This window comes from Zootoca vivipara, chromosome 5, assembly GCF_963506605.1.
Source record: "Zootoca vivipara chromosome 5, rZooViv1.1, whole genome shotgun sequence".
Taxonomy (NCBI): Eukaryota; Metazoa; Chordata; class Lepidosauria; order Squamata; family Lacertidae; genus Zootoca; species Zootoca vivipara.
Window position 1 is genome coordinate 81,964,889 of NC_083280.1, and position 72,089 is coordinate 82,036,977.

Here is a 72,089-nt window from a genome sequence, read left to right on the forward strand (position 1 = left end):
TCAGATCTTTGTGCAATGATGAAACACACTTGGTGGCCTCAGACAAGTCACACTCTCTTCTCATCTTTGCTTTCCTGCCAGGGATGCTGGAAAGATACAAATGGAGTAACACCACTTGTGCTATGTTTGACCTCCTTGAAGGAAGAAGGGCAGGGTACAAATTCAGCAACGTGCAAAAAAGGAAACATATTCAGACTAGTATAAGAAATGGAACAGGATAGATTTAGACATGAACACATTCGAGAGTGACAAGAGACCAGAAGTAGACTCATCCGTCCATTCCTACATTTAAACAAGGCTCTGTTTTACTCCAGAATTGTTATCATCCTATATTTATACTACCCTGTTTCTCATATTTTAAGACATACCCATAAAATAAGCCATAGCAGGATTTTTAAGCATTCAAGGAATATAAGCCATACCCCGAAAATAAGACATAGTGATAGGCGCAGCAGCAATGCCGGCCACGGCAGGAGGAGGAGGGGAAAAAAACATCCCTTGAAAATAAGCCATAGTGTGTTTTTTTGAGGAAAAAATAAATATAAGACATGTCTTATAATATGAGAAACACGGTATTTGTGAGGGACAACTCCTCTCCACCAACCTCCCAGACCATGCCTTTTTCTCTACTGCTTGCAGTGATCATTTTCCCTTTTGCTGCTTCATTGGCACTTAAAAAACAAAACACCTTTCTGGTGTGATTATGGCTGGTTGCGATTATGGATAGATCTATTTCCAGTCTGAATCACTTTTGCATGTCTTCACTCATAAATTACTTCTATCCTGTTTCAACAATAATCTGAGCTTTTTTATTTTAAACAAGCTATATGAAAATCCCTATTTAAATATGTATTTGAACACATTTTATAACCCATGACAATATTTATATACGTACTTATATAATCTAAATACACAATTTTCCAAATGTATTTTATCCTTTAAAATATGGTTTTTTTAATTTTTATTTTTTAGGTGGGAATTGTATCACAAAATCTGGAGATGTGCAAAACCTGATGGATAATTTTGTTCTGATCCACATGCTAGTTCAGGAGGTGTGGGTAAGGCTGCTTTCCTTCGGAATTAACAGAAGCAGAATTTCTCAAACACCCAAACATTCCCAGTTCCCAACCCACCATTTTGCAATGGCACCGCAACAGAGATTCTCTATCCTTGTAGCCAGTCTGATTAATCTTTCATGAGACTGAACAGCAAGCTCCATAAAAGAAACAAAGCAAATCTTATTCTCATCTTCCTCCTCCCCCCCCCACCTCCTTTTCCCCTACAGGAAAAACTTGACCTTAAAAAGCCTGGCCTGCTCAGTTATTATACTATTCCTTTGTCTTCCATCTCAAACAGATGAAATCAGATGCAATTCAAGGCTAATTCAATCTCTAATTACCTTAGGATCTTAATGGTCCTGATCTTATATGTTAACATTAATTTTATTATGTTAGATACTTCACGGATGTGCCGTTCCTTCCTAATCTGGATCAGCTCTTTGCTGTAATTTTTAATAAGAGAAAAAGCATCGAGGAGGGGGGCGGGGAAACAGAAGAAGAAAAATGTCACATTAACTCATGACAACTTCTATAGACAGGCCACGGATGAAAAATAAGTGGCCCCATTTCTCCACGGAAGGCAGGCTTGCTGTTCCTTGAACAAAATAATAGAGCAATAACTTAATACAACATTAGCTGTTTGGCTGTATTCCAATTTAACACACAAGGAGGAACAAGATAATTAAATAAAACAAACAGTGAGGATTTAAGCCAAGTGTCGCTCTCCCTAATTCCAAAATCAGACTTTGGGGTAGGAGGAAGAGGTGAACACACACATAAGCACATAGAGAACAAAACATTCATTATCTTGACACAAGAGATATCCTTTTCATTCTGAATTTTGAAAGAAACTTGCAAACTTTCTTTCCCCAGAAAAATAACAAATGAAGAAATTGCAAAATATATGCAAACTAAGGAAGATTTTGATGAATTTGTGTACATTTTAGACCCTTTGCTCTGCAGATTTTTCACTGATTGGAAAAGTAAGGTTCCCTCACATTTCCAGGACTTCTGGTAATTAAGAGAGGGAAGGCACACTCAATCCCACTCTTATTTCCAAGTCCTGCATTTTGAGGTTTCATAATGTAGTAGCTTTATTATTTATTACATTTTTGCTATGCTCTTCCTCCAAGGAGTTCTGGACAAGGTAGACTCATTTTATCCTTTAAATAACTGCTGTTTCCATTTTGGCAAAGAAGCATGGACCCCACTGCAACTTGTTTTAACTTGAAAAGCTTGTCGCTGTTAACTTCCAGAGGAAGATATGTAGCCCTTTCAAACACAGGGGTAGAGTGTATATACAGTAGAGAACCATTCCCTATGGAACCTATCAATGTAATGTCAGAAATTTAGATCATAGAGTCATGGAAATCTATGGATACCAGGTTGGCGATATCTCCATCTGGTTGGTCCCTCCAGCTTTCTTAAGCAGGCAAGCAGAAAAACTTATTTATTGCTTTTATATCCCACCTTTTTCTCTAAGGAGTAGATGGTTCAACACACACCCCCTCAGTTAACCTGTGAGGTAGGCTACAAGGCTGTGACCGGCCCAAGGTCACCCAGTGAGCTTTGTGACTGTGTGGGGATTTCAATCCTGATCTCCCAGATCCTAGATCGACACCCTAACCACTACACCATACTGGCTTCCTAGAGTACTTCTACTATGGGGCATAGATTTAGTAGGCAAATAAATATGAGGGAAGCAAAATGTCACTTAGAGAAAGATCTGGAAAAAAATTCCTTGAAGCTTGAATTTGTTTTATTCTGGATTGTTTTATTGGATGTTTTAATGTACTGTAAACTGTTTCGAGATTTTTTCTGTCAATTATAAAGCAGAATAGAAATTTAAAAAGATGATGCTGTTAAGGTGCTACATTCAATATGCCATCAAGTTTGGAAAACTCAGCAGTGGCCAGAGGATTGGAGAAGATCAGTCTACATCGCAACCCCAAAGAAGGGCAGTGCCAAAGAATGTTCCAACTACCGCACAATTGCGCTCATTTCACTCGCTAGCAAGGTTATGCTTAAAATTCTACAAGGCAGGCTTAAGCAGTATGTGAACTCCCAGAAGTGCAAACTGGATTTTGAAGGGGCAGAGGAACCAGAGACCAAATTGCAAACATGCACTGGATTATGGAGAAAGCTAGAGAGTTCCAGAAAAACATCTACTTCTGCTTCATTGACTACGCAAAAGCATTTGACTGTGTCGACCACAGCAGACTATGGCAAGTTCTTAAAGAAATGGAGTGCCTCGTCTGTCTCCTGAGAAATCTCTATGTGGGACAAGAAGCTACAGTTAGAACTGGATATGGAATAACTGATTGGTTCAAAATTGGAAAAGGAGCACGACATGGCTGGACATTGTCTCCCTGCTTATTTAACTTATATGCAGAATTCATCATGCGAAAGGCTGGACTGGATGAATCCCAAACTGGAATTAAGATTGCCGGAAGAAATATCAACAACCTCAGATATGCTGATGACACAACCTTGATGGCAGAAAGTGAGGAGGAATTAAAGAACCTTTTAATGAGGGTGAAAGAGGAGAGTGCAAAATATGGTCTGAAGCTCAACATCAAAAAAACTAAGATCATGGCCACTGGTCCCATCACCTCCTGGCAAATAGAAGGGGAAGAAATGGAGGCAGTGAGAGATTTTACTTTCTTGGGTTCCATGATCACTGCAGATGGTAACAGCAGTCACGAAATTAAAAGACGCCTGCTTCTTGGGAGAAAAGCAGTGACAAAACTAGACAGCATCTTAAAAAGCAGAGACATCACCTTGCTGACAAAGGTCCATATAGTTAAAGCTATGGTTTTCCCAGTAGTGATGTATGGAAATGAGAGCTGGAACACAAAGAAGGCTGATCGCCAAAGAATTGATGCTTTTGAATTATGGTGCTGGAGGAGACTCTTGAGAGTCCCATGGACTGCAAGAAGATCAAACCTCTCCAGTCTTAAGGAAATCAGCCCCGAGTGCTCACTGGAAGGACAGTTTGTGAAGCTGAGGCTCCAATACTTTGGCTACCTCATGAGAAAAGAAGACCCCCTGGAAAAGACCCTGATGTTGGGAAAGATTGAGGGCACAAAGAGAAGGGGACGACAGAGGACGAGATGGTTGGACAGTGTTCTCGAAGCTACCCACATGAATCTGACCAAACTGCGGGAGGCAGTGAAAGACAGGAGTGCTTGGCGTGCTCTGGTCCATGGGGTCACAAAGAGTTGGACAAGACTAAACAACTAAACAACAATAGAAATGAAATGATTGATAATGTTGATGACGATGATGATAAATTCAACTGCAAAAAGGCACCTAGACATTCTGTTGTGGCAGCCATAACCTAGGTTTAAGGTGCAATTTGGTGATTATCTTGCATATCTGATTTTCTAACATTGGTGTTAGGGCAGAGGGCATGAATGCCAAAACTAGCAGAGCCAGAGCCACTGTTAAGCAGAGACAACTAATTATGGTTTTGCTCCCATCCTCCTCGCTGAATTCTATAAAGGCGACACCAAAGAGGAGGAAGCTGACAGCCAGTGTCGCCCTTTGGATGGATAGGTTGTAACTCAGGAGGCAGGTGGGTGAAGACTGGCTGATGGCAGTGCCTGGTTTGACCCAAATTCAGATTCAAATGTATACGACAACAAATCTGACCACAAAAAGGTTTAAAATAATTGGGTTTTCCCTGTTAGCAATGGTTCTTCAACTCAGCAAGTAGGAGTCAATAGTCAACTTTTTCCCTGGAAGCCAAAAGGTGTTATGTTTGGGAGCTGGAACCGATCAGTGGAAATATATTTATTCAGCCACAATGTAATCGACCAGTTATACAAACCCACGGCATGGTTTGGCACAGCTGGCAGACACAATGCAGAAAGGAGCCAGAAACATAACAACATGGATATTACGAGCCAAAAGAAGAAGAGGGGGAAGCATTGGCCGAATACTTGAGGAAACTTGCCCAGCATCTGCCTTGGCTTAAGGCAGTGCTATTAGCTCCTCATTTTGGTGAGAATTAAAGTCACTCTAAATGGGTGGCAGTTGGATCAAGCAATTATTGGCTGGGGCTAAAGAGGCAATCAGTGCTCATTGCTTTCCAGGCTCCTTCACCCTATGACTCATCTCTCAAAATATATGGAATATCCATGAAGCTTGAGGAAATAGGAGTGGGGAGAAGTGTGAGGTTTCCTACCGCAGGAGAACCATTCTTTTAGAAACAAATCAGACTTTTAAAACTCGACCACCAGACTTGTAATGCAAATCTGCTCTGCAATGCGCCCTTAGCAAAAATCAGCCCTGCTATATTCTCCTACAGACTGGGAGCAAAAATATAAAAATATTTTATCTCACTGCTAGAACACAGTTCGTTACCTAGAAATTCATGTTTAGAACCCACAATTTTCCTATTCTGATCATCTGCAAATAAAAATGTCCATGACTACCCATTATACAAGCATGTGTCAAAAACTTGTATTCCGTGCTTTTATTCTGGAAAAAAAGGTGGGGGAAACTCACAACAAAGTTTGCTTGTTTGTTTATTGCGGGACCAGTCACAGTGCGACGCACACACCCTCGACAGTGTCGAAATGTAAAATGTGATTAATAAACTCAAGCAGACAGCGATCTGGATTAGAAATGGCCAGAACTTCATTGTTTACAGATAGAGGTGTATTTTTGCCTCAGGCATTGGGTGTATATCAGTTTGAACACCCTCAGACAAAAAAAATTTTTTTTTACATTTTTTTAAAAGGTAAGGGAACTCAGTTCCCCCAGAGTTCTTGCCCAAAAAAGCTGCTTCTTTTATTTCAACACAATGGAAGCACCAATGGCTCACCTCACTCCACTCAGCTCTACTACTCTGAGCCTCCTGGATATCTCCTGTTCACTCAGAAGCTTCATTCCCATTCTCCCTTGCTCTCCCTCCCCCCCCCCCTTGTGCTTGAAACTTCATGCTTCAAATGCCACCTCTCCCCATCTTCCATCAAATCCCTGAAATTTATAAATAAATGTTTGTGTTCATCTCTTGCTACCCCCTTTATATGCCTCTCTTCCCTCTGTCCACCATCACAGTCCTCTTTTTTCCCCCCTCAGACAGGGGGGAGCTCCCTTGCCATGTTTTGCTTCTGATATGCTGTAAAATGCACCATGTATATGCCCTTCACGCATAAAATGATATTTTTAAATATATATATACTATTGGATTTAAGGAATCCTCATGAATGCCAACATTTGTTAGGTGCAAAATTCAGCTCTGCAACCGTCCTTTAGCAGAAAACACAAAAAATATAGAAGAGTTGAGCATTTGTGCCCCACTCGCCCAACTTTGTAACTCAAATCCACTTTAGCGTTCTGTTTCTCCCACTTGCAAAAACACACACACACTTTCTGAACTGTAGCTTGAGGAATGCATTTCTTTTATCTCAAACTCATCACTTCCAAAGTCTTTAAATGACAGTTTGCTTCACGTTTGTACAGTCAACTAAGGGGGCTGTCAAGTTTGATGACATATTAGTTTGTCGCTTCTAACAGACATAGCTGTATGAACAGATTAGGCGAGACTACATAATTTAATAAAAGTTATCACCTATTCTTCCTGACACCGACAGATATTCCTCATCAGATCTTCCTGTCTATAGTAGAGACAGTCAGTGACAGATAGGGAGTCCATTTAATTCCAGCTCAAACACATTTCCCCAGTAAATACATTAGAAGGACATTCAGAGACCTTTTCAACTTTGTACAGGATGAGAATTTAAGTGCACTCAAGGTATTTGGTAGTTCAGCTACAGACAACTCATATCCAGCAGATTCAAATAATTAGTATACCAACTTTACAGGGTCACCTGAACAGTCTGGTAGACCTTCCTGCACCGTTAAGCATACCAATAGTCTAGGATGGATGAGGCAACTGCTGCAAAATAGCTAGAAGGCATCTGATGCAGTTCTACCTTTGAAGCTAACCAAATGTGGGAATCCTACAAAGCTACAATCTCTTAGGGTAAAGGGCATGGTAGCAACAATACACAACAGGAGTTCACCAATGATAATTTGTTGTTGTCATCGGGATCTTCTGTAGCACCCAGTCCCCCTTGACACATCTCTCAGCTGCCCATCTGTAATATGGGGATGAGAATAAATATTCACCTACCTTCCAGGACAGGTGGTCCAAACACCCAGAGAAACGGTTATATAAAAGCTAAGACTTGTGACAATACTAGCAGAGCCACGTGAGGTGGGGGGGGAAGCCAGCGAAAGCCATAAGCCAAGCACTTAGCATGGCATTCTTTTATTTGCGCTATCATTTTCTTCCACGTACACACAGTTGCTGATTCTACAGTTCCAAAGGAAAACGAGAACAGATGAGAGGTGAATGATTTATTTTAGGACTGCAGAAGGAGCCAAAATTAATTTGCTTAAGACTAATTAGGGAACAGAATTAGCCTGTTCTCTTTTCTACTGAATCTAAAGTTTTCAGCGGGGGAATCTTATTTATTTATTTATTGCACGGCTAAATTTCTTGGATAATGGTGGCACTCTCCCCTTCTGCCTTCTTGTTACATATTTGCCAGTTATTTTTTATAATGCAGATCAACTATGGCTTTCCATTTTTGAAGATGCTTGAGCATGAAAAACATATTAAACATGAATGAAAAATATGTATGATTTTCATCTTCAACATTCAAAACAAGAAATCATCCAGAGATAGTTAACTGTGTGTCATAACTGATGGCACAGATGTATTTAAATTCTTAGCTAATATCTAGACTTCAGCTTATATAGCTCAATTTAGATGTTGACCCAGTGTGTGGCAGCTGTGAAGAAGGCAAATTCCATGCTTGAGACCATTAGGAAAGGAATTGAAAATAAAACTGCCAGCATCATAATGTCATTATACAAATCTATGGTGTGACCACATGTGGAATACTATGGAATACTATGTACAGTTCTTATTGCCTCACTTCAAAAAAAGATATTATAGGAGTTAGGGGGGGGAATCAAAAAAGGGCAACCAAAATGATAAAGGGGATGGAGTGGCTCCACTGAGAAGAAAACTTGCAACATTTGGGACTTTTTAGAGAAATTGTGAGTAAGAGGTGACATGTTAGAAGTTTATAAAATTATGCATGGCATAGGAATAGTGGACAAAGAAAAGATTTTCTCCCTCTCTCATAACAGTAGAACTCATGGACACCATATGAAGCTGAGAGTTGGAAGGAAGATTCAGGATGGATAAAAGAAAGTACTTCTTCACACAACACATAGTTGAACTATGGAACTCACTCCCACAAGAGGCAGTGATGGCCACCAACCTAACTAGATTCAAAAGAGAACTAGACAATTCACAGAGCAGACGGCTATCAATGGCTACTAGCCATGATGGTCATGCTCTGCCTCCACAGTTGGGAGGCAGCAACGCTTCTGGATACAAGTCACTGGAAACCACAAATACTTAGCCCAAAAAAATTTCACCACTATTTCAAGAACAAGCATGAGTATTGGTGGAAATACAAGCACAACTCTGTAATAAACTATCACTATTCTTCAGGCACACCACAATTTTGAACTGGTTCCCACTTGGACAAAGTATACCAGAAGGGAAAGAGTAGTGTTGTTTACTTATTTGCCTTGAAGGGCAGTATTTACACAGCACTGTTGATCTGTGAATGGGAGGGAAGTTAAGACATACTCAAAGTTGCATCACCTTGTGATAAATAATGATTGCAGAGCTAGAGAGAGAGAGAGAGAGAGAGAGAGAGAGAGAGAGAGAGAGAGAGAGAGAGAGAGAGAGAGAGAGAGATTTCCAGAAGACTACAGAATTCAGCTGGTAGCTCTGAAGCAATAAACTTGAAGCAACTTCTGCTCCCCCTTATTGTGGCTGTTGCCCTTAGCACTCAGTAACTCTGTTTCTTATTGAAAAATTGAGGAGGCAACAACCTAGTTTTTCAAAATGAACATGTGACTAAGCAGCCAGGATGCTAACCATATTGAAGGGTATGGAAAGTTCAGTCAGTTTGACCTTCTACCATGTGCAAAGAGAGAGAGCATATATATGCACAGCTCTCCACTGATGTCATATGTTATACTGCTCACTGACATTGAAAAACCTGGTCCCTAAAAAAAAGAGAGCTCAGCTTAGGAACTTATTTCTAGTTTTGCAGCCATCACTTTTTAGTGGCAACTGATCGCACCAATCAATCAACTGGGTTTGCTTGGCAGCTTGGGCAAATATTCTGTGAAACCTTCAGTAGGTTGTCCTCCAAACCATCAAGTATCTTCATCTCAAACTTTTGCAAGCTGATTGGGTTTTTTTAATTGTTAAAGCACTTCCTAGCAAAGTGGACAATTCTCAACCCATTTCAATCTAGACTGGAAGTGCCCAATACAAGCAAATCTTGACAAGAAACGGGAGTAGAGGCTTCAGGAGGAAGCAGAAAACCAAGGTGTAAGAAGTCATGCAGTTGGCAGAAGCCAATGCTACCACCAAATCCATTGCATTTTCTGCTCCAAGGAGGGGCTTCCATATTTTCCGGCAATGGACTCTGCAAAGCTTTCAGGGAAAGGATTGGAGTCCCCTAGAAAACAGTTACTTTTGGAATCAGCTCGCTTGTCTCTGTTCTTTACTACTCTGACATATTATTACTTTTAATGCTCTTCTATAATGGGTTAATTAACATTTTTTAAAGTAGGGGTTACTTGTCAAATGCCTTATTTGCTATTAAATTATAGAACCAATGGACAGAACAACAGCTCAAAAATGACTAGACCAGGGCAGTCCCCCAGACCATAGCTACTGTACCTGGCTATATATTCCATCCAGCCTGTAAATGAGCTGTGTTCCAACACAACCTGCCTTATCAGTATTTGCTCTTAGCAAACCGGCTCTATTTATTTTTCCTTAAACCTCCAGATAGTTGTCCCACTTTCCATCCATTTATGCCCTCCTGACCTAACCTTGCAAAAAAGGCTGTCATTTGATCTTTACAATAACTAACAAGCAAGTGCTAAACTTGACCACAGGTAACATATATTCCCCGTCGGATTTCACCTGGTGGTACTTATGTTCTTCTGTGACACAGTCGCATCTAAACTGGGTTGGGTGGTGCACACTTGGATGGGACCCTCCATTGTATCACTAACATGGCTATTAATGCTGTGCAATTGCATTCTGAGGCACACTCTTTTGCTGCAATGGTAGAATTTGACTGGCACCCAAAATTTGCCAGTTTACTCTGGTATTTGTTATGGCCTCCTCATTGAGTTCACCCTTCATCCTGGCCAACTCCACAGAAAGCTGCCATACCATAAGCTGACTTCTTGGTGGAAAATAGTAAATTTTATAAATGAAATACCTTTCTGTCTTTCCACAGATGCTAAAAACTAAATACGAAAAGGAATAGTCAATTTGGATGAAGAAAAAATAATTTTACTAAAAATAGAAACCAACAAAACTAAACTTGATGATGATGATGATAAAGCTGAAAAGAAGTTAAGCAAAACAATGTAAAAAAGCAACCAATTAAATGGTTTTAGAAAACAAGTTTGCACCATCTAGTGAAAGATAAGCAATTATGAGACCTACTTATCTTTTTTACTGAGGCAGCTCTACAAAGCAGAATATTCTCCCCTGTACACTGATATTAAAAACTATACTGCAAATAATCAGTGATGTCAGTTTTTTTGGGGGGGGGAATAATTGCAAAACTTATTGTGCAGATTACAGTACTTTGCATCAGAAAAACTCCACATTGCATTGGAAAATTTTCTGGTGTGCGGGGCTAGCCAATGTGGGCAGCACATCCAACAGGTAGATCGTCTGTGGTAGATCCCTGGTAGATCACAGGCTCCCCCCAAAGAAGCTCAAGAACTTTGGCTCCCCTGAAATAAGCTGAATCTTTTTGCCCTGCACCCCCCAAAATTGGGGCTTTTCTCCTCCCTAAAGAAAGCTCAATTATAAGGTCTAAGATATAAAATAAATGTTCATAAATGTACCAGGCAAACACATACATGTACATACCGGTAAGTATATAAACTATGTGTCTGAAATAGTACAGGAGAACAGTCTGTAGGAATTAAGTATTTATCATCACAAAAGAATGGCCAGGCTCTCCAGGTAAACCCATTAACAGCCAGGTAAACCTATCAGCGGGTTTCCTGCCAGACCACCTCCTCTGTTGTAGACCGCCCCTTCTGTCATGTATGTATGATGTATTGAGGGGTGGTCTTGAGCTACACTACAGGGTCTATATAAGGGCTTGCACACCAATGGGTTCCTCCTCCCTCCTGTGTGTGTGGGGGGGGGGTGAGCACCCTGTTGCAACAGTTTAATAAAGATCAGGCTTACTAGCTGCTTTGCTTCTCAATATTCTCTGGTTGGCCTCTGTTATTTTCTCCTACCAATAGGGAACCTACAGAACAACTCTATACAGGCTCTTGAGTACCCCATAAAGGGAAAATGAGCAGTATTTTCTTATAACAAACCCAAGATACTGAGATTAACAGTCTCATGCTCTACCGACTGTGCTCTCCCGGGGGCTTGTATATAGCAAACCTAGCTGAAAACTTTGGAAGTGCCAAGCATGCCCGATACTGTATTTGCAATTGGCACCCATTCATTGTTACTACTTATGGAAAAGGGGGGGGGGATCCATGGAAAAAGTAAGTGGTTCACCAACATCACTGCAACTTACTGAGAAAAACTACCCTTTGCTATACTTTTGTCACAAGGAGTTCAAAGCACAGCAGTGTTTACACAAATTCTGTGTAAACAGAAAGCTTATACAAATTCTGTGCCAAGGTAATTCAGACAAATTCTGCAGTTCAAGACTGCATGCATGCTATCTTATCATGTTATTGTTTTACTTAATTTCCTAGTTATTGGAAGAGGCAAGGATCTGTGCTCTACTCCCTGAAGCTCTGCTCCCAATTGCTAGAAGTTTTGTTCAGCCACCTGTTTGGCTTCTGAGATCACATGCACATTCTTAAGCACCTACTTGTAGTCATAAGGACTAGAAGCTTGCTTTGAAAGAAAAGGAAAAGAGTTTCAAGAAACTGATTCCTCTGCCCATATGGTGTTCTTTTCTCTATCATTTTTGGGCAAAACCTGTGGTACATTCACATCCCTGTTAAAGGCTTTGAACAGTGCAGGTGATAGATAACACTACTTCCAACTCAGTTTATGTGGGCTGCATTTCCTAAACACAGATACACAACCACCACTGCTAATTTTGAAATGAAAAATCTCTCCTGTGGGGGAACATTTGAGCAGCCCATTGGAAACACAAACAGCAGCTCTTCTTTTTAAAATCATATTCCCAGTGCTAAGCATGTAAAAAGCTCAGTTAGCACTGCAGCCACCCAGAGAAAACGGCAAGGAAGGCCACAAGTGTAGTGAGCACAAGACACAGAAGCGACAGAAATTGATAAAACCTTCATCACATGCCTGACACCCCATATATCAAAGCCCTAAATCTCATTCTCTGCTTGCCTCCAATTTCCATCAAAGCCTGCCAGCTGCACATTTATTGAGAAGTTTGTGGTCTGACAGCCACTGTATTACCAACATTAATGATGCATCAGTCTCTAGAATTACTGGGGAAACAGTCCAATTGATTTTATTATTATACACAGTTCCTCGCATTTCATTTTCTGGCGGCTTCCTACCACAATTTTTAGCAATAACCAAAACAGTTAAATAGCCAACATGCAATACATCAGGGCTAAAATTTGGTTACATTGTATTATTTCACTCCCTCATTTCTCAGCATGAAATCACAGGCCCATCCAGGCACCCCTGGGTTGGCGATGAGTTATTGGCCTACCACCGATTTACTTACATACTGCAGTGCAATAAAACAGAGCATGCTGATAGTTACTCTTCCAGACTGGAGGTCCGAAATGGAACCTGTAGCTGTAAAACAGTTTCACGGAGTACAGTGGTACCTCAACTTACGAACGACTCAACAACCAAAATTTTTCGACTTATGAATGGGGCAAATGGCCGCACGCTTACGAATTTCTCGACATCCGAACGGAAACCGTGGCGGTTTTAGACAGGGTTTCTTCGACTTACGAATTTTTAGATGGGATTGCTTCGACTTACGAATTTTTCCGTTTCCAATGCATTCCTATGGGAAATTGCGTTTCCAATGGTGCTTTTCGACTTACAAATTTTTCAACCTATGAAGGTGCCTTCGAAACGGATTAAATTCGTACGTCAAGGCACCACTGTACTTGAAAACAGAGGTGCCAAATATTTTGGGTCAAGATCCCTTGAACATTCAGAGGCCCCACAGAGGTCATCCAATCTCCTACAACAAAACCATAGTCCACTGATATTAGTAGCCCACAACTAATTTTAATAGCCTGCCCTACAAGTTTTTTACTGGCTCATATAACTTGCTAGAGGAGTAACAGAATTAGTGGCAGAGAGAGATGGATGGGTGCCTAGGTAGGGATTCAAACCGAAGCCATTTTACTGCTAGTTGGCTAACAAATCCTGGATAAGAAAGGACTTGGTTAGTGTTAACCACAAGGTCATTACCAACATATATTTAAAACACAATTAAAGGTGAGAGGGAGAATTTTATGAGAAGTGTGTGAACTTGTGGTCCACTTCTTAGCTGCGGGCGGTTCAAAGGTTAAAGCCATCAGATGTACACTATTCAGAGTCAGTTGAAAGGGTCTCAACTATGCAATTCTCAAAAACTGTTTTTGAGTACGGATTGATGCAAATTACATGATTCAACTAGGTCAGACAATTCATTTTTTATTATTGCTATAGATTTGAACAGCAGTTTCAGTAAAACCAAGTTAATAGAATTAGTGCAAGGGGTATTACTCTTAAAGAAAAATGTGGCAAGTGGTTTCAGAAGCTGAATCATATGCAAATACATCATTTCCCTACAAATTTTTCTCCCCCAGTCACAGAAGTGCTAATCACAGCCTCTAGAAGGTAATGTGGGATGAGGGGATCTATTTCATCTCTTGTTTGTTCGATTTAACGGATGTGCTCTTAACTTCTTGGTTGTAAACTGCATCGTTATCGGTCAAGCAGGAAGTACAGATCTTGTTTCTTGTAAAAGCAAGCCAGTATAAATTACAAATGGTAAGAGGTTGCTCTGTGTGGCTTGAAATAAGAACTCACTCTGTAGCGTGTATATGGGAATGGAAGGAAGAGGGACAATAAGGCAGTAGTTGTCTTTAATAATAATGCTTCAGAGCTATGGCGGTATCCTGAAAGATTTCCCTTCCTCCCACACTTAAGCTTTCTCTTCTACAAATCACCAAAGTATAACTCAGGAGTATCAAGTCCCCATTTTAAATCGAGTTTCATTTGGTACCTCTTGAGATTTTTTTTTTAAAAAGTGGTATTGCCTAGACAACAATTAGGCCTGTGTGTGATTTGAACTGATGGAGTCTAGAGACTATGAGTGTAAGCAGCAAGTTGGATAGTTTCTAATCTCACCTTTGCCACAAACCCATCCGATGACCTCAAACAGAGCACTCCCCCATCTGCAATAAAGGATGATAGTTCTAGTCTCCCTCACCTAGTTGTTGTAAAGATTGAGATAATGTATGTGATATGCTTTGAACACTTTAGAGTGCTATACACAATCTACATACAGTCATACCTCAAGTTGCACCCGCTGCGGGTTGTGTTTTTTCATGATACGAACGCGGCAGACCCGGAAGTGTTTACTTCCAGGTTTCGCCGTGCGGGCATGTGCAGAAGCGTTCTGCGCACACCGCGCATGTGCAGAAGCACTCTATCGCGCTTTTGTGCATGCACGAAAGCGCTGCTCAGGTTGTGGATTTTTTGGGGTGCAAACGCCACCCCGGAACGGATAAGGTCCACAACCCAAGGTACCAATGTAAAATCCTACATAGTCCTTCAAAACTGTGGAGGAACCCAATGCTCACTCTAGGGATACTCAGATAAATATCTGTAGTATTTGGCCTTCCCCCCCTGCCCCATGAGATCAGGGCTGGACATGCAATTATTCAATTTTATCCTCAAAATAATATGGAGAGAAACAGCCTTAGATCATATTGATGGGAATACAGGTCTCCCCAGTCCAACACATCTATTTACTGGACCACCACTTGCTTTGAGTGTGATCAAAGGAAAAGACTCTTAACAAATAAACATTATTATGAGTATGGCAGGGTCATTTAGGATAAATATTCAGTTCAGAACAATGTAATCTCACATCCCAAATCACGATGAGACAATTTCAATATGAAATTTGCAATAAATATGTGGCAAGCCAGTCAACGATGAGACAATTTCAATAAGAAATTTGCAATAAATATGTGACAAACCAGTCAATTGTCCTAGTCCATCTTGGACATTTGCAACATCTAACAGCTGCCCACTGTCCAATCTAGAGGTACCAATTCTTAGGCACTACAAATCCTTCTGATGGAAGGTCTTCTCCTGTCGATCAAACACTAGCTGGAACAAATTGATAAAAATCACCCTAAGTCAAATATTTTATCTCTCCTGTACAGCTGGAGTGGTGTTAGCCAGTCACATTATTGTTTTGGATTTTTCTTAAATGGGAAAAAAACATAGAATGAGGCAGCCTAACTGCAAATGTACTTAATATTCATGAGATCCTGCTAAGCATCTGATGAGTTTCTCTCTTCCCCCCTATGTTTGATTTATTGGATCTTTACCTAGTTCAAGAAGCAGCTGTATGGTGCCTTCTGTTATATGTTTAGCACACCGAGTACTATAGACAAAGGAATTTGAAACAACCGTCTAGAAACACAGCACTGAAAGGCACCTGAAGGTTATCTCATCCAATCTGTGTCTTTAATTCTGGGTCCCTCCAAACAATGAGCCCCCTAGAGCCTACAGAAATGGGGAAGACAACAGTGTGCCATGGGAGTGCCCCCAGCGACAGGACAGGTCAGTTGTAAAGATCAAGCAAATGAGCCTAGCAGGGAGGGACAATGCTGCAAACCACATCTCTGGTTTATTACAAAGGTGTGTGTAATCATATTAACCACACCAAAATGTTAATAATAATAATAATAATAATAATAATAATAATAATAATAATAATATTTTAATTAATATCCCACCCATCTGGCTGGGTTTTTCCAGCCACACTGGGTGGCTTACAACATATATAAACACAGTAAAACATCAAACATTAAAAAACAAAATATCCTACACAAACCCCAAAAATCATCAGAAACCAATATTAACAAAAAACAATAACAAAATAATAAACAGTTTATAGTTCCAGTTATACCCAAATTAAAATAACTGGGTGTCATTCCTCTTCTCCTTCTCCGTTAAAATCTACTGCCTAAAATCTACTGCCTACAGCAAAATATACATCAGGAGGCTTAGTTTGGTCAGAATTGAGTATACACTTCCAAAGTTAACACTAAATAATTACTTCTGGTAAATGAGCCACCATAGCTACTAGAGGGCGGTGGAAATTGGTGTCCTGGGCGTTGTGGATTCGTCTACCCATGTACTCACTGAAACCAAAGGGGTGCATTGGTTGCCAGATGTGGGATATATTGGCATTTTTTCAGCTCTCTTACTCCACTACCTAAGAAAAATAAAAACTGTCTTGTGCGATCAGAATGCTTTGTCTCTAGTTCAGCATCCCATTTCCAATTATGACCATCTAGATCAGGGATCGGCAACCTAAGGCCCATGGATCACAAGCAGCCCATGGGGGTCGTTTAACCAGCCCTTGGACCCCCGCCGCCCGCTCAGGGATCCCCCGCCGCCCACTTGGTTGGCTCCCATGCACTGCACTAAACTGGCACGGAGCAGAGCGGGGACCACTTCCGTGATGCTGGCCGGCTTCCCATTGGCTGGAGAAAATAGTGTTTGCGCATGTGTGCATGCACACACACACAGGCCCACCGCAGGGTCTGTGGGACCCTTTTAAAGTTCAGCCAATGGTTGTCACAACAACCTGTGGCAGCCAGTGTTAGAAAGCAGCCAGGAGCCAGGCGCGTTTTGCAGCTGGTGTGGGTCCAATCGCGATCACACAGAGGTCTCTGGATGCCATGTTGGTGACTGGGGAAAGCAAAATGTCACTTAGAGAAGGATCTGAAAAAAATTCATTGAAGCTTGAATTTGTTTTATTTTAGATTGTTTTATTTGATGTTTTAATGTGTTGTAAACTGCTCTGAGATTTGTTCTTTAAAATATAAAGCAGCACAGAAATGAAAAAAATGAAAACAACAATAGATTCCACTGCAAAAAGACAAACAAAAAACAGCACCTAGATAATGCACTGTAGCAACCACTATGTCGCTACATAGTGTTTAAGTGATTGAGCGAGTGGTTGCTGAACAACTCCAGGCACGCCTGGAAGAAGCGGACCATTTGGATCCCTTCCAGTCGGGATTCAGGCCTCATCATGGGACTGAAACTGCCTTGGTTGCACTGGTTGATGATCTCCGGCGGGCTAGGGACAAAGGTGAGAGCTGTTTCCTAGTTCTGCTGGATCTCTCCCCATCGTTCCGCCCGGAGGTCCAGTACCGAGAGCCTTCTGGCGGTTCCCTCGTTGTGAGAAGCCAAGTTGCAGGGAACCAGGCAGAGGGCCTTCTCGGTGGTGGCGCCCGCCCTGTGGAACGCTCTCCCATCAGATGTCAAAGAGAAAAACAGCTACCAGATTTTTAGAAGACATCTGAAGGCAGCCCTGTTTAGGGAGGCTTTTAATGTTTAATAATTATTTTATTTCATTTTTCTGTTGGAAGCCACCCAGAGTGGCTGGAGAAACCCAGCCAGATGGGTGGGGTATAAATAATAATAATAATAATAATAATAATAATAATAATAATAATATTATTATTATTATTATTATTATTATTTAAGGTGCCATTTGGCATATCTGAGTTTCTAAGACTGGTGGCAGTGAATTCTATATGTGAATTCTGCTTTATGTGAAGAAATATTTTCTTTTGGCTGACTGTTCTAAGTTTCCTGTCAATCGATTTCATTGGACAACCTCAAATTCAAGTATTATGAGTGAAAGAGAGAATATTGTCCCTAAATATTGTCCCTAAATCCCTATCGTGTCAATCCTTGATGACAATAATTCTTCAACATTTTATCCAATTCAGCTCTTTGATAAAGATTAAGAGTTTGAAAAAGTTAACCCTGATCCACAGTGAGTGTCCGAGATGAGAGATTCCCCGCTTCATTCTGCTTCAAGCCTCAAAACAACTTTACAATTTACTATGCATTCAAGAAAGTTTGCACAGCCTTAATCTGGTCTGATAATCCGTTATTGCATATAACAATTAGACTCCTGGGAATGGACAGGAAATAAGACTTTGGAGACATATCATAAGGCAGTAAGAGTCCAAGACCCACATCCTCGAAGTTTGCAAGTGCAGAATGCTGTCATGACAACCACATGTGGAAGACACCATGTCAGACAGAAGACATCTTATTAATGACAGCTTATGTCAAACAAACGGCTTCTTAAGAAAAGCAGCTAATTATCTGAAGACATGAATTCTACAAGGACGTAAGAAATGTGCTCAGCACTACTTCCCATCAGTAGATTAATTTAAATCCATGTGACACTCCTATTCTCAATTTAAGTCGTGCAATGCTATAAACACATTACAGCAAACTTGGAAAGCAGGTCTACATTAAAAAAAAAAGGACAAGAAAGGCTGCTGCCACAGGCTGGAAGATTATTGCTGAACATGAACTTGCCATCATGGTGCATTGGGGAAAGTATGGGGCACACAGGGGAAGGATTGGGGGAAGCCCCACTGAGCTAGGAGGCAGCTTCAGTTAGTGCAAGTTGCTTGGATCCGGGTCTAAATCTTAGACCACAGGAAGCTGTCTTTACACCAGCTGAGACCTTTCATCACGCTATCTTTTCTCCTTTATTTTCCAGTATTTTCATGTGTATGACCTTCACACTTCAACTCAGCCCTCCTCAGCTACCCAAAAGTCTCATGCTCTTTTAAATGGTACCATCCATTCTCCCTTTCTGCCGAAAACTCCCTCCTTGGTACACATTTCACATTAGCCACCTCTTTTTTCTTCCATCAGGCATCTGAAAACTCATAAATGCTGCCAACTTTTTGGCTCCATACCAATAATACCTAGGGGGCATTATTGGGTTGCTTTTATTATGTAAACTACCCTGAGATTTACGGGAATAGGGTGATACATAAATTTAATAAATAGTAGTAGCAGCAGCTACTACTACTACTACTACTAGTAGTAGTAGTAGCATGCAAGCCCATATTTCCACCCTTCATGATCTTCACTCTCCAACATTCAAATTGTAGCTCCTTGGGGCAGATGAACGGTATAGTTTGCCAAAACACGTCTAACTGGCTTGATTCAGACACACCATAAAGTCAGATAAACTGTAGTGGTCAGTGACCTCTGGAAGTCCTCTTTGCTCCTTGCCCTTTCCTACTGCTCTCAGGAACCAGAGTTTTGCTTAAGAAACCACAGTATCATTGTCAGTCTCCTGTGATGTCTGCACTTACAAATTAATTTAAAGAGCTCTTCCAAACCAAATTATGAAACCAGGATTGGATCCTGGTTTGGAGGGGACCTTAAACCACAATTTTCTGGTTCAGACATCACAGTTTAAGAAACCAATATAACTTTGCTGAATGAGGGGAGGAGCCAGAGGAATGGGGCAAGTGGACACATGGCTAGTTCCTGGGCCAGAAAATTGTGTGTTATCAAAGGGAGACTATAACATCTGAACTAGCCAATTATTTCCTGTAAATTTCAACATCAGAAAGGTGTCAGTGCTGCTACCTTTCTGCAAATTTAATCACCCTCTCATAAACCTCAGCAGTATCTTGAATAGATTTCAATAACTGATTAGAAATGTGCAAACGTCTGCCAGCCCATACTGACATATTTACATCTTTGGCATAAGTTCCCGCCCTGCTTCCCCCCCAATAGTGCTGATTATCAATTCCTAACTTTGCCCATCACCATTAAACACCACCCATCACATCTTTGGCCATGCAACTTATTTAGAAATATAGAGGGGTGATGTAATGATGATTAACAAATAATCAATTTCTCTGGGCATACACAGAATGCCTTCCAATGAGCAGCTGCAGGCTTTCCCCATTCAGGAGCAGTGCTTCTTTCCAGATCAGATGCAGGGCCCTCAAAAAGGCCTTAGCCCCAGGAAATCTCTAGTTTCTAAAAAAAGAAAAATGCACACACGCACCCCATTTCTTAAAGGCATTAAGAGAACATGGTCCTTTTTATTTTTAAAAAAGCTGTCATCTTAGGACAGTAACTCCCTTTCCACTATTACACTTTGTGAATAGGTGTGTGTCAATCTGAACTTTTTCTAAGGTTTACCACAGCATGGATTAAAAGGTTGGCATAACTTAACATGACAGGAGACCGTTACAAACTTTCTTAACCCTGGTACCAGTCTGATCTCAAAAACATGTCCTAAAAGGCATTCAGGAGATATCCTGAGTTCCTTGCAACTTATATAAGGATCATCTAACTTAAATCTCCTCAATGCCTGAATGGACGCCATCAAGATAATGGTGGGATAACTTTGAAACAGAAGGCAGACAAGGATGGCCAATTTAGTCGCCTTCACTAGCATCATGTTCTTCAATTGTTAATGGGCAAATGGACAAAGTGGGAAATAGATAGTAAACTTTGAAACAAACTCAACAGAACAGTAAAACTATCCTTCCCCTCCCTACTGTATTGGCTGAATTTAGGATTAAAAACCCTAGATTCTAAATGTTTTGTTAATTCTCAAAGCTCCAACAAGAGTTTTACTCAGTGCCCTCAAGAAACCAATACCCACTCCACCTTAAAGACAGGTACAGTATCATACCCCTTCCCCTACCTCCATTTCTGGATTGGCTATTAGTGTGAGTTCTGTGGGGAAATTGTCATGCTCACATCCTATAAGCTTTTGAGAATAGTTGGGCATTCTTTCATTCTTTAGATCAAGCTGCATGTTATAGGATTTGCCGCCTGCTTAAATTGTAATTTGGCTGTCTGAAGCAGCATTTATATATTCCATCACTTTCATTTCATATAATAAACCTATTCCTCTATTCTTTTTGTGTCAGAACTTCTTGCTAAGGCCAAACACATACACATAATTGACACACATTATACTCTATCGAAAGATCTTGGTGGTGTGTGCATGAATACACGTGAGTGAGTGCTGGGCATGCATGCGGATTCAGACCAGTGATATTTCTCTAGAAAAAGAGGTGTCAGAACTCTCCACGAACACCTCTCTTGTTGTCTTAAAATGGCAATGGCACCCACCTGAGAGGTGCTGGAACTGAGTTCCAGCAAGTTCCGGCTGAAAATAAAAGCCCTGGTTCAGACACATACTTTGTAACAACTTTGTGCCGTTTTTCTGCACCTGAATGTAGGCATTCACTTTCACTGCTGTTTTGTAGGGAGGGCAGAAGAGTGAGCAAGCTGCACTTTCAAAACTTGAACTTCTAAGTGGTGATAAATAAGGTTTGTTGGCAAAGTTAACTGCAGTCCTGGGACACGAGCCAAATCTCCCTTAACAATAGGAAAAACACTACAACTCTTAACATTCAAAATATTATTTAACTTGTAAAGCCTCCTTTGTTGCAGTCTCTGCTCCTGAATGTCAGCCGTATTCTGAAGACAAACTATTTCCTCTTAAGCACGTACAATATTGTCAAGAGTTGTAAAGGAACAGTAATAGGAGAACCAGGCACTTGAACCAGGCTTGGGGGTGGGGTGGGGAGGTGCTTAAAATGATTGCAGAATTCTTAAAAGCTGGTAAAAGGCTTAATACTGTATAATGATTTACAAAGTGACAAGTAAAATAGATTTACAGTGACAGCTTGAAATGAGACCAACATAAATAAAATTACCGCTCACCCTTTTTATGGCTGGAAACATACACCAATAGGAAGAGCGCTACAGGACCAATGTAACCATGTCTACCCACACTCCCCACAAGCTGGATCAACATGGGGCAAGGGAAGTGGGGCCAGAGGTGGGGGGGAGAGGGAGAGGGGACAGAGGAGAGAGGAGAAATCTGCCAATGCATGAAAGCTATTTCTGTGGGCAAAACACACAGCCATATGCCTGTAGAAAACAAAAATCTGGAATTTAGCAATCTCTGCACAGCACATTTAGATAAAAATGCATACTACAGCGTACTTACAATTAACCTGCTGCAGTGATTTGTGTTTACTGATCTGGTAACACTGCATACCTTGTATCCAAGATCAGCCCTCCTGGATCAGACCAGCTGGTCCCTGCATCCTTTTCCTGATAGAGACCAGTGATGTGCCTCTGCCATGATTTCAAGGAGGACATGACGACAACCAACCTTCCTTCCCCATCGTTTCTCCCTGGCTTCTGGTATGCTGTCTCCGAACATGCAAATGCTCTTCAGCTACCTTGACTAATAGCCATTTACACAGTGGCTATTGTATAAATGCAGCAGAAAAGCAGAGCACCAATAAGATCACTAATTATTACTTGGGCTGCAAGCTGTAATTAATACAGCAATCAATCAACTAAAGCGCTAATTGCAGATTTAAGTTCCCCCCACTTAAATCAGTGGGGATGACAACAAAACACCCAGAACTCTTGAAGTGCCCACCATTTTGCAAACCAGATATACATGCCAGCTGCCTACTCTCCAGGACAGTTGTTGTTGCTGTTGTTGTTGTTGTTGTTTGGCGGGGGGGGGGGAGAATGGACCCTGCTTTCCCTTCCTTTTGTTATGTACCCAAAGCTAGCGACTAAACATTTTTTAAATGAGATATTTAAAGGTGCGAAAAGCAAGGCTCAGAATTGACAATGTTTTATCCTCTGGGCCCCATAAGCTCAGGGCCCCTTTCCATGACAATTGCATTTGCTGCTGCTACCATGCAAAGCATGGAAAGTGTAAAAAGTCTGTGCACGTTCGGAACATGCAATGGGCATGTGTGAGGCAGCCCAAATGGGGCTCCCAGGCATAGGTATATGCTTATTTAATGATTAAGCAGAGGGCAACTTCACTGTAGCCAAACATGATGCACTGGTGCACACATCACTTTAACCACGTCTAAGCTCAAAAATAGATTAAAAGTGAATGAGCAGCATGGAAGTCCATTGGGCTAAAATGGTGACTGTTTTGCTCCTCTACCACTCATCTAAGCTAAGCCATGGTTTGGCATCCAAATCTGGGTTTATGGATTGCTTCCCCTAAAGAAGCCTGGAACAAACCTTGATTACAGCTCGTGGTTTGTTTGGAGAGTCAGAGACCATGAATGCAAGTTCAGACATAACACCAAGCTAGAATACGACAGGTTTCCCAGCAGGAGGTGTGAAGCAATTGCAATTTAAGCCCCATGAACCAGCAAGCTGCATGCTTCCCTTTAAACCATAGCTAGGCTTAGCTATGGTTTAAATATATGCATACTGTGAAGCAGCACACATTTTGAGAAATCTAGCTAGTGACTGCAGCCTCAACACCACCCAGTTCTTCTGTCGTGATCATCATCTTCATCTAAAAGACCCAAGCTGAGAACTGATACAAGAGCCAAGTGTCCATTTTTTTACCCCGGTTCTACTCCAGGGTGATGGCCAACATCTGTAAAAAGAAAACCTGGCAACCCAACTTGTGTATATCAGGCATCATGTGCTCCATGTTCCTGCCTTGCAAGATACATTTGCAGTTCCTTTGTTGAGGTCGCTGTCTCTCAAACTGTGTTTACACAAGTGCCAAGGGTGAGTTTTCTTCCATTGAAGCAAGCTCAATTCAGCTTCCAGCTGTGCGGCAAAAAAGCATTTAAAGGCACACTGGCTAAGAACCAGCTGCTCTTCTTTGCCCGCATTGAATTTCTGTAGATGTACTGTGTGCACAACCAACCTCTCTGCATCGCTCTGAATTCCTTCCTCTGGAGCCCTGGTCCTTCTGGGGGAGCTGACTAGAGAGGAGATGCTGCATTTCGGCAAGAAGGCCATTTCTCCAGATTAATCCCTCCACTTTTACCCAGCGCAGAACAAGTAGATTTTCTCCCTCTTGCTCCCTAAACAATCTCTACCCTCCCAAGAATCTCTCCTACCCTCTCATTTCTGTTTTGGATTGCTACACTGTTAAGGTACATTGAACCCACTATTGCTAGAAAAGAGCAAGGGGAAGTCACTGTTCAACAGGTTCCCTTTCCACTCTCTTTTCCAACCCTGGAAAACAAATGTGGAGGGTAAGAAATGAATGAGAAAGCATATGCGCACGTGCACACACACCACACTCTCAAGTCAGTAGCTCCAAATCCATGCATGCTTAGAACTATGGATCAGACCAAGCGTATATATAGTCTAGGGTTGTGTAGTTTTGAAGAGCATTTGGCTGGGACTGAAGTGGTCCCAAGTTCAACTCCCACTCAGCCATGACCTTGGACCAGGTCATTCCCTTTCACCCTCAAAGGGTTGTTGTGAGTATAGATTTTGGCAAGGTGGGCAAGAACCATGTATTATTATTTACTATCAATAATAACAAGAACAATATTTCAATTTATTACTTACTCTTCACGATAAGGTCACCCTGAGAATCTCAGAGGAAGAGCAGGCTATAAATGTAATAAATAAATGCATAAATAGTTCAGCAATTTTCAGCCAAAAAGATGACCCTGGAAAGCTCACAAGGAGAATAAGACGAGAGAAAGCCATTCCTTCTTGCTTGTGCTCAGCATTTGATAAAAGTATAGCACCTCCAAATATGAAGGCTGCAGTAAGCAGTCATTACTAATAGCTGTGGTTCAATCTATCCTCCACAAATTTGCCTAATCCTTGTTTAAAGCAATCTCAGCTAGGTGGTCATCACCATCTCTTGTGGCAATAAACTTAATATTTAAAATATGCATTATGTGATAACCAGATGCCGTCTCCTCCTAAGCACCCCTTAATTTCCTTCCACCTCTCCCAGATTTATAGTCCAGTGAAGAGTGTGGGAGGGCTGAGTTTGCAGAAAAAATAAAGGATAAGAGCCCCTGGATAATCAGTGGCTTTGACTCATTTATGTTACAGGTTAGGAGACAGACCTATTCAAGCAATTACATTACTCAATATCCAAAAGCGCTTTTAAAAAAATCACAACAACTAACAATGACCAAGCAATTTGAACAAAAATACATGTTTGTTAATTGAGAAAAGCTTCAACTCGAGGTATTTTATCATCAGTACTGTATATGACACACTAATGTGCCTTACGTTTTGAGTGCGAGGTTATTAGTATGCCTGTGCCTATGAATGGAAAACTCAGGCTTCGGAAATGGTAACTTGCCCCCATGAGATAACTCGCTGGCAGGGAATGGTAGAATTTGAATCCAGGGGTACCTGATCTAATGCACTGTCTACTAGACCTCCTTCGACCATAGAAAAACCACCACCACCATGGGTAATCCTGTTCATGTCAAACACTGCATCCTTTAATTCATATGTGCGCATCCATACATAATGACTGTGTGAAGCAACTCCATGAGACAATATGGAAATTCTGTGGTATTTGACCTGTGATGACTCATTCACACATGGAAGCTGTTGAGTGATGATCAGGGATGTGTCAACAGACCCCTAACAGGACTATACTGCAGACATTCGAAACCATAGTGAGTACCTCCAGGCAGCCAGCACTGCTTGCAGACCTTCAAGCAGAGATTGGGCAGCCATTGATCTCTTGGGGATGCTCTAGCTCAGGCATCCCCAAACTTTGGCCCTCCAGATGTTTTGGACTACAATTCCCATCTTCCCCGACCACTGGTCCTGTTAGCTAGGGATCATGGGATTATAGGCCAAAACATCTGGAGGGCCGCAGTTTGGGGATGCCTGCTCTAGCTCCTGCATCAAAGCTTCCTGGTTATGTTTATTTGAGGAAAAATAAACTACTATCCCCATTTTGGACATAAACACTAAGCTGGAGAACATGGTCCCATTGCTCCTTTGCTGTCGCCATCACCTTGTTCGTGACAATTTTTTTAAATGGACATCAACGTAATACTAAGTGTTAAATATGACAAAGTCATGTTGCACATATCTATATTGTAAGGTACACTTCTCCTGGAGTCATGGTGGGATGCATCTTTTTGATGGATGGTTGTATACATAGGAAGAAATCCAGGTTTGCCTCTGTGGAATCTCTGAAATGGACCTCTGCTGGATAATATTTCAAAATTCCTAGCACCTAAAGATTTTCAGTATCTGCTTACTCCACAAACCAAGTGTTGTTGCAGCAATTACATTACAGCAGATGTTAGTAGCAACTCCCCTGGTTTTAAAAAAAACCCAAAAACCCAAACTTTGATATATAAAAAGGTTTTAATCACACATTGTGAGAACAAAAATAACACCCTCCTTTTAAACAACAGTGAGATTTGACTTCATTCAATCCATGTTTTCAATTCAAGAATTTCTGAAACATCTTAAATGAAATATTTGCCAAGAGCAAGTTCTTTCTATTTCTTCAGCCAAGACAGGTGCATCTGAAAGTTAGGTGCTTATCTAAAAAGCATTCTTTGTCTTTTAAGAATATATCTGAAGCCACTTAACAATCCCTGTTGGGGAGGGGGAACAGAAAAAAATAAAATCCTTCCAAAAGTGAACGTTTAAATGTAAGCAATAAAGTTGTGCACCTGAAAAATTGCATCCCACACTCATCCCCAAAAGGTGCTCTCAATTTCTCACACTGTATCACAACAGAATAATTAAGATGTGCAACAAAAATTCAGCAATAGATTCAGCAAGCTTTCTGACCATACTTATAAGAATGTCAATCACATCTCTCTCTCTCTCTCTCTCTCTCTCTCTCTCTCTCTCTCTCTCTCTCTCTCTCTCTCTCACACACACACACACACACACACACACACACACACACACACACACTGGAGAAGCATAAAACCTGGGGAACAAACAGTGTTAGAAACTCAAGATATATAAGCTAGGCACCAAATGTCTCCTTAAACCAAGATTACAGTCGCCAAAACAGAATGCCTAGTTGCCATTTTTGGGCAAGACAGTTCTAAAGTCTTGTTTTTCAAATGATGGACTGGCTGTGATTGATTCTCAGTTAAACATCTGGCTAGTTCAGATGTCAGCCTTAAGCTAGGTTAAGAACATTGTGAACTTAAAAGAAGAAAGTTCCCTTTATCCAGGGACAGTTCACCTATATACTGGCCTATTCCTACAGGATGTGATATGAGTGTGTGAAAACAGTCCAGATCCAATGATCCTCAGGCATGCACCTCCAAATGGTGGAGATGTCAGGCACCATCCTGGCACCCAGGCATCTTCACTTGGTTGCAAGTGGCCAATAGCCAGGTACAAAATGCGCCTGGCAAATTTCAAACACTGGGAACAAAACACTGCACTGTGTTAACCACTCCACTCCATAGGTGGCTCTCTTGCTTCCTTCCTCGCTCCTCGCTGCCTAAGCTCCAGAGCATCACAGTCATGAGCCCCAATGTGGTAAGTCACGTGACAGAAAAGGAGGCTGGGCATAGTGGGGAAAACAATTCCCTAATCAACTTTGTCACACCCTGATTTTGATGCCTTGATCTTCAGCTCCCATGCTGTCTGGCTGAAAAATGGATAGAAGGAAGTCATTAACTCTGCTTCCTTGTACAATGGCCCTTTACTCACCCTTCAGAACAACTAGGGTGAACCCAATACCCATCCTTATCTACTTGTGTCACTTCCCCTAAGTCTGACCCTCTAGCAGCCCCTCCCTCAAAAATTAGCATTCAGCTCTCTGTTACTTCTTTTCACAAAGATCAAGGCTATGTGCAGGTTGCAATTCTGGAGTAGTGCAGAAGTTGGCACACAGCGCAAAACTGAACATAGATTTCAGCTTCCTGGGAATCTTAGCTGTCATTTCTTTTCAGAAAAAGAGCAAGTTTCTGAACTTTATGGTAGTTAAGTTATGCGTCTCTTGAAAATTTGTGTGAGTAGCGCCTGCTGAAATCTCAGAAGCCAGAATAATGGCTATCCCCCCACTCCAGTGGTTGGGAGAGGGCTTTCAGGGCCCTTGATGTTCCCCCCACGACTGGCAAAGTCAGAACTAACCTGGATGCAAAACAGCAGAAATGGAGGAATGCATTATGCAAAGTTAAGAGACATTATACAAAATGTGCTTGATTTGTATAATTTATACAGGGCACAGAGTTCAGGTTAAGTTTATATTGCCTGGAATTAGAATTTTAAATTTATAGCGCAGACTACACACAGCCCATGACTAAGATGGAGCCAGGGATGCAGAGCCCTCTCCATCTGCAGCAGGAGGGCTGCCCCAGGCACGTACCTAGGCAATGTCAAGGCCATGTTCATTCCCTGCTTAGCATTTAAGCACTGACATTTCTTCTTTACTCTTGACGTTTCTGTTTCAGGAGCAATAAGGGGAGGGCACCAATATTATTTGCTCTTTCCCAGCCACAACTGCACCCTGACCAAATAATTGAAATGCTGGGACAGGGGGACCTGTGGCCTTCAAGATGCTGTTTGGCTTCTTCACCCATCATTCTTTGCTCATTGGCCATGCTGGCTGGGGCTGATGCAAGCTGAAGTCCAGCGACATCTCAAAGGCCGCAGGTTTCCCACCCCTACAACGGAGCTTGCTTAGATGTTCCTGGTGGTTTGTGCCCAGACAGCAGAACAAAACACCAATACACACACACAGAGAGGGGGGGGAGCTGTTTTAAAGGCAGCTGAAAACAATCCATAATTGCCCCAACTGCTGAGAACTGTTTTCTCCCAACTTCCTGGACAATAACCTGAAATAAGTTTTCAAATGAAAAAGAGCCTCGATTTAGTCAATGCACCTAATAGAAAGGAAACGCCACCATTAAATGCACCATGAGTAAAAATGAAAGTCCATAATCCTGTAGGCACACCACATCGAGCCCCAAAGCGACTGCACTTCTCTTAATTGCCTAGCCGTGACTGGCTGTGCGATGGGGAAAGTCACCTACATGCGCAGGGAAAGGTGGTTTCTGAACAGATCAGAAGCTGGAGCAATAATTCTTACCTGGAAAGTGCTGTTTGCAGCTGCTCCACGATTTGTCAGCACACACACCGCTCTCTCCTCATGATTTATGATGTTCTATCCAGCACTGAACCTTCTATTACTATTCTCATTTATTGCCTGCAGCTGTCACTCTTATCGGCAATTCCACAGTTGGTTTTGTAGGTGGAAAATCAAAAAGGTATTTAGAGCACACACCCAGAGACACCGTTTTAATCAAACCAAATCGGCAGGCTGCATTAAGTGGTGTGAAGGACTTGGAGAGTGCAGCCACAAATTTGGGCAGACATTAAATGCAAGCACAGCAGCCAAGACTGTGCAGCCTCGGCCTGGAAGTGCCCAATTCAAAACTTGTTAGGCGGCCTTAGGCAAGCCACAACAACCACTCCACCAAGGGATCCATCAGAAAGGAAACAATGCTGGTCTGGGCTTACAGAGCTGTTTTAATGATTACTGGGGAAATGCTATATAAATACAGCTAAAGATCTCCATCAAACAACACTATACACACTTCAATGTGCAAAAAGAGCAAGAGCTTTTCCTGTGTCATGTAGATCTAAAAGGAAGTGCTTTACTCATCTGAAGTCTATTAATATTGATAATAAAATTTCAATAGCTTCTCCTGTAACTATCGTTGCACTGAGATTCTCTCTAGCTATAAAAAAGCACAGTGCATTTGCAACTGTTTCCATATCCCTAAAACGGCTACAGAAAAGCAGGTTGCTAAGAACTGCCATTTCCCCAAGCCTAACAGCAGCATCAAAAAGCAACTTAAACAAGCCCACCTGGGGAACAGGCCACCCAAGAAAATCACAGCAGCCAATAAGGATTTGAGCCTATGATTCCCTGGCTTTGGTGTTGTGGGTGGGCAAGCGACGTTCCACAAGGAATGCATGCAAAGAGATATCGTGGCACACCTGGGGAGGAGGAGGAGGAGGAGGAGGAGGAGGAGGAGGAGGAGGAGGAGGAGGAGGAGGAGGAGGAGGAGGAGGAGGAGGAGCCCATGACTGCCCTCAGCATGGAGTCAGGCCTAGGGCTGCCATACATCTGGATTTTCTGGTGCTTAGCCCAAGCATCCTTGCTTCTTCTGTGGGACATCAATCCTTGCTCCCTGGAGGCAAACACTTTATACCAGGCATCCCCAAACTGCGGCCCTCCAGATGTTTTCGCCTACAACTCCCATGATCCCTAGCTAACAGGACCAGTGGTCGGGGAAGATGGGAATTGTAGTCCAAAACACCTGGAGGGCCGAAGTTTGGGGGTGCCTGCCTTATACTGTATTACTTTAATGGCCTCACAATCTTATTCAAGATATACTAAGCGCTGTAATCAGTGGCTTGGTCCATGCATAAAGTTTAACCATTGCTTAGCATTCTGCACAGGAGCTGAAAGGAGCCACCACAAAACTGGTCATGCAGAAGGAGGAGAGGGGAATGAGGAACATGTGAGGAGAGCTTTGGCAAAGTTTAGTTTCATTTCCCCGGAAGCCCAGCTTGTCGTTTGGTTTCAAACAAACTCTGGTTACTTAAACAAGCCCACTTCATAAACCATGGTTTGACGATGGCTTGCTGAGAAGCAAAACAGAGTGCCTTTTAAACCAGAATTTCTGGTTTGTATGCACCAACAAGCCAAGTTTCATGGAAAGTGAAATTTAACTCTGCTGAAGTTATCCTTCCAGCTGCGTGACGAGAAGGGAAGGGGGAGCATCTGAGCCCAAGACTCACAGTGGCTCCTTTGCACACGAAACACTAAACCATTAGCTTTACATGCTAACAGTCAGTGTGTCTTCATTTCCTCTTAATTACTAATCTTTGCTATACTATCATATGCATTCCTCCTGTTTGTTGCCTGCATCTTCATTTCAAAAATAACGTTTTGTGATAAATATTTTGCCACAGTGAAATCCTAAGCATGTTCACTCAGAAATCAGTCTTGCTGTGTTCAGTGCATCTTACTCTCAAGGACACACACATAGGATTACATGGCCTTCTGCTTAAATGTTGACCAAAAGTTGTTTTAAAATAAATAATGTAAATTAACACAGCACTAGAATGTGCTTGGCGAGTTTCTTGTGCTCCTTACTCTAGTTACTTAAAAACAACAAAAAGAGAATCACAAACACCTGCCAATCATTACATTAAACTAATATGGGTGTAGGAGGACTTCAATATTGCCAATTTGACGGCAGGGAAAAAAAATCATATTTCAAACTAGACTCAGAGAGAAATACAATTTAACCCGTGAGTACAACAAATTCTAACTTTATTCCCTACTTTGCAGCCTATTGCATTTACAGTTTAAATTGACACAATTTTGCTATACTTCTCGAGTGTGTGCATGGCAAAAGACCAGGCTACTAGCCACATTCATTATGAATCCAAAGCAATTATTAATTTTTTAAGGCATTTAATCTAATATTCCATATTAAAGTTAAAATATTACAAATTGTTACATCACTAAGGGTGAACAAGAGAGATGAAGGGACAGAAAAATCCAGGCTGGTGTGGGTGTTCCCCAGCAACAACACCATCTGCCACCCAAGCCCTCACGTCTCTGCAACTAAATAAAACTAAAATGCACCACATTCATGAATGCACTGCTAAGCAAAATGGGCTTCTGAAATCAGGTTTACTCCACAGCCAAATGCACAAACAGAAGCCAAGTAAACTCCCTATATTTGAGGCCATGTGAAAATTCTGCTTGTGGCAGCCCATTAATGCAGGATGGCCATCTCTGGAACATAATTTGTGAAATGGCCCTTAGTTTCATACTGAGGGGTTTCAGGGTTAACTTAGGAACATGACAGAGGGGACCCTTGAGGTGGGAGCAAGGGAGTTCCAAGCATTTTGGCTTCTGGGGTGAGAGCAAATAAGGCTGCTTTAGCCAGTCGCATTAACAAAGAGACAGGTCCTTGCCCCAAGAAGCTCACAATCTCTCAAGCAGAAGCAAGACAGGGCTAAAGCCTTGAAATGAAGGGCACCCATTCATTCTGGCCCAACCGTATTGTGGAGAACCTCACACAAGACAACGTTTTAGTCTCAAAATAAGCACTAAACATGGAGATTTCATTAGAGCATCATGGGGAATTCATTTAGAATGTGTCACATCACAGTAAAGATCAATCTTCATTAGACAATTAACACACTTATTAGGTTGCAAGTGGAGTGATGATATCGTCACAAGCTAGACGAAGAACTGCAGAGCAGTCAAAAGACAAAATGGAAAGCAGCTGCTGCCGCAGCCAAAGTTACTAACGGCTAAATTCTGAGTTCACTTTGTATTTCGAGAAGGGAAGTGGTCACAAAATGGCTGGAGAGTCATAACTCGGAAATTTTATTTATTTATTGTAATTTATCACATAGGCCTATGTGTGGACTTCAAGCCCATTTTTGCAGGAACTGCTTTCCATAAAAATGATGTCAGAACTGAAATGGCCTTCAGAAGCTTATCGCTGACTTTTTGAACCATACCCATGCTTTGCTGTTCTGCTTCTTATGTAATATAGTAAGCTATCTGTTGTTGTTCTTTTGTTTGTTTTTTAAGCTTTATTCATTATTCTATTTAGTTCTGATGTCATACACATAAGAATTAAGATTACCCAAGCAATAGAAACCATCTTTCTATAAGAAACTATCCTTCATCATTCTGAAGGATAGCACATTTGACAGCAAAGCAAGATCATGGCAGTGCATCTTAAACTCAGCAAGTTCACAGGCCTCTCTGAAATATGGTACAGTATTGTGTATACTAACGCTACACATGTATGTGGTCAGGGACTGTGCTTTCACAGAACTGGCTGCTTCAGATACAGTGCCAAACCATATTTTAGCATTACAGGAATGGGCCTGCTCTATCCTCAGCGTTTCCCCTCTGCCTGCAACACACACTAGGAGGAAGAGAAGACTGAAAGCATCATTCCAAGGTCTAAACTAAACTAGGTTCGTTGCTATATCCAACAAGTACAAAATGCATTTAAACTACTGTTCACTCAAACAAGCCAAGATCAACCTGTGGTTTCTAACACTGGTTTGTTCTTATTTTAATAAGCCACCATAAACCAGTCAGCTCCCAAGTTAAGACACAACAACAAATAGCAGTTAAATTAAAAGAGGAAGCAGGTGCTTCCAATCTCCTCCTCTAGCACATGCCATAGTTTAGCATTACATCTGAACAGGGTCATGCAAGCCTGTCCATTTAGATATTATGCAGGTGTGCATATGGCAGGTCTTGCCACCGTGATTCTATGAGCATTGGATTGTGTGAAAAGATGGTCAAAAATCTAGGAACATGCATGTTCAATCATCATTAATTAATTCAGTATATCACTCATTCACCTCAAAGTTAAAAAAATAAGCAGTGAACAATAAATTTGCATATTTCCTCCTCTCCACATCAGCAGCTCATTTGTGCCACTTAACTGAGCTCAGTTGGCATATCTGACTGTTATTTTTTTTTAATGAGACGGGATATACATGAGAAATGGGAAATCAGAAAACAACAGAATAGCCGAGTGTCCTGGTGGTTAAGTAAGTGTACCAGCAGCCAGGTATACAGTCAAAGCACTCTTTTAAAAAATCAATTCCAATTTTTATTCTCACATTATTTCTCATCACAGCAGGGAATGCAACCTCTGTTGCCCCTTTCTGTTTCATGAACTGTTGAGTAATTTTAAAACCAGGATCAGTGTAGGGTACAGAATAGGCCTGTTTTTCACAGAGGATCATAGCTGCCAAGTTTTCACTTTTCTCGCGAGGAAGCCTATTCAGCATAAGGGAAAATCCCTGTAAAAAAGGGATAACTTGGCAGCTATGCAGAGGATGCATTGGCAATGCATTACTAAGCTATGGTTTAGTGTTGTGGGCCTGAACAGAGCCTTGGACTCACATACACTCTGCTCCCCCAGTGCTGAAGAGGACTTTGCCAGAGTTTAGTTTCACATCCCACTAATCCTGTCTTGGCATATCAGAAGAACCGATCTCCTGGTTTAAGACCAACCACTGACCGTTTCAAAGCATGCCAATTTTAAACTATGGTTTATGAAGTCAACTTCTTCAGCTGTTCTGTATCAGTAAAAAAAGGTAAAGGTAAAGGACCCCTGACAGTTAAGTCCAGTCGCAAACAACTCTGGGGTTGCGGCGCTCATCTCACTTTACTGGCTGAGGGAGCCAATGTTTGTCCGCAGTTTTTCCAAGTCATGTAGCCAGCATGACTAAGCAGCTTCTGGCGAAACCAAACCAGAGCAGTGCACGGAACCGCTGTTTACCTTCCCACCAGAGTGGTACCTTGCACTTTGACGTGCTTTTGAACTGCTAGGTTGGCAGGAGCAGGGACCGAGCAATGGGAGCTCACCCCGTCACCGGGATTCAAACTTTCAATCGGCAAGCCCTAGGCTCAGTGGTTTAGAGTCCACAGCACCACCCGTGTCCCACTCTGTATCAGTACATGAGGCCAAAAGGTGAGGAGGAACAGAAGTGTGTGTGTAGAAGCATAGGCCCCACCCACAATCTTCATGTTTTGAACAAGATGAGATTCCTAAGTTCGTGAGTTGAATCCCCATGCTGGGCAAAAGATCCTGCATTGCAAGTGGTTGGACTAGATGGTCCTCGGGGACTCTACCATTCTATGATTCTAAGGTGGCTTTGGGGCATGTTAGAAACTTTACCACAACCGGAAAATGACTAAAAGTAGTCGACAGGCCCACTTTTCACAAATGTGTCTACCCCATTCCCTTTTAAAGCAGTCTAGATTTGCTGCCTTATCCGCCATATTTGTCTAATCCTATTTTAAAGCCATCCAAATTGGTGGCCATCATTGCATCACCTGGGAGTGAACTCTGTAGTTTCCCTATGTGTTGAGTGAACAAGCGCCTTCTTTTCTCTTTCCTGAATCTTCCGACATTCAGCTTCATTAATGTCTCCAAGTTCTGCTATTATGAGAGAGTGAAACCTCTCCCTAACCAGTTTTTCCACACTGTATATAATTTGATACACCTCTGTCAGGTCCCTTCTTATTCACCTTTTGTCTAAACCGAAAAGCCTCAAATGTTGCAACCTTTCCACATAGGGAAGTTGCTCCAACTCCTTGTCATTTTGGTTGCCTTTTGCGGAATATTTTCCAGCTCTACAACAATGCAAGGCAACCAGAACAGCACACAATATTTGAAGTGCATTTGCGCCCTCAATTAGTATAATGGCATTACAAAGTTTTATTTTCAACTCCTTTCCTAAGGGGGCCTCCGTTACTGCACAGCTCTATAATGTCTCTATTTTTCTCTGAAATCTCTCCCCATTCTAGCCCAAGGAAAGCAGAGGTGCTGCTATGTTGGCTCATAAATGATAAATTTGCACGTTGTTTCTGAACCAGCTAGGCAGGATTCTCAGCCTTCCCTGGGCTATGCAGTGGTGCAGAGGCTTAGCAGTATCTCAGCACTGAGGCGGCTGAAGATAGCCTGCAGATAGTTGTTGGGGCCAAAAGTACCGTTTCCCCACACAAGCTCTCAGGAAGGAGCACTGCGAGCCAGTAGTCAAGATGTCCTGGCCTGTCTTTTTCCAGGAGCCTTTCAACAAGGGTAAGCCATACGTAAGCCTACCTTTGTAAAGCTGAAAGCAAGATTATTTTAACTAGCTGCTTGAACTTACAACCAGCATCTACTCACAAGGCTGTGTGGGAAGTTTTAGACAGGTGGGACAGACAGATCAAAGCCAATATCAGAGGCAACAGTGCAAAGGGATCTGTACAGTGTGCATTGGGTTATCCCAATCCTTGGAGCTTAACTTAAAAGTCACAGAAGCCTTCAGAAAGAAGTAAGCAGCAATCAATGTGCACCAGAATAGAGAGATTATATTTTAAGAGGCAGCAGCAAATGGAGGAACATTAAGGGACCTATCACTCAGGCATTATCTGAAAAGAGCTCCTTTGTCAAACCTTGCATAGACCCATCACATGACCAAGGTCTTATAACTTATGACCCCCGTCATAAATTATTGCAACTGTGTTAGCAACTGGCATCCTTGGGCAGCTGTCAGGGCCTTGGTACATTGGCAGCGTCCACTGCTAATTCCTGCCCTGGTTGTCCTTTAATTTTTCTTTTCGGGAGGTGGGGAGCACAATGGGCAGTGCTAGGCAACCACAGCTAGCCCCCATTTAGTTTCCTCAATGTGGCATTAACTCTGGGGTATTGTCGGAGATTTAATTGGCACCTCGAATTGGCTGCCTGGTGCACTGCTGTCAATAAAATACACAAGGCCCACTAAAAAGGGGGACAACAACTAGGAAGTACTTTGCACAGAGCTCTCTAGGACCTAGGGCTACCAGCCAATTAAGTAATTTCTATTGAGTGCCTGCATTTTAACCAATTAAGCTTTGAACTCTAAGTGTATTGGCTTATATCTCGCATTTTGTTCAGTAAGTTAGCTATCTTCAGATTCTAAGTACAACAGTACATGTCAGTAACGAAGTCAACCTCAAAAAACAAGTATACACTTAATGCAATGCCCCCACTGTTCAAAATGTATTCTCAGCACATGGAAATGCCGTTTACCTTCCCACTGTAGCGGTACCTATTTATCTACTGGCACTTTGATGTGCTTTTGAACTGCTAGGTTGGCAGGAGCTGGGACCGAGCAACGGGAGCTCACCCCGTCACGGGGATTCGAACCGCCGACCTTCTGATCGGCAAGCCCTAGGCTCTGTGGTTTAACCCACAGTGCCACCCGCATCCCATTGATTATGATAATCTAAAGTTAATTAATCTATCACTTCAGCCCAAGCTAAATATCAATAAATTCCACTCTAAAACTACCTTAAGGTATTAAAAAAATAAAGAGAAATTTGTACACCAGGGATTGGGTTGCCAACCTTTTGAGGGGGAACATGGGCATATTTGCAACCTGGAGAATTGGCAGTAAAGAATATATTCTATTAGCTGCAGTGCAATGCTTTGTACAGGCTCAGAGCTATACCTGCCTACCCAACTTTCACCCCCACAGCTTCACATGTGGCTTCAAGTGTTAACCCAAGCATTAACCCTTGTTTTGTGATGTCATTGTTGCTAGGGTGCCAGTGTAGGTCACAAATGGCCTATAAGCCAACATGACATCAGCCAAGAACAGCTAGAAACCACTACTCCTTAGGTGGGTGAAGAGAAAGGCAGAGACTTAAAAATGAGAGAGAGGAGTTAACACTTCAGGAAGGGAGGGATTGTTCAGCTTGCTCGGGAAGGAAACAGAGAAGGCAGCCTAGTTCTCACTTAAGGTAGTGAACTTGTTTTTAACTTTTCCCAATTTGGACTGTAGTCTAAGCTAAATTTACCCCTCAGTAAGAACTTGGTGGAGCAATTAGGCAGAACAGCAGGTCGGACTGCAGAATGAATTAGGGGGAGGAAGTTGGGAGCATTGCTTGATCTTAAGGGCCCTGGCTGGCAACTTGTTTTTAAAAATAGGAGATATATTTTCAATTGTGCATTCAGTCAATTGAGCATGAGATAAAGGGACAGCAATATTGGCTACATTTACACTTCACTGCATGCCAAACACAGGCAAACTTCTGGACCACCCACCCTGCAGCAAGCAGTGACACATCACATTCTGAAATGCAGGCGCTCTTCATGGCAATTCCCACAGCCACATCCCTTCTCATACAACAAAAAGGGAAGTTTTGAGCAATGTAAAGTTTGAGCAATAAGGAAGAGCAGCAGGATTGCTGGGAAGAACTAGTCATGAAGACACGGGAACATCTGCAAACTAGAGGCTATCCTTACCCGACGTAGCACTTTAAAGATTTTTTCTTTAGAAATCCTGTGAACCGGTAAGATAAAGGATTTTTCACCCTTTCTCCCCACTGTGTGGATACGTCATAAGAAAGATTCTAAGAACTGCTTCCATGGGGATTAATTTAGACCATTTCCACTCTGCTAAGTGTCAGCTGATCTGCTCAGCTTACGGTAGTTGGTGGGTTTCTCTCCAAGAAAGATTGGCAAATAGTGCTCAGGGACATGACATCATAAACCACACTGTGAAATTAAGTGGTGACACTCAGTCCCTGCTCTCCCACACCACTGAGTGTGAGCTGCAGCAGAGTCATTCCATCTCTCAAGTATTCATTATCTGGCATTGCCCAAGGCTTGGCTCATACAGGAGAGAGAATAGCTGAGGTATGCTAAAGAGACATTGACAATGCTTCTTGCCACTCATGCCCCAGCCCTTGATTTGGGCCTTGGAGGCTGGGGGGGGGGGATAAGTCAAATTGTTTTGAGTCTGTGTCATGACTTTCAGAGCTTCTTGGACTTGGAAGGTGCCTGCTGCCTAGTCCCCTCCCAATCGGGTTCTTTTGCTGGGAGCACGCAATCCTGCCACATTTCTGCATCAAGTATAATGAGATACTGTAATTCAATTACTCCCAGTGCCTCATATGAGATGACCATTGATTCTCCGCATATGTCACTCCTCTGGGGTGCCTCCCCCCCCAAGATGGGCAACACATCTTGAACAGTGCAGAAGCTCCATGGGACAGGCTCTTCTGAAAGTGTGCAAAATCCACACCATTACACACTCTAAATTCAAACATTTTTTCAGGTATGAAAATAAAGTGTGCCTCCTGTATTAATTAACATCCCCCATGGGGAAAACTATCTGCATCAGTGTTTGTGGCCAAAATGTTTAATAGATTCAAGCATCTTCTACATCAAAAGAACAATGTCAAAGAGGTTACAATGGATATAATAACTAATGACACTAATGACAAAATAAAAACAAATAAGCTACCAAAGCCAGATGGCATTCACTCCCAAAGCTTTTCCGAAGGAACTCAAATGCTGTACTAAAGTGTGGATATTGTAACACAACAAAAATCATTAGTCTCTCTTTTTTAAAAAAAACCCAACAACCTTCAACCTTTCTCAAAAGGAGCCAAAGCACGTTTGTTGTGTTCAAAGTAATACATTTCGTAGGGATCCTGGAAACAGCATGAAATAAAGTGCGAAAGGATACAACCTAGGATACAGAAAGTTGCTGGTGGGGCTTATACCATCTTTCATTACCCCGGGGAGGAGATTTTGGGTTGGGTTCAGATATGAGAAACCAGGTACAAATCTCTACTCAGTTATGAAACTTAAGGGTAGACAGGAACAAGTCACCCTCACAAATAGAAATTGCTAAAGTTGAAATACAGTGAAACACAGTATGGGGGGATATGAGGAAGTCACCCCAAAATTATTAGAAAGGATGAAAAATTGTGAAAGGTCTATTTTCTTTTATATGCTCTTGTTTTTGTTTGTAATGTTGTGTTTTCTTTTGTTGTTGTTGTTGTGTTATTTGTTGTTTATATATTTGTTTTCATAAAATAAAAATATTTGAAGGAAATTTGAATATTTGAAGGGGAAAAAACAAATCACCCTCACAATGGAGTTCAAGGCATTGCTTCTCAGAATTAAGTCCCCATGGTATCAATGGAGCTTGCACCCAGCTAAGTGAGTGCAGAATTGCAGCCTTCGTCCACCTGTCACGTGTGTTGAGTAGATGAAAAGAAGTAGCTTCATACAAACGGCCCCAAGTTCCATGGACAATGAATGTATAAAAATATAAGATCGTGTAAAGCTCACAGGAAATAAAAACCAAGAACTGCATGGCCTGCCACAGTGAAAAGGGCAAATTCAGTGTCAGGGATTATTACGTAACAAGCATCATAATGAATTCAATAAGTGGGTATAGTGTTGCAGCCTAAAATTGTCAAGATCTTCCCTAAAAAAGAAAACCCACAACAATTTACTTTCAGTTTAGAGATTTAGTCAACTCAGATGGCTTTCAAAAAGTATTAGACAGATTCGTGGAAGATAGGCCTGGCAATAGTCATTAGCCCTGAGAATTAAATGCAACTTCTGTGTTCAGAGACAAGTGTATATCTGAATAATTGCTGCTGCTTTATAGACGGTCTTGACCAGGCGTAGGCAAATTCGGCCCTCCAGATGTTTTGATACTACAATTCCCATCATCCCTGTCCACTGGTCCTGTTAGCTAGGGATGATGGGAGTTGTAGTCCCAAAACATCTGGAGGGCTGCATTTGCCTATGCCTGGTCTTGAACCTTTTAGACCACAAACCTATAACTCGCGTACCTTGGACCAAAGCCTCATTGTGGGCTCCCTCAAAACATTTGACTGGCGAGTGCTGAAAACATGATGGTGAACCTTTGGTCTGATCCAGTAAAGCAATCAAAAGGATAAATGCCAGGTTTAAACAGCTTTCCAGATAAATATATTTAGGGCTTAGTTTAAGATGTTATGCCAAACCATGGTGTTTACTAACCACAATTTATTTTCCCCTATTCAATGATCCAGCTTCTAGGTTCAGATACCTCTGAATCAGAGTAGTGGTTGTAACTATGGTTTGTCAATTTAAGCAGCATAAAAATCCATAGTTAGCACAAACCCTAGTTTACTATTCTGGTTTGTCCACTGAATGAAATCGAATCATCATACTAAACTATTAAGCTCCCTTAACCTTAGCTTGACATGTTTTCTCAACTGAGCTGTTGTGACTCCTAAAACAGTCTGAAATTTCTTGAAAAATTGACACCATCTCCTGCTTTGGAGCAAGGGTATTCCTTGGCTGCTGTGCTGATGGGGCTCTCAGAAAAGAGGAAGAGCAAGGATGGTGCTCTCCAGACAGTGGAGAAGCAGGGTCTTTGTAACTACCAATTTTAGATTGGCTACTAAGGCCAACCAAAAATTGTGGAGTCCTCATTTTAGCAATAAAGGTGGACAAAATGTAGCCGTAGAAAACCTGAATGTGACTGGAAAAGTGGAAGAAGAGGCAGCTGGTTATGTAGAGAACAAAATGAATAGCAATCCCTTCCCCTAAACCTGCTCTTTAAGGGGGGGAAAACTACCGGTACCAGGTTTATGTGCATCTCATAATATAAGATTGGAATGACGGGGCAGCAGTCAATACCACAAGTCTTGGGGCATTTAACCCACTCAGGCTGTAACTGGTAGGGAGGAAAAAGTGTCCACCTGTCCCAAGATCCTATCCTGCTCTGGAATTTTCTCCACCACCTCTCAATTTAAGGCACCTGCATCTTCAAAGGGGGACCATCCCCATAGTTTAAGAACCATTAGATGAAGGCACACACACACACAAAAGTGTTACATGTAAGGAAGAATAATGAAACGTGCAACCTTGATTTTGTTACTTTCTGGGCAAGAGGTATTATATTAAAAAATCCTCACAAACAAAAAACTCAGCAGCAGCTTTGACAGTGAAATACTTTTTATCAAAATAAGAAGCCATACAAATCTTTGTACACTTATTCTTATCAGCAGAAACCAACCAGCAAGCAGCTCTTAATCTTTAAACGTTTCTGAAATCAAGTGTCTGTTTCTGACCAAAAGCAAACTGTACTCGTCTTACATAAGTCATTAACGACATGGTAACATTATCTTTGTCATACATAAATTATAGTGCATCTTCAAGGTAAGACAAGCTCCTTTAATTTGATTGCTCTTATTCCATCTTTACACACATGCTAAACGTTTCCTAAAATTATCGCAAGATAAAAATGTCTGCCAACATCCATCTTTCTGAGCTTAAAAGAAACAAACAAACATTCACAATTCATTATGTTTGGCAGAACTACCACACACCCAACCAAAATCATGTTGTCAGACCTATTTCCCAAACAGTGGATGACAGGGGTAAAAACAGGTAACAGGAGCATGTATTGGTTTCAGAGCCCAAATACCAAGCCACTGGGAAATATTCCTGACATGACCTGGTTTATTGGAGGAAGGAGAGCAGAATTGGGACACAGGCTCAATCTCTGCTCAGGTCACCAGTTCAAGTCGATGTTGGAAAATCAGCACATGAGAACATGTGCAGAGGTTGCTGCACACTGCCTGGTCTCCAGGCGATGTTCAAGAATGAGTATAAGAGTATCAGGTAGCATATTTGTAACCCAGTCAGCGTATACATCCTCACATCTTAGGAGACATGAATTTTGCCCAGGCAGTACGGAATCTATGCATATCATTTAGGCCAAAGGAAGCTAAGCTGTGATGCTGTTGTACTCCCATGAGCCCTGCCATCATAATCAATGGTCAAGAACAATGGGAGTGTTGGTCCACCCACAGGTCAAGACGCTCCCAATCTAGGGAATGTACAAAATACATCTGATTCGTGTACATTCGTGTCCACCATCCACTAGTGCATTTAACTTCAACCTTTTCAGACCCAAGACCTACTTTTAACTCAAACATGCATGTGGGAACCCATTTCTTAATCTTTTACCATATATTTGCATGGTGGTAGTGCTCCTGTTGCGACCCACCAACTGAAGACCAGTGCATTAGTGGTTTTCCATACTGTCTGGACAATTTGGAACATTTCTTGTCCACATTTTAGTCTATATACTGTATTAATATTAGTCTATATACTGTATTAATATTCCTTAATATGCCTATTTATATTTCGTTACTAAAATACTAATCAAAAAGACAAATGCATAAGGATAAATTTTGCCTGTCTCATACTACACATTATTGCCTGCTTCATGGGAAACATTGTTTCATGCCCAGGAGGAGAAGAGAAGTATCTGCTTCTGATTTTAAACTAACCACAGAGTGTTAGTGAAAACAAGACAGAATCTGAATATCAGGACACCCTCTTCCATCCCATAGGTCTGTGGAGTGGATGGTGGATGGTGATCCCATGGTTTTGGAACTTCCAGTGGTTCAGATCTGTAAAACATGAGGGTTTGGGGAAGGTCCTAAAGACTTTCCATGTTTTTAGCATTTCTTGTTTTTATCTGTAAGCTGTCTTGAGTCCCATCAAGGAAAAAGGCATCATATAAAGTTGCTGTTGCTGTTGTTGTTTGAACAGCAGGAAACCATGATTTCCTGCAACAACAGAACTGAGTCTCTGTGTTTGTGCTTAACCAGTATTTTGGTACTTTTAACAATATTAATGGGATACTTCATTAATGTGCAATTATATGGTGTTTTGCAGCCGGCTTGTTTCCAAACTATGATTTGCTAAAAAATAGTTATGGTAGAGTCAGTTTTAGGATTGCAAAAATAAATCAGTGTAGGATCACTTCTTAGTCCCTACTTTATGTTAGCCTTTCAGGGAGCATTGAGTGTCATGGACAATGGAAAGACAAAATGTATACCCTTCCCATTTCAAAATGAAGACAGTGTATGAAAGACTGGTTGTGATTCCCACAAGGTGGCTAGGCTGGCAAAAGTGAGTGCTACCTGAATGCTTCCCTACTCCAGCAAAGCAGGCTTGGAGCAAACAGTAATGTCTCTGACCTTGTAACAGATATCAAGTGGGGAGGAACTGAATGCTGCCTCTGAAAGGGAGATAAGATTCCAGTGCCAAGCAGGGAGCAAATCACAGAATGGGTGGTGTGTGATTTCAGCGAGCCAGGCTATAAAGGACTGCAGAAAAGATGTCCTCGTATGAGGACATCTGTTTTATAAATCAGCTTTCCACCAACCCCCGACATAAATGTTTAGCTGGAGGAAAATCAAATTCCTTATGCAGACAAACTGTCAGGATTGTCAGCCATGATCAAGCATCGACCACAAGCCCTCCTCACAAAGACTGCATATCTGCAGAAAACCATACAGGTCTTCTAAAGCCCAAGAACCTTTGCCCCATGTACCGTCACCACCCTTTCTGGTCCCGGTATAAACTTCTCCTTCCTGTGGGCAGACTTTAGCCTGATCTATGCATGCAACGGAAGTGAGGAACTATAAACCTAAGGTGATAGAGTGGACTGTGCCACTTCAGACTGCAGTGTGTTTTCTCTCTTTTTTATTGCAGCATTTTTATATTATATTATTATTATTATTATTATTATTATTATTATTATTATTATTACTGCCTGTCCAGAAGAATTCCCTGAAAGCAAAATTAACAAGCTCAAATCTCCCAAGACAGCAAGGAGTACTCTAACACAGCTATCCCTCTGCTATGCTAGTCCTCCACCCCACCCCACACTTTAAAATCTTTCATTCTTAAAGTCAGCAGAGGCAGCAAACATTTAAAAGTAACAAAATCATTCTGATTCTTACTACAAAAAAGCCCAAGCTGGCCAGCACTGTGTCCATGGATTACAGCTCCTGAGGGTATCGCTGATCCTCTTCAAAGAAACCATGGAGAAAGAAAGTGAGAACTCTCTATTGTTTGTGTGTGTGGCTGCTGTGCTAGTTTCCTGCTTGGAAGAAGATACTGGAGTATTGAATAGCAACATTGCAATTATTATTTCATTTACGGCATCCACTTCCAATCTAAAGTGGCATAGTCTGTCCTACCCTGCATTCTGCTGCTTGTGTAACGGGAGCAAGGCCATTGTCAGCACAACTACACACCCACTTGCAGGCCACCAAGCTGACCACAACACCATAGTCTTGCTTGGCCTGTTCATGAAAACCTACCCCCGTTTCCCCCCTGTTCTATGAAATAGCAAAATAAGATTTATTAAGGTGTTCTGTGGGGAAGCATGCAGCTTAGTGGGGCACAAGATGTGCAGGCATGACCTACAATCTTTCATTTGCATATTCCTATAATATCTATGCAAATTTAGGTTATTCCCATTTTACAAACTACAAACTACAGGAGGTTTTCAAATGGACCAAGCCTTCCTAGTGGTGCAGCAACAAAACCAATAGCACATATGGTTCAAATTGGATGGGGGACCCCGTGTTGAGATTGCTGCACTGCAGGGCATTGAACTAGATGACCCTTGAGATCCCTTACAATTGTACTATTCTATTATTCTATGTGGACCTCATTCATATAGAATTATTATTATTATTAATTAATTTGTATACCTCCCTATACCCGCAGGTCTCAGGGCAGTTCACAAGATGGCAAACCATCCACTTCCGATCACAAACACAAGCTCAGGCTTGAATGCAAGGAGAAGAGATTAGCAACTTCTGGTGCTGGGTTGTGGCAAATCATAGTGTCCCATTTTGCCTAAACCTGACAAACTATGATGCAAGCAAAAACAGCATCAAAACATGCTTTGGGTTTCTGCTTTCTCGGCAAATTATGATTTCCCACAAATCAGCATTGGAAGCTTCTGTTCTCCTTTTGGGGAAGGAGGAGAGAAGAGCTTAGGGCACAACACCTCCAAATCTCACAGGCTCTGAATTCACTGCTGCTCATTTGAACAGATTCAACAGCATCACTATTAGGAAGGCAAGTTTATCAGTTACTGTTAAGGAATAATGGTGAGGAGGGCATTGCCTGCAGAAGGGGGAATCAAACATACTGTGTTTGTGTGTGTGGCATCGGTTCCTACACAGTATGTTTGATTCCCCCTTCTGCAGTAAACAGAGCAGTCTTGGGGGCGGGGTCAAAGTTGATAAAGTGGACAAATGCAGGGAGAACTGTCTACAGTATATATTAATCATGAGAGTCAGGACACATGCAAGCACCTACACTTCTCATTCTTGTGCAAGGTAGCCAATAAGATGCCCTCCTGATGCAGGAAAGCAATTCCCATCAGCCGAAGAATGATGGGAGATGCAGCTCTAGACATCTGGAGGATACCTCAGTGGCTATCCCTGTCCTAGGGTCTAAGAACATCAGAAGAGCACCAAATTTCTCCTGTTGGGAAAAGGACAAATTCTACTGTTTGGAGCAGGATCATTCTAGTAGTGGCACTGCAGCTGTGGAATTTCCTCCCCAGGGAAACCCACCAGGCTTTCACACACTGTACTGTTTTAGGCAGCTTGGAAAAATATTTTTGTTCACTTAGATCTTTAGTTCATGAATGCTTTTATTAGGCTATGTTTTTTTGCTATCTGGGCACCTGTATTTGTTGATTTTATATTCATCTTCGTGTTTAACCAGTTATTGGTTTAATCTGCAAACCCTCTTAAGAAGGCACAAGTAAAAAAAATGGATTGGGGGAAAATAAACAGCTGATTAGTGTTCAGTACTGCTCTTGCAGTTACTTGGACACATGTTTTATTTATTCCGTGCTGTAAAACACTTATTTGCTTGTTGGGGTTTTTAGGGGGGGGGTACAAGACCATATTTCAGAATCCACCCCTACTACACCCAGTGTTCCTTGCGGAAAACATTGCCTAAAGTTGTATTCACAGTTAGGAAGCATTTTTACCATACAACTTAACTCCGATCTGAAACCATTTCCCCCACTGCTTTTTTCTCCTTCACTTGATGACAGCAGTAAACAAATCTGCAGACTGAACAGTGGTCTGGTGAGCTTCCTGAAACCCAAACAGGAGGAACTCTCTCATGAAAAGGAGTACAGTACTGCAGCAAACTTCAAAGATTTCTCTCTGCATTCTTGGCCACTCACCTCAGGACCCCTTCATGTAACTAGAACAGCTAAAGGAAGATGTAGGGTGCTCATGCTAACTTCTAGCCATGCCATCTCATTGCCATGCCCTTTCACATACAAGAACAGCCATGGCTTGATTTCCCTTTTTTGGCATGTCACTGGAAGGTTCACAATGCCATGCGAAAAAGCTGATCCAGCTTGTATTCAATGGCAGTTGTGTGCACACAATTGCCTCACCACAAGCTGATGCCACTGGGAGTCAGTGTGAGTAGACAGGAAATCATTGCAGCGAGAGGATGAACCAATCATGTGAACACCATGCAGTTGTTAAGAACATGAAATCCCAAACCCAAAGCAGCTTTGGATAACCAGTACTGCCTGCATTGCTGTCTCACTATAGATGGTGCTGGAGGAGACTCTTGAGAGTCCCATGGACTGCAAGAAGATCAAACCTATCCATTCTGAAGGAAATCAGCCCTGAGTGCTCACTGGAAGGACAGATCCCGAAGCTGAGGCTCCAATACTTTGGCCACCTCATGAGAAGAGAAGACTCCCTGGAAAAGACACTGATGTTGGGAAAGATTGAGGGCACAAGGAGAAGGGGACGACAGAGGACGAGATGGTTGGACAATGTTCTCGAAGCTACAAACATGAGTTTGACCAAGCTGCAGGAGGCAGTGGAAGACAGGAGTGCCTGGCGTGCTCTGGTCCATGGGGGTCACAAAGAGTCGGACACGACTAAACAACTGAAGAACAACAACATAGATGTGACTAGATACAAAGGAGACGAGAGCTCCTGTACCATTAACAACTAAGTAGAGGAGTATTTCATCAGGTGCCTCTCTCTGCCCACACCTGCATTAGAAGGCACACCTTCCCACCCCAACTTCTTTTTCATCTACTATTTCTCCATGTTCCTTGCAGCATATATGATGTGACCCACAAATGATCCTGCAAGGTATGTCAGGCTGAGCAATAGCAACTGGCACAAGGTGAGTTTCATGGCTGAGAAAGGAATCTGAGCCAGGTCTCCTTGGGCTGACACTAAAGTCACATCCACACCATACATTTAAAGCACTGTTATACCACTTTTAGCAGTCATAGAGAATCCTGGGCACTGTAGTTAGTTTAGGGTGCTACCCTCACAAAGCTACAATTCCCAGCACCTTTAACAAACTACAGTTCCTAGGATTCTCCATGAAAGTTAAAAGTGGTATAATAGTGTTTTAAATGTATGGTGTGACATAACTCTTAAAAGGGACAATAGCATCCAATCACCCAATATGGGGAGGGGGGGAGACTGGGCATTTTTCCCTTCAAAGCCAGAGCTATGACCAAATCTCATTTTAATAATCTAAAGCAAAACTCACCTCTACAGATTTTCCCCAATGAAATTATCTTTGACAGTCCCAGGGAAACCATAGATTCATATGTCAATACATTAATACAGTCATTTTCTGCTGTCCTTTGACCCATATATTTTCACCTAAACTGAAAACAAAGCCAAGTACTTTTTTAGTCATTGCACTCACTCAATTCATAAATTGTATATATACATCAAAGTATATACATTTCTTTATGTGGTAAAGTTACGTCTTGCACCTCCAACTCCCAAGAGTTCCTAGGGTGCCACTCAAAACAAATGAAATGCAATCTTCCACTGGTGGGCCTTTAACAGAGATGGCAACATGTTTTATAACAGTTGTTGTTCTGCCTCTGCTCGCAAATTCTAATTAACTAAACTGTTGCAAACTTATCTTAATGAACCATTTAAGATGCCAAAAATGTATGTGGGGTGGTGGGTCCATGGAAAAGTAGCTTGGGTGTAGCAGCTACAAATACACCTAAGGAGACTTTTCAAAACCTCCTGACAACAGAGGCCCAAGCTTAGGAATAATAAAATCCAAAGAACCCATGTTTGAGACCTATGATCTTTCTGGTCATCAACTGTCAAGAGCTCAAAACCCCAAAGGATTATAAAATCTGACAGTGGAGAATCATTCAGTAAAAATAAAGCAGGTGTGGCAAGACCAGTAGTGCCTCATCCCATTATTGTACTGAGAGAGTGAAAGTATATATGGTACCAGGTTTGCATCAACGTAGCTATCCTGTCATTTGAAACACATACTAAAACTGCACAAGACCTTACAGTCTCACTCCACAGGGCTTCCACTGATGCAATCCCCCTCCTCCCCTCTCAGAGACTTGGAGAAGGGGGAGGTGCAAGTGGTATCACAAAAATCTTTGAGAACTCTGGCAGTGGAAGAAGCATTACATCAAGAGCAAATGTAACACACGGGGGGGGGGGGAATTCTGAGTAGAAACATATGTAGCAGAATTTTACTACTTAGAATTCCCTAGTAACCCCTATTTGGAAGGGTGGGGGGTGGGGAGATGATCGACAGAAGACACTTGTACATATCTTGCATTTCAGCAAGATACACAGCATTATTCATTTTGGCTTGCCCAGCGTGATCTTAAAAGTGTGCACAGGCATAAATCTTGCACAGCAACAAACTCAACACACTTTTGTTGCTTATGCAGCAACAAACTCCTTTTGGAGAAAAAATTCTTTCACAGATGCATATTGGACACACTAAGCAATACTGAGTTAATACTAAGCTCAGTAATATTATTAAAGGTTTTTTTGTGTTGCTTTTTACAAATGTCAAGTGTTAGGGACCAAAAGCACTGCAAATCAATGGGATACTCTCCTAAGTTTCCCCATCAAGTAAGATATTAAAGTCAATTGCCCTTTTACAATGATAGCAAAATCTTCCCTTTGAGTTAAAACCATTTAAAAGACTTTCTTTCTTTATGACAGATATCCAGATCTGGCAACTACACTGTGGTTTCCACAGAACTTTGGTGTTTCTGGTGGTGTTGCTTTCTGCCATTTATTTATTTATTTATTTATTTATTTATTTATTTTGCTAGGTTTTTTTGGGGGGGGGGAGAGAAAACCTGAACAAAGACGACTTGAAAGAACCCAAGCTAATTTCTAGGTTTGAAATCAGCAAAGGATCCAGCAAAGCAAATGAAAACCGCTCTTAGTGACTTGTGGTGGCTGGAAATTGTTTTTAAAAGTTTTGGGCCCAATCTCTAAATGTAGTAATTATTACACTCATGATAGCCCATTCCTGTTTAAGATCCCTCCCCACAAGAAGACTCAAACCTTACACAGCTTTTTTAAGTGCCCTGCACCCCCTCCCCCAATAGCCTCCATACTCTGAAAACACAGAGGAAATCAGCATCAAGCAAATGCTTGCAACCAGTCTGAAAGTCACACGTGCTCCATTGCAAGACCTTGCTTTCAATGTGTCTTTTGTTTGATGGCTGGTGTTTCAACATCCTCAATCTGAACAGAAAAAGGTCAGCCCTAGTCTTCTGGCATTCATAAACCTGAATCAGGCCCTGCCAAAGGAAGATTGATGTTGTAGTAAATTTGCCTTGATCAAAAGCAGGGACAGTTGGAGGCAGAAACCAACTTTGCAAGATGAATCTCAATTCTCTCCTAAAGTGAGAGACAACAATGCTTGGAAGCATGTGGTTTAGCTAGACCCTTCAACAAAACCTTTCCCTCAGTGTATGTGGATTTGGAATACAAAAAATTTACAGCAGACTTGCAAATAGGTCTACATTTTTATTTATAAGCCAAACACACAGACCTGTGTCAATCACTTATAGCTTTAAAGGAAAGTAGGGGGAGGAGACCTTTCTCAAAACTTTCCTGCATGGTCACAGCCACATTGTTTTTATAATATAAATAAGAAGCTTCTCCTGTAGAACTTTAATTTTTTTAAAGACGCAGTAACAAATACTTCACAGCAGCCTTGCAAACATCCACTGAAGTTACCAGCTTGTCTATAAACATTCCTGCCTTAGACGTTTGTGGCCAAAGAAGAATGAGAGCCAATCTTTACAAAGCTTCCCTGTCTGATCGCTTGGAGGCATTTCTTACTCACCAGAGGCATTTAGGCAAGTGGCTATTTACAAGCCTGGGTACACTAACTGGGGAAATAAAATAACTTAAACCACTCATAAGTCAAGCCGCTAGTCCTCATTTTTGATGGTTTGTTTGTTGCATAATTCCCAAGGCAGGCTATATTTCCTTTTATGATATACATCCTCACAAGTACTCTTTGAGAAAAGGTAACACTTTGAGGGGAAAGCAGCAGAAGCCAAGAGACAGCAACCGAATCCAGCAAGTCCACGGCTGACCTTCCACTTGAACCTTGGTCCAACTCTAACCCTTTTACGGCTAGCACCAGGCTGGGCTTCCATTCACCCAATAATCCTCCCTTGTAAACTCCCACCCCCCAAATATCTAAAAAGTAATCATTACAACTTGGTGGAGGTGACTCCATCATTAACCTTTCCAATTCCAAAGGCCAAGTCCCATATTGCAGTTTAAAGGCGAGCTATGAGTTGCTAAACATGCTTAAAAGAAAAAAGAACTGGCAGCTGGAAGTCCCACTTATCTAGAACTTGGGGCGCCAGAGCTTTGAACAGGCTTTTTGCCCTTTCAAATTTGATAAGCCCATTGCCTCACTGAGGCACACACTTGTATTCACAGTGCCTAAATAGCCATTTCATATTTGAAAGAAAGCACAGCTAGGTAGCACCCTAAAGACTATACCCAGGCATTCATCTCTTCCCCCATCCCTCTACTCCTATTCCTGCTCTCTTACTGTCTCCTGGAAACCTTTGAGAGGGCATTTGTTCAAGCTGCCAAGTTAAATCCTCCACTCTCATGTCAGTCTGGGTGGGGGGAGCAGTCAGAACACCCAGCGTCTCTTAGGCCTGTTGAAGTAAATGCACAGATACACACTATTACTTTGGCCCTGGAGAATCATTAAACCCTTTCAGATCAGTAACTAAAGACCAACATGTATATACAGTGCAGAAAAGCAGGCTGTGGTGATGACAGGGGTCTGAGACTTTAAAAACTGGCTACCGTCTCAATTCCCTCTGTGACTGCAGGCTTACACATTTCCCAGCTGCACAGGCTGTAGAAGCACAATCAGGCAAAGAAAAGAAAAGATCTAAACATCATATTGTGTGCGGTTGTTCTCTTCCTCCTCCTCGTCATCATTCCTCAGTTTTTAACGATGCTCATAATTATTAAGACAGAAGAAGGCAACAGGCATCTCAGAAGGTCTCACTCCTACAACCAAAGTCAGCTACCAAATTAGAACCTTCACACGTGCGCCCAACACACCCATATATCCAAAAAGTTTTCAGGGCAGGCGAAGAAACCCGACCAAGGAACTTTTATATCCCCTCCCATTATCTTCCTTTGGAAGTCGGCCTAGGAGACCTGCCCAAAAAGTTCGTGGCCAGGAATCCAAGACTCAACTCAGATGGCTCCTATTTTTAATGTTTACATTCCTCAAGTGCCTTTTAACTGCCATGTTACTTTTCGGGTTTTTTTCTTCCTTGCAGCCAGCTATAGCTCAAACTTGTCTCCCCTGGAAAACGATTCCCTCGGTCCCTCTCCGCGCGCCCACCCTCGGTTCAGAGTACCAAGAAAGCAGGGGCTAGACTCTTCTCTCTCCCCCCCCCCCCGCCCGCCACCTTCTTTCACTGGCTTCCTGGACAGATGAAATGGGAGAGGGAGGGAGAGACGGGGGAGGGAGAGAGAGGGAGGGAGAGGTGGGGGGAGACCCTCCCCGCGCGCCCCTCCTGGCCGGCGAGAGAGGCCCCAAGTCCCAACTGGCTTTCAGAATCCAGACACAAGGAATTTGCACTCGCTCCGGCTTCCCACCGCCCGGAAAAGAAGCTCGGCGCCCCCTCCTCCACCTCTCCCCCTCCCACCCACCTTTCTTACATCTTCCCCTGCAAACCCTCCTCCGGATCGATCGATTAGGCTCTCGTCGGGGAGGATCTTAAAGGAATCGCCTTTTCTCAAAACCAGTTAGCAAAAGTATATGAATTTTTTTAAAAAAAGCCGGCCAGGAGGGGAGGAGGGAGGCAGGAGGGCAGGGAGAAAGGACAACAAAACAAAACCCCGAACCAGAAGCTCTCCGGATTATTTGAAACCTTCCTTTGTTTTTAGGGCGCAAAATCGCGGCTCCTGCCGGCAGCCTGCCCCCCAACCCCTGCCAGTCAAGGGTGCAAAAATAGGCACGTTGTTTGGGCTCTTCAAACTTGAGACGCGCGCACATAAAAAACACCTTTTGCCGATCTATATGTATATAATCGTGTATGTCTCCTTTCTTTTCCACTCATTCCGACCCACCCACGTTCTAACATGCGCACCGCTTTTCGATTCTTTTTCTTTAAATAAAAGCGATCCCCAGTAAACGTCTGGCTTCTTCATGCCCCCCCCCGCTATCGTAAAATAAAGCAATATATTAATACAGCAAACTAAGATTCAAGTCCATCCGCCTTTCCCCCAGGATCTCCCGGGTTTTGCCTCTGTCTTCGCGAACCCCCCACATTGCCAAACGTAGAAACACAAGCTGCCCCTTTAAGAAGTCTTCACACTGTTTTCCTGGATTTCTTCTTTTCTCTCTCTCCCCCCCCCCCCCCCGCGTCGCCGCCGCTTCCAATCTTCACACCAAACATAAAACAACATATCTATGGATTTCGGTGCATTTCCTTATCTCGCTTTTACTTCCATTGTTTCTACAAACCTTGGCCGGAGTACCCCCCCCCCCTCCAAAAACACACACACAAGGAGATGTAAATGAACAGAGACGAAACTTACCTACAGGCTGGGGAGAATGAGCAAGGCTTGCAAGAAGGGGGAAAAATCATACGGAAGAAAGCAGGCAAAGCAAAATATTCCCTCTTTCCAGTGGATCTGCTGCAGGTCTGGTTCAGGTGGCTTTTAAAATTTTACTTTAAAAAAATCTCTTATTTCTTGCCTTTAATAGATGTATATATATATATAATCTAAATTAAAAAAACCTCTCACAGACAGTGAAAAGGAGCTCAGTGTTAGTGGGAGAATAAGTGAATCAACTAGCAGAGAGCAGAGCAAGTTGAAGTGTCAAATTACATTGGCTATTTTATTACCAAAGGGCCCTGCTTCTGGCTGTTGGCAAAATCTGTCCCAGATTCCTATCTGAAAGGGAGCTGTCTCTCCTGGAAGGAAGCTTTTTCTCCCTGCATGTGCCTGTCTCCTCTTCCCCCCCTCCCCGCCACCCCGCTTTCCACCGCACCTCCTGACCACCTAAAGTTAAAATCTTTAAGAGCCAAGTTGAACAACGCAAATAATTGTCTTTCGAGATTTCCCCCTCCCCTCCCCGCCACCCTCATCAAAGGGAAGAACTTCCTGTCGAGAGAAACGGAGCGCGGCGCGCACACCATTGCCCGACTGTTTATAAAAATTAATGAAGGGGGGGGAGGGACACACACACACACACCCCCTTTTGCAATTTCCACACACACACACACACCCCACATAGAAAGACGTCCATAATCCAGTGCACTTTTAAACTGGCAACGCTTCCCAGTCTACACGGCCATTTAAGACCATTGTTTTAGGCTACTCTCTGCGTGTGAATGGAAACCAGTCCACTCTAAACATTTTGTATTTTGACACGGTCCTTGCGCGCGCGCGGTATGTGTGTGTGTGTATGTGCTTTATATTATAGGGGGGAGTTTTGTGGGTTTTTTTTTTAATTACTAGAAAACCAGTAGCTTTATCCACGAGCCGCGCACGGTAATGTGCAGCCTGGACCTGCTTCCTAGGAGGTAAATCTAATTTAGGTGTAATAGGGCTTCCTCCCAGGTAAGACGGGGCAACCCGTGTCTCCCACACACCCACTTTTATCCAGGAATTTAACCCACTTGAACCCAGCCGTGATTTACTTCTGAGTAAGCGCCAATAAAATCGGAAGGCGAGGTAGCCAATGGCAGGAAACGCGTTGACTTTAAATATATTTTTTCCTCTTTAGGAAAAGTCCGATCGTTTAAGGGGGATTCGCAAGACGCCCAGCACAGCGAGGCGGAAGGAGGCGGCGAGGATGTTCCTAACTCTGCACAACACCCGGATCTTCCTCTGAGAAGAACCGGGAACGGGGAGATGAGGGGAGTGGAAACCAGATCCCGGGAGGAGGAGCTGCGTGTGTGTGTGTTTGTGTGTGTGTTTTAATAGCAGAGCCCCGGTAGCGAGGAGGCTGCTGGGTCTCGATGTTAATTGAAAGAGAGGTTTGTGTATGTGCGCCTTTTTTGTGAAAATTTCCCGACTACACAGAGCTCTCACCGGATCTATCTCCTCCTCTCTGCCTTTAAATTCGCAGCCCGATCCAATGCCCCGTTAGGCGGCGGGGGCATAGCTGCCAAGTTCTCTTTTTTTTAAGGGAAATTCCCTTATGCTGAATAGGCTTCCTCGTGAGAAAAGGGAAAACTTGGCAGCTATGGGCGGGGGAGCAGGCACACCGGCTCTTCTCTTCTCCCCCTGATTTTTAAAAGTATTTTTGGCGCGAGTTCCTTTTTTTTGCAGCAGCAGCAGCCCGATCCCAGCGCACGTTTTCCTCGAAAATCAGCGCCAGGTTTTTTGTTTTTTAAAAAAGTGGTGCTTGCTCTCTGCCCCCCTTTACGCGTTTCACACACAGGGCTTGCATACATGCTTAGGCGCACAATACCACCATCAGGCTGTCTTGAAAAGCTGGCGGATTCGGATCAACGGAAGAGTTCATGAGCTCCAAATGGGGGGATTCCAGCCGGGTCTCCAATAGATAGATTGATTTAGATTACCACGCTAAATCGTCCTTGTCTTCTAAGAGCCCCGACCCTCGTTACCATCCCTTCTCTCCCTGACAAAATATTTGCAGGCCTAGCAATGTTTTACGACGAGCTGTTAAGAAGTCGAATATATATTCCACGCCCGTCGAGTCCAACAGGGCTTGTTAGATTATGCAACTGAAGAGAAGCGATTTAAAGAGCGCCCAGGCTCCGCCCCGTTTCTCTTGGGGAAAGGAGGGAGGAATTGATTTTGAAGCAAGTGGGGGGGGGGTGGAACCTAATACACCCAGCTATCCCTGTTAACAGACCCAAGGCCCGATGCATCCTTTACTCGAAAGTCACAGAGTCCTATTGAACACAAGGGGTCTTACTCCCAAACGTGGGTCTCACGGTGGGTGGGCTTACTCCGAGGTTCAGATTCGCAGCGTTCACACTTGGAAGGAGGCCCAGAGCTGCGGAGTTTTATAGTGCTCTTTATATGATCCGGCGGGACTTCTGCATTTAGAGTACATTTTACCAGCGCTGCGCTTTAATTTCCAAGGATGGATCAAAGAAATCTCGAGGCGTGTTTCAATCCTCTTGCAGGAGGTACTTTAGAGCAGCCGTCGCAAACCTAGCGCCCCCCTCCGCCCGCTGTCGCGGACGGAAGTTGTAGTCCCCAACATTTGGAGGGCGCCAGGTTGGCGACGCCCGGATTTCCCCGTGCTCTCTGACACCGCATCCCTTTCCCCTCAATTAAAGACTCATTTAACCGATTTCATCTGACTTCTCTTCCTTGGCAGCCCCATCCCCCCACCTAAATCCTCTGCACCCCTCCAAAATAATGTCCATTTGAAGCGTTGGATGCCATGCCACCCGAACCTAAGGAGAGCGCCTGTTGATTTTGTTTTTGTAAGACCCAAGCAACAATCTGATGTGCAGCCCGATCCGGTATTTATTCGGAAGGAGGTCCCAGTGAGTTTAAAGAGATTTCCAAGTAAAAAGGCGTAGCGTTATCTTTAGGTAAAGGTAAAGGGACCCCTGACCATTAGGTCCAGTCGTGACCAACTCTGGGGTTGCGCGCTCATCTCGCATTATTGGCCGAGGGGGCCGGCGTACAGCTTCCAGGTCATGTGGCCAGCATGACAAAGCCGCTTCTGGCAGACCAGAGCAGCACATGGAAACGCCGTTTACCTTCCCGCTGTAGAGGTTCCTATTTATCTGCATTTTGACGTGCTTTCGAACTGCTAGGTTGGCAGGAGCTGGGACCAAGCAACGGGAGCTCACCCCGTCACAGGGATTCGAACCGCCAACCTTCTGATCAGCAAGCCCTAGGCTCAGTGGTTTAACCCACAGAGCCACCTGGGTCAGCGTTATCTTTACTTGGCAATAAAATTAATGTCACTCGGTGGAACCTCCGGGCAAACAGCAGGTTGCATATTGTGCTCTGAAGGGCTTGAATCTAGGTCCTGAGTTCTGGTTACAGGTAGGTAGCCGTGTTGGTCTGGATCGAAGTAAAATAAAAAAATTCCTTCAGTAGCACCTTAAAGACCAACTAAGTTTTTATTTTGGTATGAGCTTTCGTGTGCATGCACACTTCTTCAGATACAGTGAAATGGAAGTTTCCAGGCACTTATGTAGAGAAGGGGTGGGGAGGGGTGGGGAGGGGGAGGGGGGATCACTCAGAAGGGTGGTGGAAATGGGTGATTGACTGACTGATAGCTGTTGATGACCGCAAACGACTGCAAATGGTTTTGCATGAAAAAGCAAGGGTTGAGATGGCTGAAGATCGCTTATCATGTATAATGAGATAAGAACCCGATATCTCTGTTCAAACCAGGTCCCTCCATGGTTTTGAGCTTGGTGATAAGTTGCAATTCAGCAACTTCTCTTTCCAGTCTATTTCTGAAATTCTTTTGTAGTAAGACAGCTACTTTGAGATCTTGTATAGAATGTCCTGGGAGATTGAAGTGTTCTCCTACTGGTTTTTCTGTCTTCTGGTTCCTGATGTCAGATTTATGTCCATTTAGGTCCTGAGTAACACCGAGATCCTGATTATTGTTAGTACCCCATTGAGTAGATTAATATGCTTATGATCAGAGTAGAAAACTACTTAAATTCAAATATTGAGATCTATGGAGGAAGCACGGTATGCAAATTTAAATAACAACATTTCAGGAAAACTGGGTAGTGGTTCTATATTTTCTCTTCACCTCCCTAATATTCATTCACCCCAACAGCCCTACGGTGCAGATTCCTATGTTCCTAATTAACCCTAATCCTGAATTCCTAAGACCCACGCCAGTATTTCTGCCTCCCCTTTGCTTTTGTGAAGGGGTGTCTGAAAAGCCATACACCAGAAAAGAGGGCTGTGTGTCTCTGTGTGATAAGCTGTGAGCTCTTGCAGGACCAGTGGCTGAGTTAGGACTACACAGGTCTCCTGGTCTACACAAATAAAGAATAAACACTGCCAGCAACTCAGATTATTCACCAACAGCCCCCATCCTGTGTGAGTGATACAGTAGGGCCTTGGCTCAGTGGAAGAACATCTGCTATGCATGCAGAAGGAGGTCCCAGGTTCAGTCTTTAGCATCTCCAGGGAGAGACCCCATCTGAAACCCTGAAGAGCCACTGAAAATAAAAATCTAGAAAAAAAATCTAGATGGAGCAGTGGCCCGACTCTGAGGACAGATTCCTAGGTTCCTACCCTGTGTCTGTTTACTCCACAGTAAGTTTTGCGGTACTCAGTGGGGCTTACTCATCACTAAATAGGCATTGACTTGCGTGCACTCAGGAGTGCCATCTTGAATAAAATATTGGGGGGGGGCAGGAAGCCCCGCCCCTCATAATTGATCATATGATGAGGTGCACACACACTATTTGAATGGCAATGTCCATTAACGGGGAGGGGGGAGCTTGCTCAAAGATTTTTTGGGGGGTGCCGAAGGGGAATGGTGTCAGGGGTTCTTGCCTCCAAGTAAGCGTGTAAGGAGCTGGGCTGCAATCCTACAGATTTACTTAAGGGCAACCCCCCCCCATTGCTCTTACTTTCAGGCAAACATGAACAGGATCGCTTTGGGGAGGGTTGTTTGGGGTCAACAGGCTTGCCCCGTTCGGTATTAACGCGTTCAGAGTGTGCGCGTGTGTCCTTTCCACCCACGAGGAAGGATAAGTGTCTTTCCCTTGCCCTGTTCCATCCTTAAAGCAAGGGAAAGTTCCCCGATACTAACTGCAGCCTGCCACGGCTCCGATCCGAAGCTTGAGCCGCTGTCCCGGGCTCCGCGTTTTGCAGGCAACCGCCGTGTCAGATGGAGAGCTCTGAATAACAAAGACAAGTTTGAGAGCAGCCGCAGCCGCAGCAGCAGCAGAGCTGGCTGAGTGACGTCAGGGAACAATGCCTGTGCCAACAGCTTTCCCTCTTCGCCACACTCGCACACGCACACACACAGCAGCTCCTCCTCGGTTACACAAACAGGGCTCTGCTCTCGGAGATGCAGATCCTTAAAGGGACACTGGCCCTTTATGCCCCTCGGCTCTCCAAAGAAGAGCTTTTTTTTTTTTTTGCAAGCTCTTCCCACCTCCTTCCCTTTATTTAGTCAGCCAGTTCAGCCTGGCTGCTGCTGTTCTTGCTTTTAAGGCGGAGGCAATCTTTTGAATCGCCACCTCGCTTGCCACTAGTAATGCATGCGAAGTTGTGTGTTAAGTGGGGGCATGCCCCCCCCAAAGGAAAATACAGTAGGATATTGTTTTCGTCTGGGTGTGTGTGTGTGTGTGTGTGTGTGTGTGGACAGCTGCTTTTTCATATGCCTAGTTAAGATGCTGTATTAAGACATAATTACAGATTGGTTGTTTTCACCATTAAATAGATATTTAAAAGTTCTCAGTCCTGCAACTTTCCCGAGACTCAATGGCTGAGATTTAGAGAGTAAATTCCTTCCAAAGAACTTTGTGAGCATAAAAGTAATGCTTAAGTAATTGATTTCCAGGAGGGCCAGCCCTGTCAGTCTCTCGCAACAAAAGCAACAAAGAGTCCTGTGAGACCTTAAAAGACGTTAGCAAATGTTATTCTGACATAAAGCTTTCAGGGACTGGAGTCCACTAGTCCACAAGAATTTAGGCAGTAATAGCATTTGCTACTCTTTAAGGTGCCACAGAACTCTTGCCTTTGCCAACTAATTAAGTAATTAATTGTTTAATTAAAAAGTAGCCTGAAACCAAATAATTAGCTGGGTACTTCAAATTCATATGTGACATCTGCCCCCACTGCTCATTTTGATAAACTGCTTTGAGGTTTTATTGCAATCGTAGAGTCATAGAATTGTAGAGTTGGAAGGGACCCAGAGGGTCATCTAGTCCAACCCCCTGCAATAGGAATCTAAATACCTTTTGTCAAATAAATAAAGTTTGGACCTCATCACCCCATACAGCTGGCGGTGCACAAAGATGACAGAAGCCACATTGGGCAGAATCCAATAATAATAATAATAATATTTTATATGAGCTGCTTTTGATTACTAAGTGAAAAGGTGGGATCTAAATGTATTAAATAAATAAATGAAACCTCCCTGTTAGGGTCTGAACTCTAGAGCAGCCTCCCCCAATGTGAATGACCTCCAGCTGTTTTGCACTACAGCTCTTATCCCCCCTGGCCATGAGACACACTGGCTGGTGCTGATGGGAGTTGTAGTCTAAAAAACCAGGTTCAGAAAGGCTGCTCTAGAACAGGCATCCCCAAACTGGCCCTCCAGATGCTTTGGCCAACAACTCCCATGATCCCTAGCTAACAGGTCCAGTGGTCAGGGATGATGGGAATTGTAGTCCAAAATAGCTGGAGGGCCGAAGTTTGGTGATGCCTGCTCTAGAACTATGTAATGGTGGCCCTCTGGTCTGCAACCCTTCTAAACAGGCCTTCCAAGCATCCCTTGCCTACTCACTTCCTGCCAGCAATGCAAAACCTCTCCTGGCCCCTAGAACCTGTGTTGCATTTTTTGACTGAGTCCTGCTTTCAACTTGGCACCACCTTTCCTCAGCACCATGCTTCCACCACCCATTGTCCTCAGACCACTGAGGACTCTGCCCCGCTTCCTTCAGCCACCCTGTCTCTGAAGCAGCCCACCGGGAGTTTCATTTCCCTCCACACATAACATAGACTCAGCGGTGGACTTTGGGCTTTCAAATTTCAGCAGCGCCCTGTGCGACACTATAATTTGGTCCCCCCTGCCTCTTGCGCTTCATTCTGCATCATTGTTGTGGTGTCAGCACCCAGTGTGGCCAAACCAGATGCGCTGACAATTTTCACTATGTGGCCGTTTTAAATTGTTCTTAATGTTTTGTTTTGGTTTTTTTTTAAAAAAAGATTTCTACTTATTTTATTTTTACTTGTATCATTTTGCTGCATTGTTTGTCTGCCCGGCTCCCTGCAAAGGGTTGGATGGAAATTTAATAAGTAAATAATAAAGCCCCATCCTGGTCTCGAGTGCTATGAGAATTCTTCATTCATTCATTCATTCATTCATTAGCATCAATTCTCTTCCTGCCTCAGTTTCCTCCTTTTGCCCTCTACTGGCTCCTTCTTTTAAGGCACTCTCAGCAAAATACTTTCCGGAGGCCCCTTCATAGGTGCTGCCACCTGTGGAGAGGAGGTGCCTCCTACCTCCTCCTCCTCCTCCTCCTCCTCCTCCTCCTCCTCCTCCTCCTCCTCCTCCACCTCCTCCTCCTCCTCCTCCTTGCTGTTTGTTGCATGCCCAGAAAGGTGGTGGGTGAACAAAGCCAGTGGACTGCAAGGTGGTGGTGGAGGAGGAGGAGGAGGAGGAACCATCGCTGCCTTCCAAAAACATTGGAGGAAACTTTTGCCCAATGTAAGCAGCGTACAGAAAATCAGTGTCTAAAATAAGCAATGCCCAGATGCTAACCTTTTTACCATCTCTGTATGGAAGACATATTCTTTTCCTCAGATATAATCAGTTTTTAATGGTAAATGCAAATGGCATTGTGTGCCATATGACCATTTTCAAAGCATTTGTCAGTGCCACAAGTTTACAAGGTGATTATTTAACAAGCATAGTGCTTAGCAACAAGTTCCAATCTAAGAACAAAACTGATACGGTTAAGTGCCTATTTCCCCCTACCCATCATGTTTCACCTCCAGCATCAAGCACTCTTGTTGATTAGTGTGGCAGACTGTGCGCCCTGCTGCTGGGGTACACACATCTCTAATGGCACAGATAGATGTAACTCTTATTCTGGGTTAATTAATCTGGAATGCCTATCTTGATTATTTTTTCTCACCTTACTCATATGACCTAGCACAGGGGTTTTCAAACTGCTCCTGGAAGCCCTTGGGTTTCTCAGAAGTTAATCAGGGGTTCCTCAAAGAGAAGATCAGTGATGGTGGTGATTGGATTGACTGACTGACTACTAGTTCCATCCAGCGTGAATTACAATTCTTAATAGGATTCTGGGCACGGTATGTTCTATGTTGGTCCCTATCTAACTGGCATGCTATATACCATTTAATGATGATAATAATAAGGATTGATCTGAATACAGCAGGTCAGTCATTTTAGTGAAATGGCCTATTGGTACATTCAAAAGTTTTTAAGCACTAGTTAAATGAGCAAGTTTTGATCATTTTCCTTCCTAGTATAGTTCTTAATAGCACTATTACAGAAATTTAGTTATTTGGAGGTGTCAATCTCTAATTTTAGGTGATTTGTCACCTGTCTTCTTAACTATTTAATAAATTAACTGATTTAATTTAAATAAATCTGCATATTAAGAAAGCTTCAGCATAAATGCCCTATTGAGATATTTGAGGAAGTGTGAAACAATGTACAATTGGCTAATCAATGCTGCTACTCATTGTTAAAAGGAATTTTTAAAGTATTTTGTTCCCTATTGAAAAAACACACCAGAATCACAACAGCCTCCAAAATGACTATTAATCTAAGCTCCATTAGTTTATACTGAAAGAATTGCACTGGCTGCCAGGTGCTGTTTTTGCGGATAAAGCTTTATACAGTTTTGGACCAGGATATCTGAAATGTCATCTCATCCCTTATTTATCCCAAATTGATCACTGCACTCTTCAGATGTGGGCCTTCTGCATATACCATCTTATCAGGAAGGCTGTTCCACACAATGGAGGAATTGGGCCTTTAGTGGTGGCACCTATCCTTCCATTAAACCTCTCGCAGAAGGGGCAACAAAAGAAGGGTTTCAGATGATGAATCCAGGGTCCAGATATATTCAATCTGCAAAAGGTGTTCCATTAGATGCTGGGGTCCTGAGCCATATAGGGCTTTGCAGGTTAAAACCAACATTTGTAATTAGGCTTGGAAACATATGGGCAGCCAGCACAGTTGCGCTAGAACTGGTGTTAGTCAATCCATTAATTGATTAGAACTTTAGAGGTACAATCCTGCTGGGCTCACACATTGAAAGTGTATGATGCTGTCCTACATATATCAGTCAAGATTGGTTCTTCCTGCACTCAATCGGAAGCCGCGTCAGACGTTTGGCTTCCAAAAAACGTTCACAAAATGGAACACTCATTTCTGGGAGCTGATTTGTTCAGGAGCCAAGCCGTTCGACTACCAAGGTACCACTGTACTCCTAGGTTCATTCTCACACAGGAGAAATCTACTCTCAGGCAGAGAAGATGTACACCCATGTTCAGAAGCATGAGGGAGCATGAGCTTGCAGAGGTTTGTAGGTGAAGATTGCAAGGTTCTACCTCAACCTTGGAATGAGGAGCCAACCAGTGATGCTCCATGCCTTCTTCATAGCTGTGACCTGGAAGGGGAGGGCCCTACTGTTCCTATGGGGTAGTTCCACACTATACAAGATTTTACTTCATCTGCTAATAAGGATGCCCAGGTTCAAGACGAGAGGGTTCTTGTACCTTTGACAGTTGTGTAGAAGAAAGAGGATGACAGGAAGGGAGGGAAGCAAAACTTTGCTCACTACCAAGAGCTCAGAAATAAATCCTATGCTTACTTGATCTAAAGAAGTGGTTGCCAAACTTGGCCCTCCAGCTGTTTTTGGCCTACGACTCCCATCATCCCTAGCTAACAGGACCAGTGGTCAGGGATAATGGGAATTATTATTAATCCAGGTGCCCTGTCGTTTTTTGAATTCAACCACCTTACTACTGCTTAAAGTTTGCAATCCTACTCATATGCTGGATGGTTCTGCAAAGTTTGTAACCTTGTGACAGCATGCCAGTAATTTATGGATAGACCATATCTGACTCAGGTTCTCCATCAATGTTTTCAAGAAGCCCCAGGAGTACTGGGATAACACTATCACAGCAGCCAGATCTTACTGAAGTATAGTGGCTCCTTCCCTTTTATTTTTTACACTTCATTGCCCTTCCTTTGAGATGAATATAAACCCCAATAATTTTACCCAGCAGTCCAGAGATTATAAAGATGGATACTGTTTAGTCAACGTGAGCCATAAATCACTGCCTTTGGTGCCCATTATTAAAGCGTGGGATGAATAAACCGAGCCTTCTTAAGTAAGTGATGATGACATTGTACCCATGCAGTCATTTCATTATAATAACACAGATGATATGCCATTAGCATCTCACCTTAATAGCATATTAATTTGCAATTAATTTTCTTTTCTTATTGAACAATCAACTTGCTAACGAGTCACAACTTTAAGGGAATGGCTCAACAATTCTGCAAAGACTTCAACTGGGGAACTTGCAGGTCTGATAAATAAATGGTCGTTTCTTAGATGTGTTTATAAGACTAGATTGCACACTTTCACTTGGTATTTAGCAGGAATGGGTGACTGTCCATTTTGTTTTCTCTCTGTTTCTCACTTTTCTAGTCCTAGGTTCAGTTTGCCACATTTCCACATCTGTTTATGATTTTTTCTTTTTGAAGTCCTTATGAAAATTCAACTGCATTTTAGTATAAGTATCTTCTAATTTACACATTTTATATGCAATTTTGCCTAATAAACATTAGGAGAAATTGCTTTCCATAAATATGTGTAACATTCTGGAATGTTATTTTGTTAATATGTGCATTGTTATGAACACGTTGCCCCAGTAATCACATTTTTCTATACACTACATGGCTGAAAAACAGCACTGCAAAATTTGGAGAAGTGCAGATTTTGATGGATAGATATGGGGTTGTTGTTGTTATTCTCATATTCTTTTGGAAAGTACGAATTAGGTACGTAGTTTGCTTTTAAATACACACTGAATCAAATTACTCCCCTATCCCCAGTACACAGTCTAGGAAAAATTCGTCATGAATGGCTGCAATCATATGTACACTTACTCAGGCTCAAGTCTCAATGAAACTGTAAGAATTGCCATGTAGGTTCACACCAAGGAATCATCCAGTCCTTCATTCTGTATCTGACAGTAGCCAGCAAGGTGTGTCTTGGTGTTCATAAGCGGATCATGAAGCTGGTGGTCATTTTCAAGAGATATACTGCCTTTGTGCCTGGAGGTTCCATTTAGCTGTCATGGTTGGCAGCTATTGATTGCCTCCATACCCAATCCTTTGAAAAACAAAAACAAAAAACCTATGTAAGTTATTGGTTATCATCATGTCTTGTGGCAGGAGTACGTTCTGTAAGTTAGGAATCCCATGTTAATTAAATCTCATTCCACTGTCTTCAATGGGAGACAAAACACAAACTTAAGCATATCTACTCAGAAGTGAGTTGCACTCGGCTGGAATTTAAAGATGATGATAAGGGCAATGAAGCTGAATGTTGGAAAACGCAGGACAGGAAAAAAGGAGGCATTTCTTTTCTCAGTACGGTGGGATTTAAGATGAAGTGATGGCCACCAATTTGGACAGCTTTAAAAGAGGATTTGACAAATTCATTGATGGTAAGGCTACCACTAACTACTAGGCATGATGGCTCAGCTCTGCTTCCATGGTCAGTGGCAGTTTATCTGATACAGCATGGCTCTTCTTATGTTCTTAAGGCAAAGCAAACATTTTATTGGTTATTTTATTGCCTGTCTTGATTCTCATTAAATGTTTCTCTCCCCCCCCCCAACCCCTGGCCCTGTATTCTGAGTAGTATGAAGCAGCTGGATCTACCCACCGTTTTAATATTCCATAATACAGTGTTGCTTTGGTGCATTGTGGGAAATTAAAATGTTGGCTCAAAGCAGCCACATGGTGCTGCTGCAAGTGCTGTTGGCGCCTGCTGCTGTTCAGTGGTGGCATGTTAACCCGCCAGGGCTCAGCGATGGAGAAGAGAGCTCCCTAGAGGACCCCTTACCCCTGACGACCCCCTTCCCCCCAAAAACTAGATCCAGCCTTGTTTATATTGGAGCAGCAGATGATAGCCACAAGGGATAATAAAACCTGTAACCAGGGACAGACACATCAGAACAGCTTTCCTGAAACAACACTTTTAGGGAGAGGGGCAATTTCGGAGTCAATGTAGTTACAAAGGCAAATCAAAGGTTTTCCCATGCAAGGGGAATCCTTGCTGGGCCAGATCAACTGGCTTTTACAAGGATCAGAGGTCATCTCCACAAACCAATCCTGTCTGAAAGATTGTAACCGATAGCAGTGTCTGCAGCCAGCCTTTAGCCAGTGTGCAGACTTCAAATGCACCGCACTACTAGTGGTTCAGTAGTGTTCTACTGGTGTGGTACGACTGAGGCCCTCTTGAGTAAGCAGCGACAGACAACGGTGCCAAGTCAAGCTGCACTCTGCGGTGGGTCTAGCCACAAGGGGACCCGGCTGATTCTGCTAAACTCATTTCTCTCATATAACAGAAGACAGATTGGAATCCTTCTCCCGAGAGAACGGTGCATTAAACCAGAGCTTCCCTTTTACTCCCACCCCCCAGCCACCCCCTCTAACCAGCTGCAGTCTTAAGTTATTAGTTTGGCTGTGCATTCTCATTATAATGAATTCTGGGCTTGTAGTAACAGTGAGTAAAGTCAACTGCACAATATTATAGCTTCGTTGCAATGGCTATTGCTGCAAGCCAAAAAAACATTTGCTAGGGAGGACGTCTCACTGCATTCAGTAGTGGGACTTATGGAAGAGTAGCCATGCTCAGGATCACATGTCAACCATTCCTGAGGATACCCTCACCAGGACTTGAGGAGGACACTAATTTCTTGGCGCTCATGTGCATAGATGCTGATTTTCCATGCATGCTTGACTGCATTACAAATATACTTGGGTGGGGATGGGGGAGAAAGTTGATTCAGTTCACATTTAAAGGTGTAGTTCACGCTCTCCAAAATAATATGTGCACTGAAACACAGTCATCCTTTGAAATGTGCACATCTCTAAATTCTGTAGTTCTTCGGTCAAATAATGTGCATAAATGCATATAGAAGGGTAAAGAGTGCATAACAATGTACATATTAATGACAATAACCTGCATTACATTATGGGAAATTGCTTTGCAAAAATTATGTATAATGGGCAAAATTGCGTATTTGTGTGTGTGTGTGTGTGTGAATATATATATCACCCATCTGACTGGGTGAGCCCTGCCCTAATATCTGGTATCTGACCCTGGAAAATCATTGTTTCTATTTCATTTTTTGGGAAGATTTTTGGGGTGCATTTTTAAAGCTTCAGCTCATATTATTATTATTATTATTATTATTATTATTATTATTATTATTATTATTATTATTTAGATTTCAGTCTTCTCCCTCTCAATCTCATGCACATGTATGGCTATAAAGGCATATGTTGTTGTTGTTTAGTCGTTTAGTCATGTCCGACTCTTCGTGACCCCATGGACCAGAGCACGCCAGGCACGCCTGTCTTCCACTGCCTCCCACAGTTTGGTCAGACTCATGTTGGTAGCTTCAAGAACACTGTCCAACCACCTCGTCCTCTGTCGTCCCCTTCTCCTAGTGCCCTCCACTTTTCCCAGCATCAGGGTCTTTTCCAGGGTCTTCTTTTCTCATGAGGTGGCCAAAGTATTGGAGCCTCAGCTTCACGATCTGTCCTTCCAGGGAGCACTCAGGGCTGATTTCCTTCAGAATGGATAGGTTTGATCTTCTTGCAGTCCATGGGATTCTCAAGAGTCTCCTCCAGCACCATAATTCAAAGGAATCAATTCTTCAGTGATCAGCCTTCTTTATGGTCCAGCTCTCACTTCCATACATCACTACTGGGAAAACCATAGCTTTAACTATACGGACCTTTGTTGGCAAGGTGATGTCTCTGCTTTTTAAGATGCTGTCTAGGTTTGTCATTGCTTTTCTCCCAAGAATCAGGCATCTTTTAATTCCGTGACTACTGTCACCATCTGCAGTGATCATGGAACCCAAGAAAGTAAAATCTCTTCCCCTTCTATTTGCCAGGAGGTGATGGGACCAGTGGCCATGATCTTAGTTTATTTGATGTTGAGCTTCAGACCATATTTTGCCCTCTCCTCTTCCACCCTCATTAAAAGGTTCTTTAATTCCTCCTCACTTTCTGCCATCAAGGTTGTGTCATCAGCATATCTGAGGTTGTTGGTATTTCTTCCAGCAATCTTAATTCCAATTTGGGATTCATCCAGTCCAGCCTTTCACATGATGAATTCTGCATATGTTAAATAAGCAGGGAGACAATATACAGCCTTGCCGTACTCCTTTCCCAATTTTGAACCAATCAGTTATTCCCTGTCCAGTTCTAACTGTAGTTTATGCAGATACAAAATGCTGGTGCACCGCTTCCTCCCCCCCGCCCCCAAATAAGTGCTGATCAGTCAGTAAACATTGCAGTAAATGCAGGCAGAAAAGTTTCAGCAACATTGTGACAGTGGGAGGAAGGGAGCTCAGCCTGTGATCCTTGGTGTATGAATACAAGCACATCCCTATTTCCATCTGTTAAATGTGGGAGGGCATGTATGTAACAACATTAAGCAACAGTTCAGGACAAAAAGAACAGGCAAGTGCAGTATCTGTTACATTTACAGGAGAACTTTCAGAGCCTGACTAACCTAATCTGAAAATACTCTTTGTTAACAAGCCTGTTCTTGTGCACACACCAAAGTGTCAGGTGAGCTTGAGTGACCTCAAGAGTCAGAATTTTCCTTTTAATCTCTTCCAAATTATGCAATCCAACCCTACATGTGACACCAAACCAAGCAGGCCCAGCCCAATCTGGCATGTGATTATTAAGAGTATAGACAGTGGAAGTGAATTACAGCTAAAGAGGCTTTATGGTGAAGATCATCTCATTCCAGATAACCACACACACACATACACACATTATGATTCAGCAGCAGCAGCAAGAAAACCAAGGAAAATATTAAAACAATTTGACATGTTACTTTTTTTGAACTACAGATTTAGTTCACAATGAAGGTGTCTGTGGCTGTGTTTTCAAATGCATGCCACAATAAGCATCATGATTCAATTACTTTTTAGATTAAATAACGGTCCAAAATATGAATAAACTAGGGTTGCCATTCCCCCCCCCCTGAGAATACCCCTGTGTGTTTTCATAGGTGCAGGTCGGTCAGAAGCTCTACAGGTGAAGCACTTCTTATCCCTGCATATCTCTTATGGAGGAAAGGCATATCTCTTTAATTTCTGCATATCATGCGGCTTTTAAAAGCACAAGGTCCCTGGCTGGAATAACGTGAGACAGTGTGGTGTATTGGTTAAAACAGGAGTCTCTAACCTTTTCAGACCCAGCACCCACTTTTAACTCAAACATGCATTTGAGGACCCATTTCTTAATCTTTTAACATATATTTGCATGGGGAGAGTGGTGGAGCAAATAGAATATGGATGAGCCCTTGACTGAGATCTTGCCTTCCTCCATGTTCCTCCTTACTTTCTAATCTAAAACCCTCTGAATATCGCAGTATTTCCTTATAAGGCAGTTGCTCCATCTCCTCAACCATGTTGGTTAACCTTTTCTGGACCTGTTCCAGCCCCACAATATCCTTTCTCAGGTGAGGCAACCAGACCTGTACACAGCATTCAAAGTGTGGTCTCACCATAGATTTGTATAATGGCATTATGATATTGGCAGTTTTCTTTTCATTCCCTTTCTTGCTGCTCCCTAACAGGAAATTAGTCTTTGTCCTAGCTTCTGCTCACTGCGTTGACATTTTCATCGAGCTATCCAGCATGACCCCAAGATCTTTGTCCTGGTCAGTTCATAACCTATGAAGTTAGGAAATGTTTTTGCCTCAATGCCCATCACTTTTCTCACCCTGAATTCCATTTGCCATTTTGCTACCCATTTCCCCCACTCTGGAGATATTCTTTTGTAGTTCCTTGCAATCCCACACCTTCAATTCACAGTAATTTTTGATATACTAGCATATATATATGGGGCAACCATTTGGCTTGATAAGGATGATTACAATTATTCTAATTGGGTGAGGTTTTTAAATAAAAGATAAACACATTGATATCCCCCCACCAATTCATATTATTCTAAATTATTATGATTAAATTGGGTTGCTACTTCTGATTTCTCCACTGTCTTCCAACAACAACAAATGCCAACAACAACAAAATTCAGCTACTGTATTTTAAATAATGTCGCTTTATTGTTGGAAATATTTTTGCATTACATATGTATATGCCAAACACCTGATGTTCATGACCACTGAATAAGACCTTTTGATCAAGACACATTTAGTTTTTATAAAAATAATATATGTTTGGGGGTTTTATGTTTATATTTGTATTATAAACCTTCTTTTTCATATTGGCAGTAAAGCATTTCATTTTTTTCTGATCCCAGTTTGCTTGTTATCACTATGTTTTGCTTAACCAGTTTTGCTTAAATCATGGTTATTGGGCATAAATTCATCCCAGCAAATCAGCTGTGGGTAAAGCAGGCACAAAGGACCATTGTACCAATGTATTTGATACCCAACTCATGATGAGGGTTGATTTTTCTTATTATCTGCGAGGCCAATCTATGTTAGCAAATTGCCAACCGGGTGAGTGCTTTAAATATTATTTATGAAAGGACATGTTCAATCCCCTCCCTGCCATAAAGTTTACTAAAGGATTATTAGGACTCTATTGTAGCTGGTAATTGTGTAGGCACACATGATAATTGCATGTATTTGCACTAATTATGTAAATGCACAATAATTACTTAAGGGCTTTCCATGGTAAATTTCTGGAATATGTATGGATTTGTCACTGGAGGGGAGGGGATTGTCATGGAATGCTGGCAAAAAAATAAATCCAAAAATTGGGATGAGGGATGGGTGGACATTTAAGATGTTAAAACAGTTTTAAAGAGATAGCTCTGTACTAATGAAACATTTGGCTCTATAGATACAGACTACTCAGTTCTCTTTCTCTAGCAAGTTGACTACAGTTTTCAACTAAGGCTGATTCACATGTCTGCCACTTTTGAATCTTATCAGTCTCCATGTGGTTTGCTTTCATTCTGGCCAGTTTCATCCGAGCTACTGCCAATGATTTTTTTTTTCCACTGCCACTTTAAAAATCATAATTGTTGGTTACTAAATGACATTGCTGAGGCTCTGCTACACAGCCATAGCTGAGTCTAGAGTTGGTGCAGTGCTGGGGCTAAGAGAGGTCTGTGGTGGAAACCTTGCCCCACACTAGCTGGTGATGGTATATCTGAAATATGGGGACAGTAATGCTGACCTACCTTACAAGGTTGTTGTGAAGATGGCTGAGAATGTACGTGAAGTGCTTTGAACACTAAAAATGCTATGTAAACAACAGTGTCATTGAGATCGGGTGCTAGAGGGGAAATTTCCTGGAAGATGGTGCTTCTTCTTATGCTGGGGCCACTGTTCTTTTAGCACCCAGACAACACCCCTATATTGTATGGAAGAAATGTGCAAAAGATGGGGATGGGGCAGAGCACACATACAAGTTCATTTGTCTCATTTGCACATTATATTTCAGTGTACACCTATGTCTGAATGTGCACACTGAACATCTTGGGTATACCTTAAATTAATGTATTGCGTGAAATTTCCTTTGCGTTGGCCCTTGCACACCTGTCATTTATGGATGCTACAATATTCTTTTTGGAGGGGAAAAACATATTTTAATGCGGAAAATGTCAAAGTCATTTTACACTGAGCGTATCTGTTCTTCAAATGAGTTATGTAAGGAAATGCTTATTGGCCAGAATTCATTGGAAGTGTGGTTTGCGGTTAAGCCTAAAACTGGGAGTTAAGTGATGTGGGCACTGGGCTTTTCTCTGTAACATGCTTCTTTTCGGACCATGGGCAAGACCCTTTAGATAACCACAGATGTGCCACATATGAGCTTAGTAGCTCTTCCTGGGGCGATAAACATATGATTAGTTTCCACCTTTCACCACAATCTGAGTGCTGCAAGGGTAGGAGACCTATTTAGATGGCCCAGCCCTCAAAGCTTATGGATTTAGATAGATCCCTGACATCTTTGGGGCATTTTCCTTCTGACATGTCTGCTGGTTCTGTTGATGCCAAGGTCAAATTCGGGAATAGGGAAACAGCCTAGGGGTGGTAGTTACAATGCTTATAATGAAGTTTTACTCAGAGTAGACCTGTTGAAATTAATGGACCTAATTTCATTCATGTTCATTCATTTCAATGGATCTCCTCTGAGCAAAATGTAGCTGGATACCACTCAGTAACTCCTACACTGACCTGAAAAGCCCAGGGGGATGCAAAGTGGCTGTCATCTTAGGAACCAGTATGTTTCCGTGTTTGGCTTGGTTTAGTGGGGTGTGCCAACACAGCCACAGAGTTCAATCAGTTCTCTAGTTTTCTAAGGATAGTGACTCGGGTGCAAGTGGCAAAAAAACCCTTGAGATTAAAGCCCTTTTTAGAGCCTACTCTGTGACAAAAAGTCTATTTTTCTACCAACGTTTTACCTAACAATTGGGCTCATCCAGACTTGGGCTTGAGTCCTGTGCCCCACCACTTTCCCTTGGAAAACCCACTCTTTAGCAATAAATGGGGAGCAAACGTCAGTCCAGAGAAAACCTAATTGATGTTTGCTCCAAATCAGTGGTAAAGATTGGGTTTCCCCGGGGGAAAGTGGCAGGGCAAGAGCAAGTATGGAA